We start from the raw sequence: 72,089 nt of genomic DNA on the forward strand, positions 1-72,089 counted from the left end.
TTGAATGAAACTCAAACATTAAGCTTTTCGAGGCCTCAATCTTGCCACTTTACGGCTTGTTTGGAGGATTGTTACGCATCGTTCCATAATGTATCGTATCGTACTGTATTGTATTGTACTGTATCGTTTGCTCAATACAATGTTTGGATAGATTGTATCGTTTGCCATCGTTTCATGATATCATGCACCAGCAATATGAAGAATAAACTTGCAATATTATAAAAAAAAAATTATGATACAACGTAAAATTACAATATAAAAAGATAGGGTAAATGATAAAACAAAATAATTTAATAATAATAAATGGTGAGATTGAGAGAAAAAGACAAGATAACGACGCGACCACATCAAATCAGTCGTTACATAAAGTGGCACATTTCGTCGTTATGTAACGACGGATTTAACGATACGATACAATAAAATTTAAGTAACAATCAAAACAAACATTGTATTTAAAGTAACAATGCGATACGATACAATGGGTAACAACCATCCAAACAAGCTGTTAGTTTAGGGCTTTTTCACTTTTAGCTCGCGCCAGAAACTATTATATTTAGTAGCCGAAAAAGTATATAAAATTTATATAATTTTTGTATCTCCATTTTTCCGGCTATTATTTTGAGAGCGGTTAACAATGTCATTTTCTCATATTTTAGCTAGACCTTCTTGGCACTTCTTTTGATTAGTATATTGGTAACTTTCGTGGGATTTAGAATCCATGGTTGTCCGTAGAATCTCCACTAATTAAATCTTTTTCTTAATTATGAAACATGTCTCTTTACGGTCATGAGAGATGGGTAAGATATGCGTACATATTACCCTCCCCAAACCCCATTTGTAGGATTACACTGGATTTGTGGTTGTTGTTTGTTGCCTCTGCATGTCTGCTCATGAAAGAGGGAGCAGTGAAATGAAATTGCTTTTGATTTAAGCATATCTTTAGCAGAAAGCCACTATAATATGCCGTTTCTAGCAGCGTACTGACTAATTAGCTTAAGAATCTTCTACAAATGATGTACACATAATCTAATGTACTATATTCTTTTATTACAATTAGCTTTGTGGTACAAATAAGCTTCCCTATATATTGTAAAGGGTTGACAGGGAAGGGACAAGGCAGAACCAGAAACCTCTAAGTGAGAGAAAACCAATACTGATATCAAATAACTAATCACCACTGGTGGGTTGACGTGCCATCCCACCAGCATTTCAAACCTATTAGGCAGCTGCACAATTGCCATTGAAATCTAGTCTCTATCGAAAAAGAAGGATCTAAAGCAGAGAGCCACACAACTAATCACCACTAGCTTGTCTATGGTAATAAACTAAGCATTTAGAGTATGTTCTCCAAAAAAAAGAAAAGAAACGCTACATCAATCTCTTACCATTGTTATCTTCAGCCATTGCTTCTTTAACATCAAGAGTAAAACTATATTCCTGATCACAGGCCAGAAAATAAGAGTCGCAGACAAAATAGAGTGTGTAGGTCCTCGTTCCAGCTTCTGCAGGCGCAGCAAACTCCAGCTTGACACTACACTTCCTTTGGAGGGACGTAACTCTCTTAATGGCCAGTAATTGGTTGCTCTTTGTATCGCCAACAACAAGCCACCATCCTTCTTCCTTGGCTTTAGCATATCTGGGTGCAAAAACAGGCCCAACCTCTGTTCTACCCTTAATATCTCGCTCAAGGGTTACCTGCACACTTACATGGTCTCCAGCCCTCACATTATCACTCTCCAGCACATCATATGTCAAATCAATGTCTGGAAACCGATTACAGAACCGTTCAATATCCATAAGCTCTAAGTCCGACATTTGAAAGAGCTCACGCTTCTCGTCAACTTTCATCTGCACTAAATCAAACACTGTCTCTATACTCTTTCCTGGATTTTCTAGGCACTTGCTAGCCAATTCCTCTGTGAAGTGTGGAACCTGGAGAAGCACAGAATCACGTACCCACATTCCCTGTGTCACCATCTGGCTTACCTCCATTGCTAGAATTGCTAGACTAAACCATCCATTGCTGGAAATAACATCAACCATTGCTTGAAGCAGCCTAGTAGCAGAAACAAGCACCTCTTGCTGGTCAGAAACGAGATTGCCACCCACCACTTGCCTAGAGAAATGGGCTTGCAAAAGAGCATTAGCCTTTATGTGAGGATCTGTGTATATCGGATTCTCAAAAGAGAAACGCTGGTGATGAATCAACCTTCTTATCAACTCCTCCTCACCTGGTCGTATAGGCAACTGTTCATATTCCGAAGCTGAAGCCAATATTTCCAGCATGCCCTTCAACTTCGTTTTGGAGGTCAAAGAAGAGTTAAAACGCTCTATTGTCGTGTAACTGATATAATAATATGACGCTATCCTGCCAAGATTCATAGGTGAAAGCAAAAAGTCATCCTCAACGGCGACACATTTGCTTGCCTCCAAGTCACTGATAGCATTCTCCACCAGCTGCGAGAGGTGGTCAGAGAGATGCCTGTGACCAACACCCAGCAGATTGTAGTAATTTGGATTCTGTGTCAGCCTTCTGTACATGAAGGTCCATGTTAGGTAATTCACAGCATCCTGCTTGTTCTGAATAACTCCAGTAACCACCTCAGCATTCAAATTGTCATGGAGATAGTGCTGCAGATGGCTTTCAACTGGGAATGCTTCATACAAGAACTTCTTATAGTAGTCCTTCCGTGGTGCATGGCAGAGGATGATACACTTCCCAGAGCTATCTACAAGAGGACGACTAGCATGACCCATCATCTGCAACAAATCAGTAACCGGATAATCAGTGTACTGTGCATTTTCCCTACCATCATAGTATTGAGTTCCCATGACCACCACCAAATGTGCAGATACTGCTACTCCCCAACACATTGTACTGTTCATTACACACACTTGAATCCATCCAGTTTCAAACAATGTTTTCACTATAGCCTGATCATTGCCACTCAATCCCTCATGCAAGTAGCCCACGCCATATTTGAGTGTCTCCTTCAGCATAGATTCATTGATCCTGTTGACAAAAGGCTCCAACTCGTCTGCAGATCGTAGCAGAAATATAGGTGTGTCTTCGCTGTCCATGCTTGAATAAGTCATCAGATCTAGGGCAGTCAAGCGTGCATGCTTCCTTGTAGGAACATACACGATTGCAGGTTTTCCTTTCCTTGCATGTCGGACTATTGCAGTATATGTGGGCTTTGTCATGGCTTGCATCCTAGCTTCAAAGTTAGCAATATCAATACCCTGAATGTGTATTTCCAGTGGCACAGGCCTGACAGTAGGAGGAAAGTTGAAGAGCCCATGAGATGTAGCCCCAATCCATTCTCCCAAATCCTTGGCATTAGCTAGGGAAGTTGACAAAGCGATGATCCGGATCTTGTTCTCAACCTGGCTTGAGATATATCTCATCCGAGAGACGATTACCTCCAGGATTGGGCCACCTTGACCACCAATCAGATGCAACTCATCGATTATGAAAAGACTGACTTGCTGAACATGCTTACGCTGTTTCCAACGACGAGATAAAGCATCCCATTTCTCAGGCGTGCTGATAATTAATTGACCCTTCTCCAACAGCTTCAGATCACTGGTTGTCTCCCCAGTTAATTCAACAACTCTCATCCCCAGAGAGTCTCCAAATTTCTTCTTCCAATCACTGAATCGCTCCTTGGCAAGAGCCACTAGTGGAGCTATATATACAGCACGCATGGCACTATCAGGTCCTTTCTGATGATTCCTCAATATGGCAAATTCAGCACAAATGGTCTTCCCACTACCAGTTGGAGCTGCAACCAAAACATTGTCATCTGAATTGTACAACACTGTGAAAACCTGAGTCTGAACCGGATTGAAATGCTTAAAATCTTGACAAAGTGCTTCATATGCTGGATTCCTCAATGCAGTTATTGGCAGAGGTTGTAAGTCTAGTAACTCGGTGGGAGGAGGATATTTTTCAGGCAAAATCAGGTGTCGGAAAGAGACTGGCAAAACAGTTTCGGACCCTAGCCATCTGTCTGAGACAACGCGAATGAAATATTGAGGGGGCAATGGCTCATATATTGGGACTGTGAAGTTCAAAGTATGGTCTTCATCAATATACTGCTTCTTCAGCATGAAATATTCATAGTGAAGAATATATTCTCCATCATCATCTTCAACAATCACCCAGAAAGGTTCTACAAAACCATGAACCTTGTCGTCCCATCGGAAATCTGGTGTAATAGTCAATTCTACCCTCAAAACTGACCGGGTAATTGGTTGAACATGTGCTGTGAGGTTCAGCTTTGGGAACTGATGAATAAACTTGTGTAACGTCCTTCCCATCTTTGGGGACCGGATAAGCTCTCCCAATTCTTGTGATGAAAGATCATAATAACGCTCCCAAGCCAAATCTTTCTTCTCCAACTTCATCAAGATCTCATTTGGTATGCCATGGAATTGGCGAAGTGGTGTCTGTACACTCCACATCCTTTTGCTTATCATTTTGCACCATTTCAAGGCCTTCTCAGCTAACTGAGCCCATCCTCTTTTCAGAACTATCTCAAAAAGAGCTCGCATGAGACGTGCAGCACTCTGAGTTATATAAACCATGTCCGATGACAAAGACAACCCTTCGAGCTTCAGCTGCGAAATATATGCCTGCAGTAGAACATTGATCTTGGCACTGGGCTCCTCAAGACTCTCTCTGATAGGAATGGGAACACGATCCAGAAGCTTTGCCAATTCCATCTTCTCATCTTGTCTTACCGTTGCATATTTGAACTCCTCACTGAGAGAGAAGAGTCTACAAAGCTCAATATCACCCATCGTCGGTTTCAAGTGCTCATTGTATGTGGAAATTGTCCCATGAGTTATGTAGTAATAGCTAGCAATGCGACCCAAGTCAGTCACCTGAAAATATCCACTTTTTCTATCATACTTAATCAGGTTGTTTTTGTCCAGTAATGTAGCTGCAGAATGAACCAAGTCAGCACACCTTTCCTCCAAAGCAAAGTCAGTTTTGAGACCATAAAGAGTGGGATTTCGTAGCATTCGAACACAGAGGTAAGTATAGAGGAGCCACTTGCATGCCTCTTTGGCATTCTGCACCGTCCCAAGGACAATCTCTGCGTTCAATTGATCAGGCAACTTAGATATTAGTTGACTTTCAATAGGAAGCTGCTGATTCATTAAAGAAAGATAATATTGCAATTGTGTGTGTCCAGTTATGATGATTCCTTCACCATAAGTGTCATATTGAGGCCTTCCCGCACGGCCAAGCATCTGCATAACATCAAGGGGACTGAGTTCAGTCCAGGCTCCTTTTTCAGGATTGTATATCTGAGTGCCCTTTATAATGACAGTATGTGCAGGTAAATTGACACCCCAAGCTAAGGTTGCTGTTGAAACCAAAACTTGCACATGGCCAGCAGCAAAAAGCTCCTCCACAAGTTGCCGATCAGTTCTAGCCAACCCCGCATGGTGAATCGCAAAACCATATGGTAGAACATCTTTGAGGTCATTGCTCTTGATAAGCTCAGTTTGAGACTGTAGAATTTCCCAAGTTAAACTATCCTCCTTCAAAAACTTACCAAGGGTGTCATTAGCAAGTGCAGTATCCCGTATTGCCCGAGCTGTTTTAGCTGTTTCTTTCCTTGAATGGACAAAAATAAGCACCTGATGCTTTCCTGCAACACTAATCACCTTCTCATAGCAAACATCATTCATCAACTGGAATCTCTGCAGTGGCTTCTTAACAGTAATACCAATATACTGTTGAGCCAACGGTACAGGTCTATAGCTATTGTCAAAATGAAAGAGTCCTTTGTTCCGATCAACTTGCAAAAACACAGCCACGTCCTCATAATTTGGAAGAGTTGCTGATAATCCAACAAGCCGAATATGCTCTTTTGTGGTTTCAATCTGTCTAACAGTTCTCGCAATGATACTCTCCAGGACAGGCCCTCGATTGTCATGAAGGAGATGTATCTCATCAATAATAACAAGTTTAACAAGCTGCATATACGTGCGATCGCCTGACTTTCTTGTTATAATATCCCACTTCTCTGGGGTAGTCACAATAATTTGAGTCTCTTCAATCTGTTGACGAGTTAATGTTTGATCACCGCTCAACTCTTTCACCTTGACACCATAATGTTCCAACCGCTTGGAGAGATTACCAACCACTTCCGCAACAAGGGCTTTCATGGGTGCCACATATACAATCTTATAATTGTTGTGGTTGAATGATCCATCTTCGTTGCGGTTTAGTGCAATTTGCTGAAGTATAGTAAACATAGCTACATTGGTCTTCCCAGCACCAGTCGGAGCACAGAGCAAAATGTTCTCTGGGGTAAAGAGGGCAGTTTCATATACTTTACTCTGCACCTTGTTCAATTGGGTCATCCCGCTAAACACTGGTTGAGCCCACTCTGGAATGGACGATATCTTCACAAGCTCTTGGCCAGGGGCTAGTGGCTTGGACTTCAATGCTGGTACATGAACTTCCTCATAGCCCTTCTTATGACTCCTATAAGACCCCGCTGGAAGCTCTAATGTCTTATTTGACATCAATAAACCACCTTGATGAAATGTAAGGCTGTCAAGATCAAGCAACTCATGCTGTCCACCATTATCAACATCTCTATCTATAAGTGCCTTACTATCCCCGTTACCATCAACACCACCAGTCTCATCTTTAAGAGACCGAGCCTCTTCCCTAATGTTTTTTTCCAACTTCTTCTGCCTCTCTTTTGCTGTAACCCTAGTCGCGCGCAACTGCTCTAATATGGCAGCATGATCTTGCCCCAAAGCCAACATCTCTTCTTCAATTCTCTTCCTTTTCTCTTGGTCTTCAGCCCTTGCAAGACGGGTACACCATACTACCTTAAGCCGGTTCCCTAGAAGATATTTGATGAGACTGAACTTGTCAAATTGGAGATGAACCAGTAGCTTGGTTTCTACTTGGCGATCATCATCCCTTTCAGCAAGAATTTTAAGAACTTCTTCAGCAAGCTTTTGGCTCTGTTGCGGATCCATCTGCTGCTGGTAAGCTTGAGAAATCTTTCTTTGAAGCCAATAAGCATCTATGTCCTGAACATTCAAAGCCATTCCTTCATCCGACTCCTGCATCTCATCTTCATCAATGCCACTGCCCATTTGCATTGAGCCAGAACCATTGGCTTCCAGCACAACATCATCATCCTCTTCATCATCAATCTCGCTTTCTTCATCTTCTTCTTCGTCTTCATTCTCCTCAAACTCAACTGCCACACCAACATCATAATCAAGAGCTTCATCACTATCAACGTGGCCATCTAACTGGTAGTCAGTGATGAGTTGCCCAATCGACACCAACTTATCAAACACCTGGTCCGAAATAGGGTTTAACAGCTTATGAATTTCCAATTTCTTTTCAGGGTTCTTAAAGTTGCCGTCTTTTAACACGGCCAATATCTCATCAGCAGCCCCACTCACAACACTAAAGGGCTGCCCGCCAATTTGCTGCTGAATAAGGCTGAGCATGGCTTCATAAGCAGCCCTAGTTTCCATAGTTTTAGGCTGGTAAACTCCACCTTCCTCATCAGTTAAATTAAGAACACTTTCTTCCTGAAGAAGTCGTCGTCTTTTAGGCTCAGAGGCAAGTGTGTCCCATTGCCGCTCCTTTTTCTTCCTATCCTTCTCAGATGGTCTACCTCTGTAAGCTCGATCACCAAATGTTTTGGGGTCTATTCTGCCATAAAGAGACTCAGGTTCACCGGTCAGTTCATGAATATCACGAGGACGACGAGAATCGGTGGTTAGGGTAAGATTTGAGTTTGCTCGGTATTCATACTGTTTCATACGTGCATGTGCCTCTGCACCACCACCCGAATCGGCCATCTGAAAAAAAAATCAAGTACGACGAAGAGATTCTAAAGTGAAAGCAATATACGATGAAGCGGACGATAACAGATCCTATATATATAGTTGACAGAATCCCAATTGGGGTTGGACTAGAAAAGTTCAGTTTTGGAACCGCCCCGATTGTATCCCAATTAGGATTTTCCTGATTGGATTGAAAAAGTATGAGTTTTACTAGTTGAAAACCGCCTAGCTATTGGGATTGGATTTTAAATGTGTAGTTTCTTTTTTTTGTTGGTCAAATTATAAACATAACAAACTCTTTTATCTTATGGTATAATATAAAAAAAAAAGTAATATAAGAGAAATTTAGAGAGAGATAATTAATAAACTTTTATTGATAATCTAACACAAATGAGTAGAGAAGTCTCTATTTATAATAAAAAAATTGCTTGGTGACCAAGTAACTGATCTTGATGGTCAAGTAACAAATATTGGTGACCAACTAACCAATCTCGGTGACCAAGTAATTAGACTAGGTCATGGCTAACTAATTTACTCCCAAATAATTTTATAATACATGAACATTCAGTTTTAATATTATTAGTCTCGCGTTGTGCGTGTACCCTGTATTGATGAATATAATTTTTTGAAATTATGCAATTTTTATTAATTAATGTGTTTGAGTTATTAAATATTATTAAAATAAGATAGATAGATTTATGTACATTTTATAGTTATAGATAAAAATAATATAAAAACAGTTGTTATTATTATTATTAAACAAATATCTAATGTGATTTGATCTTAGTCCTTTTTATTTAAAAAGTATAGCTTTTAACTTGTGACTTTGAATAATGTTGATACAGGGTTTTAATTTTATGAGTTAGGCAACTATCCTTTCTAGTAATAACACGGAACGAAAGTCTAAGAGCCCATGATTTGAAGTAGCTGATACGTATTAGGTGTTGAAAAGCACTTTTAAGTGATGAAATTGACTTAATAAATAAGCAGTTACGTGTTTGGATACAAGTGCTGAAATTGATAATAAGTTGTTGCAGTATTTGAGAAAAAAGTGTTGATAAACTCTTTTTCTGTTAAAATGACTTAAATAAACTTAGAACTGTTTACACTTATAAGGGCATAATTTCTTCAAAATTTTAGATTTCGGATCTATTCAAATACAAAATATTTTATTTGTCATTTTATTTTAAATACAATTGTGCTTAGATAAGAAAATTTTTATGATAAATAAATTTTATTTTATGATAAGCACATAATCATAAGTTATAATAATTAATAAATTGATAAAAGTTTCTAAGTAAAAAATAAATCTAAGTAAATATTTGAAGAGAAACAAACATTGTCTTCATCACCACAACACTTAGAAAGCAATGCACCAAAAATTTGATATGTCATCATTTATTACATACAGTTCAAAGAGTAATACACAATCACATAGATATAAATATGCAAAGAAATAGAGAATTTGCTTATCTTAAATAGTCAATGAGAATTGCAGACTTGAAGAGGCATGGGGAGGGGTTGTTCTAAAAAGGAATATTTTAAGGATAAAATAATAAAAAACTTAGATAAACTTAAAGTGTTTGTCTATATCTATATCTATCTATACTATATTAAAAGCACGAAAGCCCTTAGCGAAATGTCGTTCGCCTTTTTTACCCTTTAAAACTAGAGTTCAGACTAGACAAAATAGTCTTTTAAATATTATCCTAATATTTAAAAATATTTATTTAATTATATCCCTAATATTTAGGAATTGACATTTAATTGTTTCCTTTATATTTAGGAATAATCATTTAATTATTTTCTTAATATTTAGGACTTCGAAATTAATTAAAATTTTAGATATTAAATCACTCCTTATTCAAACTATATACAAACTTCTATAATCGAAGAACTTAAAATAAAGAAAAAATTTAGCTTTATAAATTCTTTCCTTTTAAAATTCATTATTTCTAACACCAAAGATTTAAGCAATAACTCTTAGCTAAATATTAAAAACGATTTTACTTAAATATTCTCTTACCAAATATTTGGAAGTTTGACCCTAGATGTCGTATCAATTTAAAATCTAAGAACTAAAATAAATTCAATTTAAGGAATTTATTTAATAACAAGACAATACTTTAGAATGGAAAAGAATGATTTTCTTAACATAATTTTCTATTATATTTTGATTAAATTAAGTAATATGATATCTTATTTATTAAATGCAAACTGAGATATATTATTCTTAATTTCTTAAGGATTATACAAAGTTCAACCAAGATATTATCATAGTTGGGTAAATACTTACTCACACCATGTGTTTACACCAAACTATATTAACTCACTATGGTTAATTAATTTAATTAGATGAGAATGAATATAATTTACTATGGTTAAATGATTGAAATCCATATGCAAGAGACATGCCATGTATCTATTGGTTAGGTGTAAACATCTAGTGCGAGTAATAATAATATATTTTTAATTCTTTTATTACTTTCATATTAAATTAAAATTAAGAAATACAAATTATGAGGAATAATTGGGGTCATTACTTATTTTCCTGAGTAAAATATATGACTAATTGGGGTCTCAAATTAATAAAAATTTATTTATTAGATTTTTTTCTCACTTAAACTATGTAGGAAATTATTTATCTATCTATACTATATTAAAAGCACGAAATCCCTATTGAAATATCTTTTTTACTATTTAAAAGCTAATTTTACTCTAGATAAAATAGTCATTTAATTATTTTCCTAATTTAGGACTTCAAATCAACTAGAATTTTACTTACGAAGATCCTAACAATTAGGACTTCAAATTGAATTAAATTTTAACTTATTAAATCATTCCTTATTTGATCAGTTTTTTATAAATATTCTTTTGGAGTTTAGTACATTCCATTAAAGTTATTTTAATTCTTAGCCTATGAGGTATATAATAGTATGTTTCTCTCTCTAAATTATCAATAATTGATTGCCTAAAATATGAAACATCCATCAACAATGCATGTTCGCCTTTTTCCTGTTAACATTTAAGAGTTTTGATTATCTCAACTTTAAATTTCTAGAAGATTGAACTAAAATGATGTTAATTTAGAAATAAATTAAGCTACAGTCATACTATGCGAATTTGTAACTACATTTCATTTTTTAAACTTAAGATAAAGTAATGCATTTGGAACTCTTGAAATAGCTATATAGTTGTCAATAGCATAGTGCATTTAGAGTGAGTTTAGGATAGTATTAACTTTTATTTGGTGTTGGATAAACGTGCAAAGTAGGGAATTTAGACTTAGATCAATAAGAATCTAGATAATTTGTTTACACAAGAAGAGGTTCATTTGGCTTGTCTATAATTTTGATTAACTTTGAATGAACAATTATTTTTTTGTATAATAACATTATGAACGTAGAGTTTACAAAGAGTTGTTAGATGAAATAACAACCTATCATATTTGTATCTTATATAATTAAATATTTATAATTATAAATACTATAGAACTAATTACATTAAATTCTTTCAGAAATGTTGAATTCAACTATATATTGCATCAATGTACTAATATTTATTTTCATCATTTAAACATATATTGCATTGAATTTAACCTCCATCGCTATGTTTCTATAATTCATATATATTTTATATTGACTAACGTGATGCACACGTGAAACGCACGTACACTAAAACTATACTATATTAAAAGCACGAAGCCCCTTAGCGAAATGTCGTTCACCTTTTTTATCCTTTAAAAATAGATTATATATTGGACAAAATAGTAATTAAATAATTTTTTTTGATTTTTAAGGTTTTGAAATCAACTAAAATTCTCTTTCCTTACTTGAATTAGGTAGAAACTACTAATATTTAAGACTTTTAACTCAACTAAATTTTACTTAATAATTCCTTCCTTATTTGAAATTACCCATATTTCCTAGAACGTCCAACAAAGTAAATGTTGATTCGTTAGGATTCTAAAGTTTTAGAAGTGATTTAAACCACTTTTTTATTTGTCCTCATTGAAATTAATAACTAAATTTTTATAAACAGTTATAATGCAAAAATCCTATCAACTCAATCAAAATTATCGAAGTCATTATGTAGAGCTCCTTTTTATTTATTTTTTATATAATTTTTTAAGGAGTATTTGTTCTAAAGTTCACCTTTAGCTATTGCCTTTTGCTTTCACATAACAAATATTTGTTTGCAAGAAACTATTTTGTCATCTATCATAATATGTTGATGAACTCTATTTATTTTCAACCTTTGTATATGTTTAAATTTCTTCTTCTGTTAAATTTCGAGCATCCAGATATTTATTGGGGTTCTTTGAATAAAATTTTATATTGGATAAAATTATAATCTAAGTTATTCTTTTTAATATTTAGAACTTTATAATCAACCGAGATTTTCTTACTAAATTATTTCTTACCTGAACTAACATAACCTTAATAAAAGAATGTTACTATATTAGTTTATGGTGCACGTTACAAATTTAGTGATAATATTGCTTCTCTTCATGTTTTCTCCATGCACACGTTGTGTTTTATCTATATTTTCTTTTTCAGTAGTTTTAATTAATTACTTTAGACTAAATTAGATTAAAATAAATTTGTTGGTGATAAATATATATACAATTATAAGAAACAAATATATCAGCATAAATATGCATTGCATAGATATAATTATAATTTTCATTAATATTTTAAATGTTTGATATTACAATTTATTTTTAAATATTGAATTAGCTAATATTTTTATTCTATGTATTTTAATTATCTTAGTAAAAAAAAAGACTAAGTACGAACTATAACTAAAGCTGATAATTCGTTGCCACTCCTTCTCAATTAAAAATTTATAACTGGTAATACAATTAAAATCAATTAATTTTATATGACTTAATTATCTTAGCAAAAATAAAAAATAAAAAGAAAGAAAGACTATTTATGAAAAAGCATGTTTGATCCTCAGGTTATATAATAGTATGTCCATTGCCTTTTAATCAAATCTATAAATTTTATGTACTAAAATTTAAATACACATTCTAATAGATATTATTATTTGATATAAATTATTTCAATATCCATAATTATCATACTCTTTAATTCAATATAAAATTCTAAAAATATTTTGGAAATGATACTTAACAATTGTACATAGTTTAATAATTTTTATATGATTAGTAAAGTTTTATACTAATTAATATGAGATATATGCGCAAAGTACAAAGCCCTTTAGTGAAATTGTCTTTTTTATCCTTTAAAAATAGATTTCACGTTAGATAACTTTATAATTTTAAGTTGCTTTTCTAATTTTTAGGTAGAAAATCCCAATATCTAACACATTAAATTTGTTTAACTTTTTACCATATATGAATTTCCTTATTTGAAGTCCCTTATTATTAAAGCTATCTTAAACTATACGATTTTCTTACTTTTAGAAACTTTAGAAATTATGCATTTAGCAAAATTTTGTAGGAGTCAAAAGCATAATGATTCCTGAAGCACAACAATTCAAAATTGACATACTATTTAACTATTTGAAAGTAGAATTTTTATTGAATAAAATTATAATTATAATAAGTATTTAAATTTGGGATGAGCAAATTCAAAATATTGAGAACAAATAATTAAGTCGTTAAATTAACTGATTAGCAAAAGAATTCGATGTAACTATTTTTAAATTCATCGTATAAGTAAAAAAATTTCAAGTTGATAAAATTCTTAAGGTACATAAATTAATGGTGAAAAAAGTAAAAACATAAATTAATGGTGAAAAAAGTAAAAAAAATTGATTATAATATTAAACTAAGAGTCAAATCGATAACAATGCAAATTTAAAGCAATAAGGACGAAATAGCAGAGGATAAAATGTATTTAAAATGAGTTACCATTTGTTTTTTTCCTTTCTTAAATTCAGTCCAATAGGTGACATATATATATATATATTATAATACATTTTATCCTCTATTTCTTATATATACTAAATATGAGTAATTTATTATAAAATATTATTCAAAATTAGTTATTCTTTAAACCTTACATTATCACTATCAATTTTTAGGAGGCATAGCGCCAATTTTTTCATCCTAAATTTCTAGAAGACCAAAAGATTGAATTTTAATTTTGAAATTCTGATAAGTCCTTTTTAAATGACAAATAAGGCATCTGGAAACTTTTGTAGTATATGGCATCTTTATTTATTGATCTATCTAACTGGGAATAATATTTGTCATTTTCAATTTTTTTTTAACTTTTAGTTTATATTTTTACGGAATTCTTAAAAAATTATATATTCGTTGATACGGGTACACGCGCAAAGCGCGTACCCTAAGCTTATAGCTAAAAATTCATAAGCTGGGGGTGACCAGCTTATGGCTTTTAGCTTATTTTTGACTTATAAGTACTTTTAATTTTACCAAACGCGTAGACATGGGCAGATCTAAAGGTGTGAGGATGGGTTTCCGGGAACCCAGTAGCTTTTGGCTAGATCCCGTATTTGTATTAAGAAAATCATTCAATGTATAAGAATATTTAGTTGGGAACCCAGTTATTTAGTCTGGTTATTATAATATATTAATTTAAAATCGATGTAGGAACCCATAAACTAAAAATCCTAGATCCGCCTCTGCGCGTAGATAAGCCGAAAAGTGCTTATAAGCTAGTTTGACCAGCTTATAAGCTTAGCCAAACACACTCTAAATCATCAAGTAAAAAAGGCAATAACTTTTCTTTTCTACTTTTCCCTTTTATGTCAAATATCAATAAAATTTGTTGTCTTCAAATATTAAAAAGTACAATTCCACCAACCAGAACTTAATTAGTTTTGCTAATAAATTTTGTGAGTTTATTGATTAGTGTAACTTCGGTACTAATAAATTTGTAATTGTAGTCGTCTTTTGGAGTCCTTCTATAATGTAGTCATTCATAGGTGCAAAGTAGTTATTTACTATTCTAAGTGGATAATTGCAATAGATACACTTGGTTTTCTTTACTGTAAGTGCGAATAAATCAGGTATGCAAGATAGACCTCAATTACAAGCCAATGAGTTGAATGAATTAAGAACTGCAATCATATACTGAGTTTGGTGATACTTTTGTTGGAATATGCAATCAAAATTAGACTATAAATCTTTCTGTTTTACGATAGTAATATTCGGGACAGTTTGTGCACACTCGAGCATAAGTATCGAGCAACTTTGACAACCAAGGATTAGACAATTGGGAAGAAATACTTAGTTTTTTTAATTTTGTCTCTGCATTGATATATATCACTTAAAATTTTGTCTCCACCTCAGGACTCAAAGTTATTGAATTTTAATAAAGTAAAAATTAAATGGTTTATTGTGCTTGCAGGAAGACAAGAATTTGGTTAGGCACATTTGAGACAGCAATCAGCAGAAGATGCAGCAAGAGCGCATATGATAAAGCAACAAGGCTTATGTGTGGTCCAAGGGCTAGAACCAATTTTCCATACAATTCAAACATGCCACAGACATCTTCCTCAAAGCTTCTCAGCTACTTTGACAGCCAAGTTGCACAAATGTTACATGGCTTCACTTCAAATAGCCAAAACCTCAGCACAACAACATAGAATCCAATCTTCACATGTTGATGTACTAAAAAATGCACCCATTCAAGAACATATTGTCCATGATATGAAACAACAATTGGTAGTTGCAAAGCCATCAGTATTGACACATGATGTGGAGAGCATACCACAATTTGTGAAGCCACTTGAAGATGATCACATAGAACAAATGATTGAAGAACTGCTTGATTATGAGTCCATTGAGCTTTCCTCTAATGTTACTTCTCAGTAAAGAAAAAATCATAAAGCAATGTGCCGGGCAAGCATACCTCGACTATTCCACCGGATACTTGCCGAAGTTCCTCCTCAGTGATTGTCTCCTCTCAGGCCTACATTGTGTCTGAACTAGAAAGCTATCCAATTTGCTAATTTAACGCCATTGGTACAAGTACAAGTTTTTTCATGAGCCTCTCTGTCTAAAATTTATACATCATTAGTAGGTAGCCCTTCTCTTTGGTTCCTAGAGTTGTTGCTTTAAGAGAACCTTCTATTAGTTGTAAATGATGTATATTCAGTGTACTCCAATATTTCTTTAGCTCATAGTTTGTGCTCTATTCAACGCCACTGTTATCGTAGTACTGTAGTATTATCATAAGCATTACATATATATTCCAGAGCACTTCTTTTTTTTATTACGGCATATTACATTTATGAAAAATTTCGACTAAATACTGATGCTACCTCCTAAACTTACCCGTTTGTTTCATTTTGACACAAGAATGTGGACTTGTTCCTATTAATTTAAAAAAATATACCTATTATACACTTTCTATGGGAGGAAACTACACAAGATGCCTACGTTGGCCATTTATATTACCCGTTTCTACCCATTTTTAAAATAATTACATAAACTGTCTAAACAATCAGAACAAATTACCCGCCTACTCACAACCCATCCCTTAAGCCACGAGACCCATTTACAAATATTTAATGGGTTATTTAATTCTCTTGTCCGCTTGTTTGTTATTAAATTCCAAGGATCCATAGTTAAATCCTTATAGCCACCAACTGCCACGTAACTTTTCTTGACTTCAATCCCTTTCCGTTTGCTAATGAACCTTTTCCTTTTTTTTTGGTAATTAATATTTTCATTTCTCAACAAATATTACATACTGCAATCAAACTTAATCTGGACATACGCCTCAGAATTTAGCTCCATTCCCTGGCCTCATTTACTAGAATCTTTTCTTTTATTTACATGTAGGTTAGGTCCTTCACTCATCAACTTGTAACTTAATATATCCCAAGGTTATTTAATTTGTTACACTCATGTAATGCCATATATCTCAGATTTAGCTATATTATATTCTTAAATTAAAATTAGCATAAAATAATTATAAAAATTTGCGAGGCAGACAAGTCTGATTTCAATAAAATATCAAGACAAAGGTAACATCAGGGAGTATACTCTTACAATTAGGCCCTTTTAGAATTTTTTTGAAATTTTTAATGACAACTAATATTATTTCAGTTTAATAATTGAATTAAAAAAGAATTAAACTCTTTGTGTATAATTGTATACCCTGTTGGTATAGCTATATACTGTACTAGTATCATATCTTAGTTGGAACATTTTTTGGTTGTATTAGCTACATTTAATTGGTACACTATTTGATTTTTCTTTAGTAATAGTAGAACAATACAGTATCTTGAATTTTTTCAATTTTCCTTTATGCATGTGTATGTAATCATTTTGATTTTGATTTTTTCTTTATGCGTTTTTTTATATAATAGTATTATAGCACAATATCTTGAAATACATTATTATATTAATATGTGGTACATTATTTTTTAATTTTTCTCTTTATGCAGGTGTATTTTGTAATAGTAGTATAGTCATATATAGTTGCCTAGAATTAATTAGTAGAACTGTATACCCTATTGGTATAATTATATGTCATATTGGTATCATATGATAGTTGGAATAGTTTTTGGTTGTTTTAGCTGCATTTTTAAGCGAATTTTATTCTGAAATGATTTATATGATCATGTTTTGTTGCGTTGGATTTTCTTGTACCTATGGACATAGATTTTGTGCATTATGTAATAGTTTTTATATTTATATGCAGTTGTTGAAATGACCCCGTACAACTATATACCCTATTAGTATAGCGATATACTATATTGGTATCATATGCTAGTTGAATCATTTTTTGATTGTATTAGCTGCATTTAATTGGTATACTATTTAATTTTTATTTAATAATAGTAATATAGTATAATATTTTAAAATACTTTATTATATTAATATGTGGTACACTATTTTTTTATTTTTCTCTTTATACATGTGTGTTATGTAATAGTAGTGTAGTCATATAGTTGCCGGAAATTAACCAGTAAAATTGTATACCATGTTGGTATAGTTATATGCCATATTGGTATTATATGGTAGTTTGAATATTTTTTTGGTTGTTTTAGCTGCATTTTTAAGTGAATTCTATTATGAAATTATTTATATGAACATGATTTGTAGTGCTGGAATTTTTTTGTGCTGATGGACAGATTATGTGCATTATGTAATAGGTTTTATAATTAGAGGCGGAACGACCTCATACAACTATATACCCTATTAGTATACGGAATGAGCAAGTTGTTTTGCGAATATTTAGCTTGCAATACGAACATGTAATTTTCTCATACTTTTATTGTATCCTTTAATATTTTGGTACAGTATTATAGTCGCAGATAGTTGTAGCAATATTTCTAGAGCAATCATATAGTCTGTTGGTATATATGTATACCATATTGGTATCATATAGTACTAGAAGTCATTTTTGCTACTTATATTTTTATTGCATTTTTCAATATTCTATTATCATTTCTATTCTAACTAGTATATTTGGAGATTTGGTGGCCGTAGATTATGTTTTCTTGCTCCATAACTAGTTGTGTTATTGCTAATGGTAGAGTGTGTACTGATATTTTTAGGGAAGGAATTAGAAAAGGAACAAGAAATGAAGAAGAAAAAGGAAAAAAGAAAAAAAGGAGTCAAATTTGAGTGTGAAATAAGTTACGGTAAAAATAACAATAATACAATTTGGGTAAAAATAAATGAATAAAAGAGAAAAAAGAAAAAATAAGAAGAAAACGAGAAAAAAGAAAAGGAGAAAAGAAAGAAAAAAAGGAAAAAAGAAAAGAAACATAGAAATAAAAAAGAATTGGAGAAAAAAGAGAAAATTTCTCACAAAAACTACTATGGATAGAAAATGTAATTAGTTTGATAGGTAGAAAAATAAATGAATAGATAAAGATAAATAATTTTATTTTTGTGGGTAACCGTGTCATTCTCCCTTTTTATTGACATGGTATGGTGTGTACAATACACCCAAAACTTCTGCCACTAGTCAACAATGACAAACCTAGCCCACTTTTGTAACGCTAAACCTCAACTATTAACATATGACAAATTTGATTCATTTTGCAAAGTTCAAACATACTTGGACCTTTCTTAATAAAAGAAAATTTACCTGAGAGGTCTTAGAATATAACTTATAACCTATGAGGAGAAAAATGCAACGCCATCAAACTAGAAGGAGGCTTTTGTAATACCCAAAAACATGAATAGGCGCCCTTATAATTCCATCTAAATACCCTAAAACCCCTCAAAACCTCTTCAAAATTTCAGTTAGGATTCTCTGTTCATGGCGGCATTTCTTCGAGCATCTCGTAGATCACTTCTTTCGTTTCAATTTTCTCACGGCCAACACTCCTCTCTCCATTGTAGCAAATTCATCTCTCAATTTTCCAGGACTCACGCAGCAGAGGTGATTCAAAAATCACCATTTGAATCAAACATACTCAGAATCCTTCGCAATGAAGTCAATTATCAGTTGGATTACGCCCCTCCCCGCCCGGTAATTCTTCAACCTCGCAGTTTATCTATGGTTCTTTTCTGGAATATTTAGGCTAATTTTAGACTAAGTATCCTAAATTTTTGGGTTTCCTAGTTATGCAACAATATTCTTAAAACAACATTTTGGGAACATTTACGTTAGGTTTGCAAGGGTACTTAAGTTTGGTTGGAGATTATAGGAGAGTATAGTGAGGTTAAAATACCAGTGGAGGCAAAAATACTAGGAGATTTTTTCTCATTTTTCCAAGCCTCGGTGGCAAAGTTACGTGATACCTATGTTGGTGGGAGGTAGCAGATACCCGGTGGAATTAATTGAGGTGCACAAGCCGGTCCGGACACCATCATCATAAAAAAAATTGTAGGAGAGAGTAGTGATAAGTGTGAGACTTAAAGGATCCCCTTGTCCTGAAGACAAAAAATTGAATGGATGAATGGTACCGGTCAAAATGGAGCGAAACAGACATAGAGGATTCAATATAAGAAGAAAAAGAGAGAAATGAAGGAGTTGTTCTTACTTCTTACTTGAGAATAAGACTTGCATGTACAAAAGGCTTAGAACAGCACCAGACTTGCAAATGCAGCTACAGGGGTAGAATGGCCACTTTGACGTGCTTTTGGTTCTATAAGCTTGTCTATTTATGTGTTACCAATGTCTTCAGATAGGTGCATTATCTTTGATATGTCTAAGCTGCTTCAATCATCTGTGTGCTTGGATGTATGTCACGAGTCATGATAATGCAGATACAATTCACTAATCCTTATAGGCGAAATAAACTAGTATAACTGACTAGTCTTTTCTATGGTGTACTTGCCTGCTTCTTTAGTTGAATTGTTTATCAAGAAAACAGAAAGATTCCTTTAATATCAAATACTGCAGATCCTAATTTTTTCATCTTTTTGTTTATTGTAATCCAAAGAGAAATGATAATGAGAACTAGAGAATTCATGTATTCCTTTTGAACCAATTTGCTTTTGCTATTTTGCAGTGGTTAGTTATGCTTTAAGAATCTCTATTAGCTTACCTGTCTGTCGTTCTGTAGTTTGGATAGGCAAGTGTAGGATAGCTCTGAAGTCCTTTTAAATGTTCGACTATGATGATATTTGCACCTTATTGTTTCTCACATTTATGTTGGCTTTCTCCAGCCTGTTACAAAGTTTAATACATTTATGGTGGAAGATCGTCCAGGCGAGCAGTGGATTACCTTGAGGAGAAAATTTGGCAATGATGAACATATCAAAATCGAGGCAACGATGTTTGATGGATCAATTACTGTTCCAAAAACAAGTGATGAAAATATTGGGGAAGATGTGCGGCTTCACATAAGTGTGCTTGTTGACATATGGAAGGGTGAAGGTAGTGAGTTCTTGGAGTTTGTCTGTTCATCCTGGCCAAATTCCTTAGAAATTCAGAAAGTATACATACTCAGGAGCGATAGTTCTCCAGCTCAGCCTTATATGGGGCCCAATGTTAGGTATGATACATCTTCTTACTTTATTATATAGTGTATGTGCTATGTTCAGACTGATCCATTTCACTCATTTAAAAAGAGAAAATCCCAAAAAAAGGGAAGAAAAAGAGTTGAAATCTCTTTCTCTTTTCTTGTTAGAGTTATTTTCTATCTAAATTTCTGCTTGCAAGGCCTTAAACATTCTGTTTCATGTTTATGGACAGCTATCAACTCTCTTGAATCAGATCATCCTAGTAGCCTGCTACACTCTTCTTTAGAAAATAAAATAAAAAGGGAAAGCTGTTTCTAAAGTTATTTTGGGTAACTGCTCTAGTATGAGAAGTGTGGACTATGTTGAACATCATATTGTTGCACTTTTCTCTGGACATCCTCTACCTATCTATGTCGATCAAAATTAGTAGTAGAACTTCATTCTAATAAATTGTCTCTGTTAATTATTTTGTTGCAGTTTCTTATGGTTGTGCATGTCTTTTTGTTATTTTTATATATCTCTTTTGTGTTATTTCAGGGATTTGAACAGTGGCTTCCGAGATGGCCTAAATGAATTCCTAAAGACAAGAGGCATAAATGATGAACTTTCTGCATTCCTACACGAGTTTATGATGAATAAGGATAGAACTGAAGCAATTGAATGGTTGAGAAAAATCCAGTCTTTTATCGAAAATTAGACACGTCTCTGCCCTCTTAAATTCTCAATAAAATTGATGTATTGTAACTTATGATTAGCTTTTCTATATTTTTTGCATGAGATTTCTAGTCTTCGCCTGGCTTTCGTATTTACATGTGCATCAGTTAGAAATTTTTAGGCATAAACGATGGGGTTATGACTAGGTAATAAAGAAGATGAAAAAAGATGGACTCGAGGTTTTTCCCTCCATTGAGTCCAATGTGATTAGTTTAAAATAGGCAAAATACCTTACCACCCCATAAACTTGACACGAATTATTAGTTACTAACTTTAAATTATTCGTGGTCTTAATTATCCCCCTCAACTTGACCTTTTGAGAGCCATTACCGCCCTGGACGCTGATGTGGCAAAAAATGTGGGTGCACTCGTTTGCCACGTGAAATTTTCTGTATATGTGGCATATTTTTACCTTTATAAATATGTTTCTTTTTTAGATAATTTTTTTCGAATACAATTTATAATAAAACTTGGATAGAACTACATTATTTATGCTAAATTTTTTTATTTGGCTAAAAATAATAAAGTTTTAGTTAGTTTTTTTAATTTGACCTGAAAATAAAGATTTATACAATTGAAATAAATAGTCAAGGCATCTAAAAAGTAATAAATATACATAGTTTGAAATTAATTATTTTGGCTATAATTTTTTTATATAGCTTTAAATTACGTTGCTCTAAAAATTTTTTTTTTTACAGATTTTATCTGAAACAAGTAAAAATACACAGTCATTGCACCAAAAGAAGAAATAAAAAGAGTGTACAATTGCAAAAAAAAGTGTTTTTGAAGAGAAGCAAAAGCAATTTTGGAGAAGCAGAAAAAAGTAACTTATCTCCAAAAGTACTTTTCTGAGAAGCACTTTTAAGAAAAATACACTTAGAAGCACTTTTCAAAATCTTGGCCAAACACTAATTACTGCTCAAAAGTGCTTTTCTAATTAATTAGCCAAACACAAACTACTTCTCCCCAAAAGCACTTTTTTAAAAGTACTTTTGAGAAAAATACTTCTCAAAATAAGCTGATTTAAGAAGCTTGATCAAACGGGCTATTATTCGCGACCACTCTTCAATTCCACTATTTCTACACTTAATATTTATTGCATTTGCTGATTTGATCCTTTCTTTACATTAAGCAAATCCCAAATAAACTGGTCTTCATTATCAATTACATGAACTACTCTATGCTGCTACAAAATATCCTCACTTTCACTCCCCAAAAAACGACAGACTGAAAACCATTTGACACTTAGAATTGGGAAAGTGTACACGAGCAACCCCATGCATACAAAACCAATTCAATACCATCTTACACGTATAAAAATGAAACATTACAAAATTTAGGTGTGAATATACAATAGATACAGAAAGAGCAAGTCCAAAATTATTGTTTTCATTTCGTCATCCAGTAAACCAAAATGAGAAACATGCATACCGAGGCAACTAATGAAAGAATGATAGTATCCATAGACTTTTTCTTCTTTATTGCAGAAAGAATATGATTAACCTGCAAAATTGTAGCAGAGCAAATATGAAAAAAATGAGATCAATTCCATCTGAAACAGAAGTTTCTGCAGATATTTAACAATATGATGCACCGACACTAATCAAGAGGTGCTTGTGCTGTGACAGCTTTGTAAAGAAGTGTTTCTAAAAGAAAAAGCTCTTCAGTTTAGCGAAAACATACGTTGCTTACAAAATTACTTGTCTAACAAGTAATCCTAGAACTTGCGGAAGTCTAGAAGTACTTCAAACACTACTTGCTAAAGATTCAAAAGTACTTCACGTCGAAGATCACATTCCTCTTTTTTTATCTTATTTTATTTTATTTTTAAGGTGGTAATATCTGGCAACTTGTGCGCGCTTTGATTAATTCACTGGGGGAGCTATTACTGTAACAGCAGAGACTCAAACTGAGTATTGTACCTGGGATCTCCAGGTTGTTGCTCATAAGCCTCGACTACCAAGCAAAAGGAGATGTGACTTATCTGAATCAGATCAATGAAGCAGCTCGTGGCAAATGCTATCACTATTTAGAATGAGAATTTTAAGCTCTCCTACTTCTGGTCACCTCTAGATATTCATGAAATGCATAAACGGGTGTCAAAAAGACATAGTTTACTTACCGTTGGAAGGCGACTGCTGACATTGCTCAACTTTGAATTAATGCCACCAAATGTTGATCTTTGAAACATAAGTGTCTTTATTGTTTCTTGAGCTTGAGAAATCACGCCATCCATCTGTATCAAGAAGTCAGTAATTGAGCACAGCAATATGCACATCTACCATAACACTTATGAAAACTTTTTCTTTGGACGACAACAGGGAAAATTAGCCACCATCATCATATCAAATTTACCTGTCCAGTACTCCTATGGAGGGAAGCACGTTCATTAAGGAGTGCTTGCTCATGAGACCCACTACCATCTTCCAGATCAAACCTGGTCCGATCAAACTCCCTAAAGTCTTCAAGCAATGACGCATGCTCTTTCTTAGCTCTGTAACTTGAACGGAGCCGATTAAACTCCTACAATCCAACAAGAGAAGCTCTTTTAACTATCAATTACCTTATTTAATAAGAGGAAGTTTTAACAATCATGCTATTAGACATCAGATTGTCCATCGAGGAATGCAAACAAGCTGCTACTAGACAATACAGTGAATTGTCCTTTGAATACTGCATCTCTATAAGACACATGATTCCACGATCAGATATTTCACTGATTCCCAATACCATGTTTGCAGACATTAAAATTTTCAACGTGCAAGTTACCTGGTTTTGTTTGACAATGAAATCATTGTTCAACTTAATTTCCTTTCAATTGTGCTTATTGATTTAACTATTCAACAACTAACCAAAGAAGTTACGTGCTGTAAGTACCCATCTGTGTGTGAATGTGTGTATCGTAAGTTTAACTTACCAATGTATCAAAAGCTTTTGCATTCTTGTTTCGCTGTATTACACATGTTTTGCTTACATGGTGATATTATGTTTTCTTTCTTTAAACTCATAATATCATGATTTTATTACATCATTTTGCATGTAGGAAAAGAAAGAATCAGTATGGTTATTTCATGTGTACACAAAGAAGAATATCTGCCATCAAAGCATTTGAGAGTTGAGACAAGGAGATGCCCAGGGCTACACTTGAAGAGCAGACTTTTGGTATGTCAAAAGTTAAACCTACTTCTGGATCAATCACCATCTACTCGCGGACCTGTCTGTTAGTTTCAGCAGTTCTGCAACAGCATTACAAATCAAGAAGTTAGTCCATTCTGAATCATCATTTACCCAACTAAATATTTTCTCCGTTCTCATAGTCAACTTGCTGCAACTAGAAGTTGCCAAGAGAGTGTTCTAAGAGCATAACTCATTCTTCCCCTTAGTTCTCGCCATGACATGAAACTGCTTCTCAACATCAGCTTACGACATTCCTTTCAATTTTGTATCCCATCAAATAGTCTTACCATTTTCAGCAAATTTATACCATATCATCCAAGTTCATCTTGGAATTATTTGGCCCTTCAGATTGTTCAACTGCAATACACCATTAGCCCATACTCTATATCCAAGATGGTTGTATGCGGATTTGATAGCCATGAGAATACAGGCAAGGACCACTGTCAGTGTTCCAAGAAAAAATATTAAGTGAAAAAGGCCCCGCTACATATTACATTAATTTTCAAGAGCATGTTTGTCTTGGGAACTCCAAATATCTAGCTTCCCAACTTACCATAAAAAAATCCAGCTTCCTAACTTGTGCTGAGCTTCTAACAAGGCATCAACCTTTTTTATGACTGAAAAATCCATTCTTTCAGCTTCAAACTCGGGGATAGTGGGCCAACCCTTATACCTTACCATTCAAATGCCAGACTTAGTGCAACAGGATGGTTTCAGACTCGTAACATGAGTCTATCATACATTATGCATTTTATTGCCTTTGAACCAAATGCATGAAGCAAGAAGACATTAACACTTTGCTTGGCACATAATTCCACTACCACACAATTTGCATGGCTTGTCGTTTCAGTATCTCTATATAGTACACCAGGATCTATTAGGGGAAAAGAAGTTAAAGTACCTGAAAAAGATCTTGAAGAATTTCTTGATGCCGAGTCAGCGTATGAGAAAAGATCTCAGATCCTCCTGATGAAACCCATGCTTGCATTTGTGAATTTACTTGTTGAAGCTGCTTGAGCAGTTGATCTATATTGGGTTCAAGATCATTATCATTAGCATTACCAGTTTTGTTTGAAACGAACTTACGATATATATGCATCTGCTCATCCAGCTGAGCTTCAAGCTTCCTTGCCTAGTTGGATGTGTAAACCAGTATAAGAAAATTTTATTTATTAAAATATATGAAAAAAAAGAAACAATTACAGATGAGATTTCAAGAAAAACTTCACCACATGACCAACAAGTCAATTTTCCTATGTGAACCTAAGCTGAATCAAGCAAATTGAAAGAGGATCAACTAAAATTTACCCCTGCCACATGCAAACAATTTGTCATGACTCTCGCCATTTCCACACCCTTAGAGAACTCTCAGGTAATCTTATCATAAGTTCAAATGAACAACTATGCTTAGACCAAGAGAGAATATTGGTTTCCAGGCTCCTCCATTAGCACCAAGATCTGAGGTGAGATCACTTAAACCTAGCAAAAATTTTAGATACCCCCCCCCCCCCCACACACACACACAAAAAAATGAAAAAAAAAATGAGCAAAGGGGAAAACTGAGCTTTATGCATGCTAACAGTTTCCCATCAAAACTGCTTATATTCAGTATTCTTCACGTGATCTAGCCACCTAATGGCTTGCAGGAATGCTAATATAAGTTGGCAAACTCAGGACTTCACAGACCACCCTCATCCTTGAGCCTTTTCTAGACTATGTAACCTCCAAAAACAAGTTAATCTTATCCCTTCACAATTCCTTTAACTACCATGTCCCTGATAACTAAATAAAACCGTTTTGGCATATAGAATAATCCAAATTTGCACAGGGAGAGGGGAGGAGAAAGGAACAATAAAAATGCCTAAATAATGAAGAATTGATTTCAAGACATTGATAATAGCCACTTGATAGATCATTTTCTTTTTTGCATATAATTTTTGTCAAGTATTTTATCTATTGGAGCTAATAATTCTTTATGCCTAGGGATATCTCAATGCAGATTTTTGAGTTTCGTTGAAAATAATAATATGAGAGTCAGAGTGTGACAAAACGAAACTTCACTATGAGATCTCAGCATTTGAAGATTTGTATCACTGGATGCAATAACATTGAGGTTGGCATTGAAGCATATATTAAAGGTATACTTGGCACTGTGCAAAAATGGTCATCTTTTCTGTGATACGGTCTTAAAAGTAGAATATGGGGACAGCTTCTTGTGCAGACTGTTGAAAAAGCTATATTGTAGTTCTAGAATCACAAAAACTTGAGTTGTACCTTCTCATTCCCTTTTAATATGCGATTTTTATGCCGTTGGTAGCGTGGAGACAGAAGAAAATCAATCAAATTTCAGTCAAAACCACTTATATAACCATTAAGATACATGTACAACGACATCTCCAAGTATGAATAAAAGAAGTAGTCCAGATCGTAAACAAACAAAAAAAGCAAACAATTAGTATCACTCTTTTAGGTTCAAATATAATGGAAAGCAAGACAGGAAACCATTTATGAATATCTTCTAAATTCACCCACAGAAGTAAAAGAAACATGATCTGTAACCATTATATTTGACCACACTATCCCCCTGATGCTTCTCTAGCAAAACTAATGCAATAAAAAAGTAATTACATCTACGAGGAAATTAAAACACCAGCTGGACCAATAAGCCTATGCATAGCATCACTTTCATCATGATAAACAATAAGAGACAACAATTCAGTTATCCTACACCAATTCATTGATATATCCTAACCAACAATCTAATGAAATCCAACAACTTAAAAACTAAAATCTAAGCCTACTAATATTGCTTTCTAGAATGGTTCCAGTGGCTATATTTATGTTAATTCTGGTTTCTCCAGTCATGGTACATCTTGATTCTGCTATGGTATTGTCAGATCTGGTCCAATTATCCGAGTAGTTCTACCTCTCAATTGGATTAAAAAAAACCAGGACAAACTGAGAGATCCATTCAATATCATCACTCAAATTCATATATCAGCATCTCAAAGTTTCAAAAATTGCATACCAACACTATATTTACAATATATTTTCCAAATAGCCAAAATCAATACGAGAAATCTGATACATTTGGAAATACAATTGGAACTATACAGAGAAGATTGATATAGTATAGCACAAAAAGAGAATTGTCCGATTTTTTATTACATAGTTTTATACGAAAATAGAAAATCAATATGAAGGAATGTAGCTACCTGCTTTCGCAAGGAATCCCAAGAGGTAGGAGGATCCATGAGAAAGCGAGCAAGGAGGATCGAAGATTGTCGAGTGGAAGATACTGGAATCCCTTTGTTTTTACACAATATGAGAATTGAGAGAGAATAAATTTGGAGGAAACTTTAGCCAATAGGTACTGTTTGGTGGGTGGGAGATTATTTTATGATCAATTAAACCGAGTCATATGATTAAAATTATTTTACACTAACGGTCTGTTTGGTAGTTGGCTTAAGTGTTTTTTAAAATATTTTTCTCATAAATTCATTTTATTTCAATTGAAAAAAAATATTTTTCCTTTTCCAAAACTCTTTTTAAATCTTCCCCACCTTATTTTCTATCCTCACTCACCCCACCACCCATCCACCGCCAACCTTCTTTTCATATTATAAATAGAATACTTTTTTTTTTTCATTTCAACAAATGAGTATTTTTCTTTTCATGATATAAAAAAAATTATTGTTTTAACAAATAAGAAAAGTACTTTATTTTCATTATTTAAAAAAAATAATTTCATTCATTTCAACAAAATGTAGTAAAAAGTATTTTATTTATTTCAACAAAAAAAGTTTTTCTCATGATGTAGAAAAAGTATTTTCTTTTCTTGATGTAAAAAAAATATTTTCTTTCATTTCAACAAAATAAGTACTTTATTTTCATGTTGTAGAAAGAATACTTTATTTATTTAACCAAAAAAAGAGTATTTTCTTTTTTAGTTATAGAGCACAAATTTCAACGTTATTTTTGCGTAAAAAAGTAATGCAACACATTAGTTCCTTTGGGTTTGTGTAAATTTTTAGAAGAATAATAAATTTTAGAAGAAGTGGACAAATTAATAGAGGAGTCGGCTACTACATTGGAGATCCGTTAGGGCTAGGTATTTTAGTAACGGTAGGGATGGATTTGAACGAAAAGTATAACGAGGGATAAATATAAACTATATAACATAGTATAGGGGAAAATTCAGACCTTTTCCCTAAAAACAAAGGTTATCTATATGGAAAAAAAATCACAAATTTATATGAAGTTACCTAATACATAAGATAAATACTAGAGTAACATATTAAGTAGCTCACCTCAACTCAATTATCACTTAAGTAGGATTCGAACCTACGACCAATCGGTTAACAGCCGACCGCTCTACCACTGAGCTACTGAGGAACAACGGACTTAATGTTGGAAGCCTAATACCTTCTCGAGACTATCGAACCTGAAATCCACTTTCCATCGCTCTTTTTAGGTTGGCATAATATAGAAAGAGAGTGCCAAGAAACAACACATACCTATCACTTTTGGAAGCCCTTTAGAAAGAAAGACATAATATAATAATGAATTAATTAATATTAATTAATAAATAAAAAAAAAGAAGAGGCTATCGTTTATATTTGCTTCTCCAAGTAACTATAAACAATAATTGCACTTCCACCATACTAGATAATTTTGTATAATCGGGTATTATTGATCCTTATTTCATTATCAAGAAAGATGATTGGGACAGCCCAATGCACAAAGCATCACGTGTTCACGCGGAAAAGGATTACATATAAGCAATCTACATTAATGCAAGATGGTTGTAATAGCTTTTATGTCATCGTTGCTCAGCAATGAATAATTTCTTTGTCATGAATTAGTTTACAACTATTGTATACTGTTCTGTCAACTTAATTTTATACTTCTCATAATTTGCATCGAGAAACAAAAGAAAATTTTGTATTTAAAAGAAAACAATCTATTAGAAAGAGTTCAAGTGACTAGGCTTGTGCACTCATTTGAATGTAATACTCTATGCAGTAGCTTCACTGATGAATGTGGTTATAGATGTCAAGATCAAGAAATCAAGCTAAGTTTTTTTTTTCAAGTCCGAAATTTTCAGTCAAATGTAGTATTGCTAAAATAATGTATATAATATATGAAACTGACTCGCATTACATGTAAGGTTAATACTTAAGTTACAATATTACAACATGTCCGTTTATACATGGGATGCTGACAATTCAATCCTTTCATAATCAACAATTAAAGAGGCTAATCTCTGTTGTTTGGACCAGCAAGTATCTTCGCGTTTAAAAGTGAGTTCTTGACCAGTGGGACAAACAATTTTTTTTTTTAAAAAAAAAAAAAAAAAGGAAAACAGTCATTTCCCCTCGGTCATCATTCTATGATTGTTAATGAGAAGCTTGTTAGTTTCCCTATATAATTTACTTTCACTTAATGAATGAAACACCTCGAAAACCTGTTTCATTCTGTTATATCCATGGCAACATTGGTGGTGCTAACATCAGTATCATCCTGCTGATCCACCATATTTATATCAGTGTCTCCATTTGGTATACTGCAGTGTTTTATCTCCCCTGAAGGAATAACATTGCGGAGCATATTGCTTTCTGTTATGCTTGGAGCTCTTAAATTGCTAGTACTCACTGGACTGGGTTTTCCACCTTCAGGTTTCCAATCTTCTTGAAGTTCTCTCCTTTCAAAAATAGAAGGATTCTGATGTTTCGAAGAAAGAACTCGATTCATCTCTTGAAAAAAGCCCTCCAGTGGGAGGAGGTTCTTTCTCATCTCCAAACTAGCTGGCTGACCTGCTACATATGTATTAAATGAATCTTGGCCATTTTCAGAAAGTACCTTGCACATCTGCAAAACAAATAAAAAGGCATAAAATATCTATGAAACCCTTGCTACAAAAATATGTTCTATTGACTTACTCTCGCAAATACGCATCAAATTATGCACGAGTTGAAGTCCTAAAATATGTTCGGCAGCAGAATACTCACCTTGTTGTAAAGCTGAGCAACACTCAAACGGTCCGCTTCACCATCACAAGCAACTTCAGAGATTCCCTGTGGAGCTGCATTCAGAATACATAATGGGATGCTAGTCAGTACCTTTACTACTACACACAGTAGAGAAGCTTCAAACACCGACTGGCTATACTTACAAATTGCAATAAGTTTTGGGAAATTATCATTCGTTCCAGTATCAGCTGCATCAACACTCCGACTTGGTTCGTCTACCGTCTTGGTTTCACACTCTATCTCTTTCCCAGGCAATTCACGCGGCTTTCCATAACCCTGAAGAAAGCGCATGGATCTAAATAAACCACATGAAATCCCCAAAATGATCAAATCAACCAATGGAGCTGCAAACCCAAGCTCTTAAAACATAAAACACATAGGAACAGAATGAGAAACAACAATCAGAAGACATGAAAATGAGCAAGTCAAATCAGAACAAAGGGCAAAAGCTGTCCCCAACGAGAAAACAAAGACTAAGTAACATATGACATTCTATCAGTGTAAGCTCACTAAGAAAGTCCACAGACTGTAACTTCTGAACACGACAAAGGTTCTTTCTCGAGAGAACAACAATTTCCCCAAGCTCTATTAATCATAGAGAAACCTCGCCTTCTATACAGTTCAAAACACCACAAGGTTACACAATCAATGGTCAATAACTAGCATGAACATGAAGTTCCATACAAGGCTAACCTGCTAACATGGCATGACAACAGAAATACACCTAGAGACTACAGGACCCCACTCAAACCAGGCTCATAGTTCTATGGCTCTTAAGGAGCGTAACACTAGATCTGCAATTCTCAGCTTTTCTTCTGAGATGACGTGACACCAGGAGGAGGAAAAAAGAGAAAGAAGAAGAGAAGAAGTCGGGTTCTCTATTACCCTCTTTGGAAACACATTCATGCCCGATGGACTCCCAAATATAATCTAATGAACTCCAACATCACATATTTTTGAACATTTAAAGATGACTTACAACAACTTCCCTCTGATACTCAGCATTAATTGCATTCTCGAGAAGCATCACCCGTTTCCTTATAAATTCAACTTGTCTTCTCTGCATTTCTCTAAAATGATATAACAAAGAAGAATCTTGGTGAAGTTGTGTTCTGTTTGAAGGATCGCTTGTGCCATGTGAGACTTCATGGGTACTCCCATCAGCATCCTTCACCTGATTCCCAACCGTTCCAGCATTAGCTGTATTTACACCATTTGGTGCTTGATAGATTCCTGGAGCAGAAACTTGTGAAACCCCTGAAGCGGGAAGCGCTTGAGAAGCTCCAGGAGCAGGAGGAACTTGTGGCTGAGAAGTTCCAGGCACGGGTAAACTTATAGAAGGAAGATTCAGCTCTTTACAGACAACTTCTTGGATTCTCAACTCTTTGTCATCAATAATAGCTTGCCATCTTCCATAACCATGCCTAAAAAACATAGAGCCAAGATTAAAAACCTCCAGAAGTAAGCAATTTGTGCACAGTAATAGAACTAATATTTGGGCTACTGCCCTGGAAATTTCAAGGAAAGGCACAATGAAAAACTGCCGCCACACTGCTTACACAAACAACTTGCACTTCAAGGAAAAAGGTTCAGGGTAATGGTTGATATACTGATAACACACAACAACGGCATATGAACTAGACGAACAAACAACGAACATGGCAACATAAGATTCCAGTCATAAAGAGAGACATTGTAGCAATCTCTTATTGTTTTGGCAACTTTCCACGTGGAGTATAAGTAGATTACAGGAAATTCTTTTCACTTAGAGCGGCCAGTATTAGGATCATGTTAATTGATTACCGATACTGCACCTAGCCTTGTCCTCATTAGAGTTCTTCCTGGGAAATTCTAGGTAAAGTTTGCTTGACAAGGAAGCTTGAACAACCAACCATATTGGAATTAGTGATAACTGTGTTTGAAATAGTTGAAAACATGTGAAAATCCAAACATAATATTTGAAAAGGCATCAAACCAATATGCTATGGTACTTCCTCTGTCCTAAATTCAGCACCAAACATTAATTTTCTGCGCGCCTCAAATGTCCAGTTTCTTAGGAACAAAAAATTCAACTCTCGTGATCCAAAACTGATGGTGGATCGAGGGTATCGCACATACTCACTTACTTTTATACAGCCAATAAGTTTGAGAAGGGTAATTTAGTTGAGGAAAAAAAGTGTCACAAGTTTCTTTTTGTTGACATTATAAATGACAAAGACAGATTGTCATAGTAAAAACTAAAAACTTAAAGTCACATAAATTTGGGAAACAGGCCCCAGTCTTCTAGTGACTCGTGGAAATGGGAGTTGAGGAGTGATGGATTGTTCACAGTCAAGTCCTTGTACCAGAGGTTGTTGGTGAGGGAGGAGGCTCTTTTCCCACACTCATCGATCTGGATTCCTAGGGCACCTACGAAGGTGTGCTTTTTTGCATGGTTGGCAGCGAGGGGAGCGATTTTTACAGTTGACAACCTGAGGAGGAGAGGTATCACACACATTAGCTGGTGATATATGTGCAAATGCACGGGGGAAGAAGTTGATCATTTTTTGTTGCATTGTTCTGTGTCATCGGGCTTGTGGAGGGTAATCCTGAATTTTTTTGGTGTTCAATGGGTGATGCCAAGCACCGTTAGACACATAATACATAGTTGGGCCGGCTTTCGTAGGAGAAAAAGACAAAAGGCTTGGAAGTTTGCTCCGTTAGCACTCATGTGGTTCATTTGCGGGGAAAGAAATAGGAGAGCGTTTGAGGGGATTGAAAATAATTTTGCACATTTAAGGAATAGTCTTTTATCTTTGATTTCTTTTTGGTGCACCCATGTAGCCCCTACTTGCATAGAAGATTGGGTGTCTTTTGTCATGTTTTGATGTAGTTTCTCTACCTTTTGGTATATCTCTTGTATACGGGAGTTTTCCCTTTTATTAATACCATTTACCTTATAAAAAATAAATAAATTTGGGAAATACAAGACATTGACAACCTTTTCTCTTGGTAAAGAATATTATTCCTTGATGGATAAGAAAAGTAACACTTCAATTTAGGATAAAATAAAATAAAATGACGACAAAATAGTTTACAGTGCAAAAGGAGATAGAAACCATATTTTCACCCTTTTGGACATTTTTCTCTTTTTAGTTCCAAAAAATCAAAGGAGTAAAGTATGACTTCAAATGTTCACTCAGTAGGTATCAATTAGTAATACATATTTTACATCTTAAAATTTTCATTTAAGTCAAATATCAACATTCAACTTAGATTGGAAGTAGTAGTAGTAGTAGTAGTAGTAGTAGTATTCTACAATTAATTAGAATTTAGTGCAAATATTAGCATGTAGAGAAAGGGGTCAGGTAGTTGGGATAGATGAACGGAGGTCAATTAAGATGTATAAACTCAATCGAGGAGAGATCCATCATCTACTACAAGTTCTCAGCTTTTCATGTCAATCTGGAATTACATCTCCTGTTTATGGGTTCATGGTCAACCACTACCTGCAAAAGGGTGACTAACCCATGTGCTTGCTTTTCTTTCTAAAGGACAACTGCACATCTAAATGGTGCATCAATTTCTTACTCATTACGTAAATCAGAGAAAAAAAAGATATGAAAAAAAGACTACATACTTTAGTACTGCTCGTAGTAGCAACAAATCATGCTCTTCCTTCCAAACTCGTCCGCCTTTTAATGCAGGAAACCAAGATACAATGTCCTTGGCAAAAAGAGGACCATTTGTCTCTTCCGAGGAAGCCTTCACCTGAAACAACAGAAATTATTGGTGAAATTTTAATGACTAGCCTACATTTAGAACTGTGGCTTATGGAAGTATACTTTTGTCATTGACGAGGGTATCAGAGATCACTGGAAAAAGTTAGTAGTAGCAAAACTATATATGAAATCCATGCATAAACTGCATATATAACTAGTTTACCAATACAAGACATTATGGGTATACTTCATTACTATACAAGTGGTACCACTTTCTTGTTGCAAACAGTTTGCCTTTACCTATTAAAAAACTTCTCTCAAATGCATGCCGCATCTTAAAATTTACCGCAAAAATAAGCCCGTAATCCACATTAATATAGTCCTATCATAGAACAAATGAAGCACCAGGAAAGTAGGGACAGTTTGCAAAGTTAGACTGCAATAAAAGTTGTTCACAGCTGAAACAGCATCTACCAACAGCCACCAACCTTGAATTCCAGCAAGTTATCTGATTTAAAATTTTACCTTGTCCCTTATAAGAAGCAAAACTGCAATCCGCAGAAGCACATCTTGTATTCTTAGTCCTTCTTTTGGAACCCCATCTGCAATCGAAATGTTTTTACCCAATTGGTGAGCAGAAAGAGGGAGAGAGAAACTAAAGCAGTAAAGCAGATAAATAAGAGCTTCACAAAGCAAGACGTTAAGAATAAGTCTTTCACCTGTAAATGTTGGTGATTCGGTGATATCTTCAGCTATGTGAGACAAAAACAGATTTCCATAACTGTACGACAGATGTTAGTTTCAATGAATTGTTCTCCATTCCACATAAATCAAGTGCAGCTACTAAATCAATCTAAAGTGGGGGGAAATACAACAGTAAGAATTTGTCAAATAATACCATATGATCAACCACAATATATGAGAAGTCGTCAGCTGCAACTAACAGAGAATCAAATTTAAGTTCATTTGGCACCAATATCTTGCAATAACAGAAATAGCATCGCTGTGCACAACACCTTGGTGATTCAGTAGGCACGGTCAATACAAGAGGAGACCAGGAAGATCAGTGAAGAGCCACTTTTATGAAAGTCCTGAGATCTCCTCTTTCATTTTATAAATTTTTGCAATCATGATTACGAGGCATGTGATGTATTCTCTAAAAACCCTTTTAGCAGAGACATAGCTACGGAAACAATTTAGTTAACACATTAACGGCAGTCCATTTCTTTTATCAGGATGCCAGCAGCCAATGATAGAGAATTGAAGAATATACAATATCAAAGTTGATATCTCTACGTACTCTCTTATTTCTTCATAAGTTTTCTGCTTAAGTCGTGGTGTGAATTCTGCCCAGTCATAGTCACCAACTCCAAATCTGTAAAGATGATATAGTATTTCAATACATTCATGTTTTTGAGTGCACAACAGAGAAATAACAAAGAACTGAAAGGAAGATAGCAAGATGAGACCTCACCTCATTAAAATTTTGACAAATGCAGCCCTTTGGCTTTGATTAAATCCCAGTACTCTAAATGATTTTCCTTCTCCTTCCATCAAAGGAAGTGTTACTGAAGAGTCCACTGCAAGAATAAAGAACTTTTACTTAGATACTATCAAGTATCCTAATTGGGATATTTTTAATAAGTCGAGTTGAATTGTGAAATGAGATCAAGTGTTCATATTTCACCGCGGGATCTCTTCCTGTAAGGCCTTCTCACAACTGGCGCTCCAGGTAAAGCTGTCTCACCATCACTCAGATCAGCTTCATAGTTATCATCCTCACCGTCAGATGTCACCTCTTCCAGGCCAGCGAGATCATCGTCTTCAACAGACACCATCTGGGAGGAGAACGAAAAGTGTCATGACAAAAGGTAAGTATCAACTATCAACTTCTGCGAATTGACCACAAAAAGTAAATACTAAACATATAAATTACAGAAGGCAAACTCGAGAGAATAACTAGATTAACGTGGTCAAATAAAGTAGAGATTAATGCTCTGCCAACTCATTCAATAGAAGAAAATTTGAATAAATTTGAAAATGTAATGGACTCTTGTGAATGGCATGCCACACCTGTTTACGACTTCTCTTTCCCTTGCCCATACCATTTAATTCTTCAACTTTATGAATTTCATATCTATCTCGTAACAATTCTTCCCAGTAGGTTGCTCTCTCAGAATTGTTTACTGTTGCTTTGTTCTCCAAGGGAGGAGTTGAGGTATCTTCTTCTGGTGTTGCTTCTGCTTCTTCTATATACTCAAAATTAGCTACCTGAAACATTGAGCAGCTTTAGCTTGTCCAAGATCAGGGAACCAAATACAAAGCTCGAATGCAACCAGGGAAAAGAAAAAGCTCCAATGGGAAAAAAAAAGTTTAGGAGGACGATACTTTCACAACTAAACTAATATATTGATAGTAAGAACATAAAAGTTGTCTTCACATATGACTTTACTTTCTACTAATTCAGAGCTAATAGCTTCAAAACAACTTCAAATATACAAGGCCTGCAGATTTCCTTATTCTTGCAGAGAAAGGTTTTCTTTCCATAAGGTTATTCTTGCTGGAAAATCTTAGAGAAAACCAGTCGAAGTGTTTCTTGTTTAGGAGGTACTTAATAATCATGGGTAATGCCAAGAACCAAGCATATCAAGATGACCAGGAATACCTTTACACCTGAGAACACTTCTAGTATGAAGCTCTGGATTTTAAGTACCGAAATATCAAGCTCACATTTTCTTGGTGTTATCGTTAAATCAACTATTTATGAAGGTCATTCACTAATTTATTACAGCGGAAACAAAATAAAAGTGTATTCAAGGTGCAACAAGGTAGAGACGCATGGCAATATGGTTATTGATAAAAGATCCTCCTATTCCACATCATCCACTTCTATTTTATTCACAGAGTTCCTCCTCTTATTAGCATTAGCTATCTCGTAGAAAATTTCCGTATACCATCTTTTCCTTCAACCCTTATCGTTAAATCACATTAAATTAGCCTTTTACAATTTCATTTTGATGAAGTAAAGAAATTTCATTAAGGTAATATTTTGTAAATTAGCGTTTTACAAAATTAATAAATTACGACTGTTTTCGAGCACGCTTTAGACTTTAATTATTCCTTTTGCTCTACTTTCATCTCTAAGTATAACAATCGATTGATTTATTACCAAGGTAACATGTATTATTCGTAATGAATATATATATAAGGTATTTATTATATCCAATGTTAAAGTGAGCAACTAACACCTTGCAACTGCAACTGGCAACGCTATGAGTAGAAAGGGACATAAGTGCATTCACTCAAGACATGAGCAATCATACTACAGTAGAAGTGCCTCCTTCTATATAAGACATTAGCTCTTCAAACTTTACATAAGAGATTTTTATTCAACTTATACTGGTATAGCACTTCAGGGGAACTAAACAAATGTATTCTGTTCCTCCTCTTTTATGTCAAGTGCAAGTATAACCTAATATTTTAACAGATTCAATTCAAGCACTGGGAAGGCCATCAAACAATCAGCTTATAATTAAGCATTTCAGAGGAGCTAAATGTGCGCTTCATATTCCTCTTTTTTCACGTCAAGTGCAAGTACAACCTAATATCTAACAGATTCACTTAGCACCGAGGAGGACGCTATACGATCCCTAAGAGCCAGTATAAGAAGCCTAAATTTCATTGATAGAGAAGTGATATCATTGTTAAGAAGTTGAAGCTTGGCAAGAGCTTAAACCTTGGGAGAAGTTGGATTTAGGAGACATGAATGTGATTGTAAAACCCGGTGCTTCTTAAGCTTAAGAGCTCCATCTATCCCCAAGAAAATAAAAACATGAGAGAGAGAGAGAGAGACTTTAAGGAGCTCATAGGAAACAAGGAAGCTAATATGACCAAAAGGCAAGAATCTTAACTTTGATTCAGTCAGGGTATCAATCCTGATGTTTGTCTATACCTTTTGAATGATTTAGAGCGCACAGGAAAATATCAATTATACACTGAAAATTCAATGAAATAAGCAAAGGATAGATTGTAAGATCAAAATATTATTGCAATGCATCTACATAGGACTCAACATGATTACAAAAGTTAGTTTTTTTTTATAACCAAGAAATCCTCGAGAGTCAATGGCGCACGGTTTGAAACTCGGTGGATAATAAGCCCGGCCTTGTACCATTCTCCACTTAAAAATCAGGCTTTTGTATGAGGCAAGGTTCGAACTTGTGACAAGCGCCTAGCCCACACTCACAAGTTGCCTCTTTACTAGACCAAATCTCTGGGGGCTATAAATGTCAATATTATTACCAAGAGATAACAAAATTTTGTAGGTCCTTGTAGCTCAAAAGAAAAGAATCATGTTTAACCATTTTCTGGATGTCACTGTTCACCTAAATTAACTGAAGAAATCAGCTCATGATGCTAGTTGACTATGCCAATTTGGGCTTGCATGGCATTTAACGTTGGCATGTGAGCAGCTTGGACATAGTAAAGCTGACAGGATAAGTTGATAGAGGAGGAAGAGCCTTTAACCTACGGTGCAGAGGGACAAAGTATGCCTAAATAATGGAAGTTTATTGCAATAATCCCCTTCCAGGCAGAAAAAATAAGTACAAGGCGGTGCTGGAAAAGAGAACAGAAGGATATGAATGTGTTACCACAAGCTTCAAAACACCAGATGCTGGAAAGTTATAAACATGGGAAAGGTAAACTTTTTTAGACAGAACCGAACAGTATTAAATGCATTCTAAGTAGTGCTTGCATAAAGAGATTGTAGTTATGTAGGATGACTCTTGAACCTATGGAAATGGAACAGTGTGATATCGGAGTCAGATATAAGGTCCGGCATATAGAGGACATGACCTATACCCAACAGATTGGCAAGGGACCATGCATGACCAAAACGTGAGCTTTTGACACTGAAGGACACATGGTATAATTCAGCTAACTCCTTACCATAGAGATGTTGGGGGAAGATAGGTAAAATTCATTATCACTGCAAAATCACTTTCAATCATAAAAGTGTTATAGAGGAGATATAAACCTTAAAGGCCTTCAAAAATGAATCCTCTTCTTCATCGTCCAATACAGCATCCTCATCTCCAAATTGCTCGCGATTGAGCAATCTGAGAAAAGAAAGTAGAAAATCTTTCATTCACGTGATATAAACCAATACCAACTCTAAACGAGAACTAAAGAAAAAAGAGAGAAACTGCACCTGACCTAAAGAAAACTCACCTATCTATTGCAGCATCATCGTAATGAATTTGCCGCAATTTTCCAGCCTCATCATTCTCATCAGCAAATAACTCTTTTGAGCCATACCTTATAATATCATCCAGTTCTTCCTGCATTAAGATCGTATAAGCCACCTACCACTTTAGCATCATACATCTAAATGGCAGTTCTTTTGCAACAGCCAATAATGATGAGAGTCCACAGAATGTTTTGAATGTTGATCAATGTAAGACCAACGTGTAATAACCCATACTTTAAGAGTAAATTCTTAAGTTATTTTCTTAATTATACTTTAGAAATTTTAACGGATTACATATCGAAGCGGATATTATTATATCTATGTAATATATATGTGCATATGTAATTAATCTTTGGAATATTAATTACATAGATAAAGTATGAAGCAGAGAAATAATTATTTAGTGAATTAATTTTATACTACATACTACTAGTTGTCACCGAAGGATTATTTAATAGTAAAATAAATGGGCCAAGACTATATCTTTTTACTTTGAGATGTCCTCGCGTGAGGTTGCATGGAAAGGGGGCTACTGGTACATTAGGGTTTAGATATATAAGGTATTGATACCAACTCTTAAATGCGAATTCGAACAAATACTCCTGACGGCTACAATCAAGAATGGAGTGAGGTTAATTGTTTGGAGTTGCTACAGTGGTTTAAAAAAAAAAGATTATAAAAGAATGGTAAATCATCACAGGATCGGATAAGGAGATTGGCAGCGATTCTTTTTGGAGAAAACGAAATTGATTTGTAGTGTTCTTTGCGTTTACGCACAAGGTATTATAACTCCTACATTGTTATTTTCATACTTTTGGACATGGATATTAATATATATGAATTATATACTGAATAATAAGCTGTAATGCAATATTGGGATGTGGTTTTACTTTAAAACATATGGTTTAAGGCGTAGATTATTGAGATTTAGCTTTAAGCTTGAGATATAAGAAAAACTATGAAATGAACGACAATTATAATTGATATTGTAATCAATATTTTGCATAGATTAAGACCATTGGAGACTGTTTGGTTGGTGCTCTAGACGTTGCAAGGTTGGAAAACATGTGGTTAATGAGGTAAGTGAGACTTTAAACTTTGATACTTGCTTTTCTAAAACCCGTTTTGAAAGTGTGTTTTCTCTGCCTGGTCCATGTGTTGGGACAAGCGTGCGCTTGGCAGAGTCGGTGGTCTTAGACAAGCCGCAAATATATTATTTTATGAAAAAAAAAAATTATTTTATAAGTTGTTTGATAGTGTGATTCGGTTGTGCGCCATGATGTTGAGTTTGATACGGCTGTGCGCCATGATGTTGAGTTTGATACGGCTGTGCGCCATGATGTTGAGTTTGATACGGTTGTGCGCCATGATGTTGGGGCATTGTGTATGCCTTTGTACATCACCCGAGCATTGTGTATGCTCTGTTACATATTTGAGGCATTGTGGTGCTGTTGTGGACTCGTAATTGTGTTGGTAAATTTCTTTCACTGCAATTATGATAAGTCCTTAGTGGGTATCCTTGTTGGTTAATTCTTAATAACTCTGTTGATACACATATATTGAGTTATTGTATAATTATCATATTTACTATATTATTCGTGTTGCAGTGTGTTTGTATTTTCTAACACTTGTTCTAGAGGTATTTAAAGTGACGGGTCGAGGATCTTACTAGGTTATATTTACGTATAACTCACTCCTTAACTGCATCTCTATGCAGATACCGTTGCGGGAGATAGAGCTAGTGGCTAATGAGTTTGTTCAAGTGGATCTTATTGCTGAGGTGAGCCACCGCATTGTTCGTGGAGACTTTTGTTTCAGATTTACCTAGTTCGTGTTACTTATTTTTTTTTTCTTTGGGGTTTGCAAACCCGTCAATAAACCTCATATTACTCTATTAGATACTCCATGGTCTTAGTGTGGGATTTGGGCTAGAGTTTTATTAATTGAGTTATTGTTGGTTTTTCTATCAATTGACTAGGGTATTGGCGATAATCGTTTCCTCTTTAATTATTAATAATACTATTAGGTCTGTATTTTTTTCCCCAGTATTTGTGTAAATGGTTAAACGTTAAAGAAAGGGGTTCGCCTGGCAGGTGGTGTTAGCTGGGTGTCAGTCACGTCTAGGGGGTAGTTTGGGATGTGACAGATAAGCACTACTTTGAAGCTACTAAAAATAGGCACACATAAACTATATATAACAACTCAATCGATTGTTCCTTCAATAATTATGATTAGGTGTTGAAATCAGCCATTAGACTCAGAAGTACATCAACTAAGGACACTTATACTTTTCAATACAGCACAGTTGCACTGACCAAACATCACTAATTCCGCCTGGCCATCTATCTAACCAACCAAAGGAAATTAGTAGGAGACCATGTACTAGGTAATATCTTGGTCTCTGTAACAGAGAGAGGAGGGACACAATCACAAGCATATATATCAAGAAATACACAATATTTTGTTCAAAAGCACAAAAGAATTATATTAAAGCAAGATTCGATAGGACGATTTACTGATTGAGAGACACAAAAGAATAAAAATTCTTTTTGGGAATTCCTTACAGTGAGATCTACATGATCACTTTTACAAAGCTAACAAGTCCCTCTATAAGAATTTGGAAGTCCCAAAGTTTCATTTACTTACTTTCACCTTATGAGTTTTCCCTCACAATGGAAGTTAAATCACTTCGGTTCAAAATCAACAATTACTATTATCTGACATTGTTATTGGTGCATCAAAGATTAAAGCAGTACTATGATAGAGAAATAGCAGTGTGAGTTCAACGAAATTCAAGATTTTTAAGTTGCACGGATCTAAAGTCTCCATTCAACAAGAGTATACAAAATTGTAGCTAAGTGATTTCGTTGAACTCACGCTGCTATTTCTCTATCATGGTACTGCTTTAACCCTTGATGCACCTACAACAATGTCAGCTTTTTTTTCTTCTTTCCCATACCAGTAGTATTAGTGCATATTCTCGTATGGTCTTATTCTTAGATTTCTATTACTACTTGTTGTTTATTTCGCTTCGGCCATCTTAGTATCTAACTGTTGTTACTGTTTCTTTTTCATGGCTTCTACACTACCGTATTTTTTTTCATTACTGTTGTGCTCATGCTTTCCTTGGGCGAGGGTCTATTGGAACAGTCTCTCTACCTCCACAAGCTAGGGGTAAGATCTCCGTACACAATACCTTCACCAGACCCACATACACTGGTATGTTGTTATTGTCTAAGCCTTGATGGGCGAAGTTACCTAGTACATATGCTCGTGGGATGTAGCAAGTACATATTATCTGGTCGGATAGTCAAGGTGCGCCAAGCTGGCGTAGACGCCACCATTATATGATGCACACAAAATTGTAGTGTCTTCAACGACTTGTACACACTCAATGCAAGAATAATTTAATTGTCTAATGCATAACATTTCATCCTCTATTGAACACCCAGTATCCTCAGAACAATGTTGTCGCCTTGCGTCGACCAAACAAGACAGTATAGTACAAAGGAACTTAAGGGATCACAATAGTTAATTCGGAAAGATGACAATTATTGAAGACTAATATAAATAATCAAAAGTGTCCCTATTAGACAACTTAAACTTTTAAACGAGACAATTCATATAATTCAACATGCTTTAAGAGCATGCATAAGCCCTAAATTTTGAATCGCACTGCTAATTAAAAAAATTGCAAGTACTTTCTCCCCGTAAAAATACATTTTATAAATCTTAGACAAAGAAGTAACTGAAATTCAACATAGTATAAGAACAAGAACAGGTCCTAGGTTTGAGTCTCACCTTCCCCCATCTCAAAACATTTCCATGTGCTAGTGATGCATTGAAAGCCTAAACAAGTATTAAAAGTTTTCCCATCTCTACCAGTTTAATTTTTTGGATCAGATGGTTCACACTTCACAGAATGCAACTAGAATAAAAAATGACCTCAGAGTTATGGATATCTAACCATTAACATTAAAAATGACCTTAGAATTTAGGATATATGTAAAATCGAGCAGTACATCACATTTAGTCTTAACTCAAAGATTGTGAATAAGTTACCTGGTTGATATTTTGTGCTTTAAGCCTTCCAACAACTAGATGTTCCAAAATCATTTTCTTCTTAGTCATTTGCATCATTCTTTCCTCAATGGTTCCTCTTGTTATGAGTCGAAAGATCATTACCTGCAAAATCAAAAATGAAAAACACCTATTAAAACCTCATATCCAGGCCAAGAAAACACTGTCAACATAACTATCTCTTCTTTTGCCATGATGTCAAGGCTAATGGATATCAAATTTTTTTGGGGGCCAAGTACACTAGAACGAAAGAAATTGTAACCTTATTTGTTTGTCCAAGCCGATGAGCTCTAGCCATTGCTTGTAGGTCAGCATGGGGATTCCAATCACTGAGAGATAGACACTAAAGAGATAAGCAAGAGGAACCACATGCACATACAAGAACAACAACAACAACTAAGTCTCAGTCCCAAACAAGTTGAGGTCCGCTATACAAATCCTACTGACCATGTTACTCCATATAAACTCATCTCTGGCCATTATTATTTATAAGAAAAAAAAGGGGGGGGGGGGGGGGGGCAAGGCATGCAGCGTTCACCCAAAGTCCAAGGAAAAGGAAGGGACGCACCCCAAGGGGCGTGATGTAGACAGCCTACCCTAATGCAAGCATTAGTGGCTGCTTCCACGGTTCGAACCCGTGACCTATAGGCCACACGGAGACAACTTTAACGTTGCTCCAAAGCTCCCCTTCAATATTATACAAAATAATAATAAGAAGAAGAAAAATAGAAAGTACTAGAAATTCTTTACAATTTTTACTGACCTAGAGAGATTCCTTTCATGGTCGTCGGAGAAAAAAGGAATTCAAAATAAACATATAAATGCCATAAAGGATATGTATGAAGGAGTTGTCACTAGCATCTAACAAAAAATGCTTTCGGTCAAGGAGGCAAACTTTTTATGCTTTTTGAAGAGCAAATTAGGGTATTGACTCAAAAAATGTGGATATGAATATTTTGACCTATTAGGATTTGACGGAAGTCTTTACAAGATTGTGGCCATGGTAATTGATTAGTGGCATACTTTCATTCAAGGATCAAATTCTTGATGCTTTGGGATAGCAAACTAGAGTATTGATCCAAGAATTACAGTAATCTCCCAGAGTGCTAAGCAAGTTGAGACGGCACCCATTTGTATGGAGAGAGAGAGAGAGAGAGAGAGAGAAAGAGCATTCTGGAATATTATATTACCTATCATATATAATTACTGTGTCAGCAGTTGCAAGATTAATTCCTAAACCCCCAGCCCTAGTGGAAAGCAGAAAACAGAATCTTGAAGAATTCTTTGCATTAAATCTGTCAATTCGGATTTGTCTTTCTGCACCGGGAACTTTTCCATCAATCCGCTCATATTGCCATTTCTGCAAACATTTACAGGTAAGTGCATCAAATTTTCCGATAATAAAGATGAGCATGAGACCAGGTTTTAAAATAATATAAAAAACTAGTACCTTTACCTTATAGTTACAGTAGTCTTCTAGCAAGTTGAGCATATGCTGAAATTGTGAATATATAAGAACTCTGTGACCTTGGTCTTTAAGCTTAACCATCATCTTGTCCAGAAGTTGTAATTTGCCAGAAGATTCCAACAGCTGCCTGCCCAATCAAATCGATCCACAGTGCAGAGAAACCATAAGTTGATAGAAAGAGCTCAATAATGTACATTTTCTACTAAAAAGAAGCTCCGGTGGTACACCCTTCTTGCAGGCAAGATCATCAACGATCTCAGTAGGCAACATTATTACTAAGGCAATACATAACACTCCAGCTTCTAAAAGAAGGATTTTTGCACTTTAGGACCCAATTATTATATGAAACTCCTATGACCACCTATATTTAGCAGATTAAAACAATAGCTTTCGTCCAAATTAAATGGTATCATCAAAAAGAAAATAGAAGAATCTCACTATTCCTTTTAGGGAAATTTGGCACGCTGACGTGGAGACATCAAAAAAAAGTTGAAAAAGGAACGAAACACTACTTTCTTAACAAGAATAGACTGCTCTGACACAAACAGGAAAGCGAGAAGAGAACCCCATCTCATTTAACCTATTGCACCCCGTCCAACAATAGTGTCCCTACTCAGAGCAGCCACAACTATCACCTTCCCCTAGCCCTTGTCATCCTCTCACAACCGCCACCCCCTTATCACTTTGCCCATACAATTTTTTTCCCTTCCCATTGGCTTGGTCACAACCCTCACTACCACATCTCTTCGTCCCACAATATGCTGCTCTTCTACCTGCTCAAGCTGCTGACATTCGTCTGTTTTTCAATATTGGAAAGCCTAGAAACCACCCTCCTTTCCCTGTTCCTACCCGTTCACAGGAAACAACACCCCCGCCCCAATTGAACCCCACATTCCCTTCATAAATGACATATCTCCGACTCCAGCCCCAACACAGATGATTCCCCCTAACCTTCTGCCTGTTATATTCCTTTGTTAAAAGATAAAAATAGATAGAGTTTGAAAAGAGTTCCAACTTACCTTATAAGTTATAACACCTTTTCTAGATTTTCATTAACTGTCCATTAAGTGCCATTTTGAAAAATTATAGGCCGGACCTATGACCAGAATAATGGAGGCCGGTTACAGTTTAGCAAAATCAGAAGTGCCACAAAATTCCTTTAGAAAACTACAACAACAAACTTGATCTTCTGCACAGAAGAGATTAATACAGTGGATTATAAGATAAGATATATACTTGGTAAACTCATTATTATCCTCTGGTTCAACGCCTTCTAACATAAATGGATGACAGCAGAGCTTCCGCAGTTCCATAACCACATTTATGAGGGAAATCTGATAGACAAGTATAAACCAAGGTCAGGATTCCTGTTATAAAGCAAGAAGGATATATCAAACAGAAGAAGCTGGGCGCACCTGAGCACCTCCCTTGCGAGTCAGTATCTGGAAGTTACGTGTCAGAATTGCTTTGTAATATTCTTTCTGCTTGCTACTCAATTCCACACGTAAAATGAGCTCCTTTTTTGGAGGTAGCTCCTTCATGACATCTTTCTTGACCCCTGCAGCCGACAAAACACACATACACCCATTGCTCAAGCACATTCCATAAAAACGAACAAAGATGATGTATCTTGAAGCACTGTCCCATCCCATGACACTTTTCTGAACTTAACTATCAGCCCACTCTGGAACTGTAAGTACTTGTACATTGAGCTAATCTCTAACTTTTCAGAAAGGCTGCAAAATCTACAGAAGCTTAATCCACTTGTCCCTATGCAGCATTATACTCTATACCAATGAGTTTTTCAGGAGTAAGCATGCATGTGGGGCTCCATGAGAATAGCAGACTACAGTCATCTAATGATGTTGTGGCGGATTTGAGAGGAGGCTAGTGACAGGCAACATAGAATTTCCAATGACAAATGATGGTAACGAGCACTTGGCATCTAATTCTTAGTTGTTGGACCCACTACAATTTGGAAGTTCTTACACCACCCAGTTATTATAAAGAATGACAATTTAGGATTTAATATGCAAAGATTTGTGAGTAGTATGTTGGAACACCCTGATAATACATACTTTCACAAATCAATGTAAACTATAAACAACTAATGTACATCCATGACAAATCATGAAAACAGTTTGAGATTTATACTTCTGAGCAGATGGGGTGCCAGCATTTTATGAAGTCTTGAAATCTGTTCTTCTTGACTAATATCCTCAAATTCCTGTTGGAATTCCTCCAAGCTTCCAAACTGCAATCAAGTTCCATATAGATATCACATCACAATAAACCAACAAGCAAATTGGTTAGATACAAGCTGATTCTAGAAACCTGTCAGGGCACTAACCTTTCCAGCATCAAGGAAGTGCATAAGCATAAAAAGTTCATCCAGATTGTTCTGAAAGACAGCAAGAAATAAGGTGAGTGTCATAACTAACTCGATACAAGTTAGTTTTGCATTTCAAACATTAGGAGTAGATAATAGATGAGGGCAATGAGATGACAATGATACTCATAATAACAGTTATTATTAATATTATAATTGAAGGGGAACCTTGGAGTAATGTTAAAGTTGTCTCCGTGTGACCTATAGGTCACGGGTTCAAGCAGTGGAAGCAACCACTAATGCTTGCATTAGGGTAGGTTGTCTACGTCACACCCCTTGGGTGCGGCCCTTCCCCGGACCTTGCGGAATGAGGGATGCTTTGTGCACCGGGCTGCCCTTTTTTCTTTACTAATATTATAATGACTAGTTCTACCACTAGTATATTGTTTCTATTTTTATTATTTTTTATTTTTTTTATTATTATTATTACTACTACTATCATTGGCATTATTATCATTATTATTACTATTATTCTAATCATCGCCATTGTTGTTATAGCTGTTGTAATTCTATAAACATGAGAAGTGCTGGAAATGAGTTACATGCCCAGATGCATGACAAAATTCTATGGATTGTTCCAAATATCAGATATCACCGAGAGGATGATGACTGACAAAATTCTCTTTGGAGAGAAGCAAAAGACACAATAATCCTCCATCGGCACCACCAACAACAAGCTGGTAACAAGCTATGATTGAGCAAATGCCTGTTTTACACTCTAGTGATACTCGGGAGATTGTTCATCTACCTCCGGATAAATCAATTGTTCGATGGGTATGCATGATGAAGATTGGCCCTAATGACAGATTGGTCGGCTAAAGGCATGATCGATTGCCAACGTTTATACACATATTTTTCGACTCAATTACGGTGATACATTTTCTCCCATGGCTAAATTACTTTAGTCTGTCTCTTTCCATCTATGGTTTTCGTTCTTCATTGGCGTCTTTACCAGTTGGACATTAAAATGCATTTGTTCGTGGGAATTTAGAAGTTGAAGTATATATGGAGCAACCACCAGGTTTTGTTTGCTTAAGAAGTCTCTGGTAATATGGTGTCCAGGCTACGACAATCACTCTCTGGCCTGAAGCAGCCCCAGGAACATGGTTTGACAAATTCAGCAACGTTATTCAGGAATTTGGCATGACTTGCAGTGAAGTGCTTCATTCTGTGTCTATCGACACTCTGCTCCTGATCAGTGCATGTGGTGGTTTATGCTAATGATAAAGTCATTAAGGTAATGAGAAGGAGGGAATTACCAAAGTGAAGCACCATCTTTTACAACACGTTAGGACCATGGACCTTTAATTTGTTGAGGTACTACTTAAAGTACTCAGGTTTGAGGCTGTCCATTTTAATTCAAAAAGAAGTATTGAGGTTGTTCTATCCAGATCAGGTTGTTATTTAACAGAGGAAGTATCCCGAGATATTCTTAAAGAGACAAGAATGACAGCTTGTACTTGATAATTCCATGAATCCGAATGTTAAGCTTCTACCTGGTAGTTATGGGAGGTTGGTTGGCAAGTTAAGTTATCTCACTGTGACACTGACTTGACATTATCTCGCTGTGACACTAACTTGACCTGACATTGCTTTCATAGTGAGTCCTGTTAGTCAGTCCCGATATTTTTCTCCTTGTGATAGTCATTGGAATGTGTGATTCGTATCTTTTGATAATAAAATTTGCTCCAGGGAAAGGACTACTTTATGAAGATCTAGGACATGGCAGATTGGACAGTGTCACCCTCGGACAAACGATCAACCTATAGATACTTTGTTCTAGTTGGGGGAAATTTAGTATCTTTGAAAAGCAAGAAAAAAATGTAGTTGCAAAATCAAGTGGAGAAACAGAATATCGGGCTATAACACTGGAAACCCGTGAACTCATATGAATCAAGCAACTATTAAAGGTTTAAAACTTGGAGAGATTAGTCAAATGAAACTTGTGTGTGATAATCAGGTTGCGCTTCACATAGCATCAGACCCAGTGTTTCAAAGGATCAAGTACATTGACGAACTTATTTCCCAGCTTGCCCTTCACCAATGGTGTTCCTTCTACAAAAATGTTAGGAATATGAACATAGCAGTAGAATTACATTTCAGAGAAAGTTTGCGTTGTTTGGTTAATGCAATATAAGACTTCAAATAGTATGAATAACAGGATATCTAAGAGAGAAAAAAAAGACAAACACCTATATAGATTGCAAACTACGAACAAACCTGAAGAGGAGTTCCAGTCAAAAGAGTACGATGTCTACTAGAGTACTGCTTCAATGAAGAAAACAACTTCGAATCCTTGTTTTTGAGACGGTGACCTTCATCAACAATCTAAATACAAATGTCAGCAACCTTGGAGGCAAAGCAAACAATGCACTCCCACTGTCTGACCAGATATAAACAGAAAACAACACACTTGAGAATTAAAGTAATTACCATGCACTCCCACTTTATCGGCTTTAGAGAGGCAGAGTCCAAGTTGATCATTTCATATGATGTCAGGAGGACATCAAATTTTGTTAGTTCTTTCTTACTTTCACCAACTGTCTGACCAGATTTCTTTTTCTTGTGCTTGAGAGAATTTTTAGGAAAGAAAAATTCATATTCCCTAATAACAGCACGAGCTTGTGCAGAACCAACGTACATAACCTACAGTATCACTTCTCTTTAGAAGAACTATATCAAATATTCATGATACGGAAGTCGAAAGAAATCCCAACTTACCACATTCATTTGAGGAGCCCAAGTGGCGAACTCCCGCTCCCAATTTCTCAATGTTGAAAGAGGAGCAACTACTAAATGAGGAGAGATATCCTCCTCAAAAAGAGAGGCTAGGAAAGCAATACTCTGTATTGTTTTGCCTGCAAGCCTTACAAAGCATCAGAAAAGAACAAAGCCACAGTGTAATAGAAAAAACTATATCAAAAAAGCTGAATTGAAACAGTAATTCACCTAGAAGTCACATCGAAGTAATCATATAAGAAAAGGATACAAAAGGACTAGAACAGTGGAAGAACAGAATAAACTCACCAAGCCCCATCTCATCTGCAAGTATCACATGTGTTTGTTTAGACCAAGCAAAACGTAGGAAATTAAGCCCTTCCAGCTGATACGGATGCAGCGAGCCTTTATTTCAACCATGAATGAAGATTAATAGGACTCTTTTAGATGAATAGAATGGCATTTAATGAAGGAAAATCGAGGATACCTCCAGAAAGAAATTCGGGACTGCTTTCATACTGTTGAAATTCTCTGGGTTTTGGTTTTGATTCAGTGCTCTCGGTTGGCCCACTTTTTTGTTTACTGGAAGAAACTTTGTCATATCGAGACTGAACTCTATGATATCTTTCAATTTCTAGCTGAAAAGAAGAAATGTCCGATTCAAATTCCCAGTAGCACTCATCATAAGGAAGCTCCTTCCACTTTACAAGATACTCTTTCTCTTCACCTTCTCCCCTGTAAGTACAATAGCATAGTTACTCGGTGCAATTAACCTGAAACTTACACTAAATTCTAAATAATACACCAAAGGCCACATGCACATGAACTATTTAAGAAAAATAAAACTAAAGAAAATAGGTGCTATAACAGCCTCTGCAAAAAAATTATATATTGATTATTTGATCTTTCTGCAGCACAAAAGGGGGAGGGGAATTTTTTTGATGAAAAGGTAGGGATTTTATTAATGAGTACCATTGAGGTACAAAAAGAGAAAGAAGAAAGAGTAAGGTTCAAAAGAGGGGAAAAAATTGTCTTTGCACAAAAATAAACCGCGAGCATCAAATGTACTATCTTTCCCAGAGAAACTTTCTAAAAGAAACCCTGTATGGATATGTTGTAAGGTCAGAAAATCTTCACATAGGTGAACATCGTCACTCCATGTCTGTTTATGAGAACTGATTCTAGCACATTTGGCCACTTAGTAACTTATATTTCATCAACATTCCACTAGCACCAACATCCTTAATGCAATGATTGAAGTAGTCTCTACATAAGAGCTATCTAAAACCTTCTAAGAATTTACAACAAATACAAGTACCTATGTTGGTGGGAGGTACCAGGTACTCAATGGAATAGCCGAGGTGTGCAAGCTAACCCAGACACCACCGTCATCAAAAAGAGCATATAAATTAACCATTGAAAGAAAAAAATTCAGACTGATCTAGCTCAATTGAAATCTACTATGCTACTCTTTAAACAAGACCTGCAAGCAAGAATTCGGTCAACTGTAGTCCACTCTGATCGAATAGCAACATAGTCCTCTTCAGAGTTAGTCACTGATGACATTTGACGATGGAAATTATTCACTTTAGTCTTTAAACGTGGATGCAGCTTGTAAGCTTTCAGAAACTCTTTTTCAGGCACCCTGCAACAGTGATAGGAGAATATAACTTCAACAACATCAATACGCATTGTTTCAAAAGGTTTAGGAGACGAAACCAAAATGGGGACAAGAAAAATTGGTAACAAGGAGCAACAAAAATCTATTAGCCAGATAAATTACAAAATCTAGCACTAGTATGGGAAAAGGTCAATTGGCTAAATTTTTTATTAAAAATAAAGGAAAACAAGACTCCTATGAAGCAAAGCACTATTGAAGGTACTAAAAGAAGCTCCCATATGATAGTAAATTGTCACCAGTGCGGATAGAATAGAGAGCAAATAAAGAAGTAGCAGAGAAAGGATTGCTACAAAGAGATACCATATGCAGTGAAGATAGGACAATCCTTTCCACTTAACAAGATACTGTTTAACAAATACTTGCTTCGACCCTGTCTTGGAAGCATCACTATCATCAGCAACAGTTGGGCGCATTTCACAATCCAATATCTTGTCAATATCATTTAGGGGGCTCACCTACAAATACATGGTATATCATAGTGAAAAAGAAAGATTCTGATAGTACGGATGGACTTTCAAACTTTACGGAGGAAGGGAACATACACATTCAGGACACCTCCAGCTGCTAGGAAGAGGAGCTTTTAGTGGTGGAAGTAAACACTTAGGATGGTAAGCATAATTACACGATTCACAGTACAAAAGATCGCCCTCTCCTCCACAAGCTTGACAGGATTCATCTTTCTATAATAGAAGTTCACTTTCATCATTTTCTCCAATGTAAGTAAAATTAATAAAGATCAGTAACGTGCAACAAAAAAGGGGGATGCAAAGAATCTAAATTAGACCAGGATACAAGTATGTACAGCAAAGAAATAGCATAGAAAAGCAATAATCAAGAGCAATTTACCGCGTCAGGACGGATAGTTTTCTCAAATATTTCCTGGCTAGGCTGAGACTTCTTATCAACTTCATCATCAGAGTCATCAAATAAGCTGTAAATGGGTCTTCGATCTGTTCGCACGCGAAGCCTCTCCACTAGGCTCGACATTTTCTGCAATTAAACTAAGAATTAAACAAGGCACGCAAGTTAAATACGAAAGCACCCCCAAAAAAATCACAAAATCAGTTGAACCCAAATTAAAACCAGAAACGTTTAGTCCGAATTTAGTTTTTCAGCTGAAACGGAGATAATTGCACAACTTTTTGGCTCCAATTTATACTAAGTAGGAACTAAACTGTAAATAACTTAAAATCCTGGATCAGCCACTTGGAATTCAATATCAAGTAATATTCAGATAAATTTAGGTGAAATGAGACGAGGAATAGGGTTAAGGCAGAATCTTTTGGTGTTGAGCTGAATCACCTGCTATGTGTTTGTGAATGTGCCCAGGAGAAGCAATGCTGCTGAGAGTGAGCGAAAAGGACAGTTGGAGTACTCAGATTTGCTGAATTTATCGTTGTAGGAACGACAGAGATAGGAACTAGTTCATCTGAGGTTGTACCAGACAACTACCGACTTGTTCCCACAACGACAGAGGGTGTCCCCGTCTTTGTTCTTTTCTTCCCTTTTTTTTCTTGGGATATAATTTCACAAAGCCTACCCTTAAGTTTCAGCTTATGATACATGTTTTCCTATAGTTCCGAATATTGCACAATTTCCCTTTCAGCAAAAAGTATTTTTTTTTTTTTTTTTGTGTAACACAGAGATTATTGCTTCTTATTTCGAAGAAGTAAAAGGGGACTTAATGAAGAACTTTGAGGTAGAGGTATCAGATGATATCTCAATGGCACCCGTAGATAATACAACAGATGATGAAATTTGTATTGTAGGAGAAGCCCAAGGAAGCCAAGAAAAAGAAGTAAATCTCGATAATATTGAAGAATACTTACACACATTCAAAGAAAGTTTAGAAGAATCTTCTACAACGAAAAAAGACAAGGAAAAAACAATCATGAAATGACTCAGAGGACTCGGCAACAATAAAACAAAGACCCCGGTTTAATAATGTGACTAGAGAGTCCCTCATCAATAATTGAAGGAATCAACTTTATAAAAGTTGTTTGTCTAATTTTTGGCCATTATAAAGTTGTAGGCTGGAGTTTTCCTTTTTTTATCGGCCATAATTTTAAAAGAAAAAAGGTTTGTCGGCCATTTTACTATTAGAGTTTGTTTTCTTGGAGGATCCATTATAAAAGGATCATTTATCAAACCAAAAGGCATAACATTTCATTCAAATTGGCCTATTAGAACATTAAAGCAGTCTTATACTTATATATTTGTATCTGCCAATTTCAGAACAAATTTTGAAAATATAATAGCATCATGTAGTCTATTTAACAAAAAAAGTTTTATTAGGATCGTATATGTAATCCATTTTAGGACTTTATTTAGATGCTTATAATTAATAACTAATATTGGAACACCACGTTCCGGCGCGGCATGTTTATTAGCATAAAGGTTCTAACGGGCCAAATTGAATGGAATGTTATGCCTTTTGGTTTGAAAAATGCCCCTTCTCAATTTCAAAAAATTATGAATGATATTTTCATATGCTACATTGATTTTATAATAGTGCATATTGATGATACTCTTGTATTTTCTAAAAACTTAGAAATACATTTTAGACATCTAGATCTTTTTAAAAAATTGTTATACAAAACGGTTTAGTAATTTCTAAACCTAAGATGTCTCTCTTCCAAACTAAAATAAGATTTTTAGGTCATAATATTGAGAAAGGGAAAATAATTCCTATCCAAAGAAGTATTGAATTTGCTTTTAAATTTTCCGATGTTATAACTGATAAAACCCAGCTTCGGGGATTTTTAGGAAGCTTAAACTATATTTCTCCTTTTATAAAGAATTTGACCAAGGATACTTCTATTCTATATGATAGATTAAGGAAGAATCCAAAAGCATGGACGGATGATCATAGTTAGTCCGTTAGAGTTAATAAACAGAAGGTTAATAACCTTCCTTTTATCACACTTGCTGATCCAACTTGGGCAAAAGTTGTGGAAACTGATACCTCATATATTGGGGATGGAGGAATATTAATACAATATTCCCTCATATAAACAAGAATATCTTGTTCAATTCTATTAGGAAAAATAGAATAATTCCCAAAAGAATTTTGCTAGTAGCAAAGGAAATCCTTACTATAGTAAAATGTGTGTTGAAGTTCCAATCTCATTTATATAATCAGAAGTTTCTAATGAAAATTGATTGCCAAGAAGCAAAGTTTATCTTTAATAAAGATCGTAAGTATGATGTTTCTAAACAGATATTTGCAAGATGGCAAGCTTTATTAGCTCCATTTGATTTTGAAATAATATACAAAAAGAGATCTGATAATAGTCTCCCTGATTTTAATTTCTTACTAGAGATTTCCTCAGCTCATAATTTTTTGAATTATACATGACGTGAGGCTGAATTTTAGAATCTCTTGAGAGAGGGGACGAGGAAGGAAATTAGAATATTCCTATGGCAGAGGAAATATCCTAGCCCAGATAGGAAATCGGCAGCTAATAGCTGCTAATATTGCAGGAACATCTGGTTCTAAAACAGACAATCCGATGTATAAGGAATTTTTGGATTTTATGAAATTAAAACAAAATAGGGATAATAACCCACCACCATACTCTTTAGCTTTGGCAGATGATTGCCACGATAACCTTGAGGTTTATAACTAGAAGGAAACAAGGGAATTACTAATCCTCTTAGAATAATTCGGCCTAAAGTTAAAGGATAATCCCTAGCAAATCATAACCAGGTATTTTGATACAACATCATATGTGTAAAGCCCCGGAAAATTTTGCCAAGTAATTTAAGATTTCGTGGTGCCAAGGTAGGCTAATTATTTTATTTTGTGTGCAAATGAGGATTCATGATATAATGGATATCAATTGGATATGTTAATAAGCGTAGAAGTCATATTATAAGTGAATTGGGGTCTAAGGAGAGGCCTAAGTCTAAGCCAAGTTGGAAAATTTCATAATAAACTAAAGTTGTAAATGAGTACGCACAATACCTCACTTTGGACAATCATATATTCAGTTATATAAGGAGTTGTGTGATGCACAACCTATCAAATTAAAGTCCTTTGAGTCTAGTTTCCAACGCATCAAACCGTTCATCATTTGAGGTGTATACAGAAAGTTACGACCATTTTACTGGGTATGTGTCATTAGCGCGGCCTTAGCGCGGCCGCGCATATTGCGAAGTATTCTGCCTCGTTCGCGCGGCCTTAGCGCGGGAGCGCTAGTGGCATACCTCTAAATACACCTAAGGACAGGAAATTAGAGGATTTAAGTCATTTTTCAAGACTAGGGCATCCTCTCCATCCCCAATCCGACCAAGAGATCTAATTGCACACCTAAGGTGAGTTTTTAAGTGTGTTTTCATGGTGATTTCACTTCTCAATCACTAGTTACAACATGATTTTGATTGGATTTCATAGGATTTCTTCAAAATCTCAAGAACACCCCAAAGTTGTCTTTCAAGATTGGTCTACAAGAGGTAAACTTTTACCCTTAGAATTACATATATGGAGTTATTATGGAATTATGAGTATGAATCAAGTATTACAACTTATGGTATGGTGATTGGAAGCCATAAATTCCCAATTTAAATACATGACCATGGTAGGGATTTAAAGGTGATTACTTGATGGAATTTTGTTGGTTGGGTGTGAATGGTTGATCACACATGTGGTGTTAGGAGTATAAATTGTTAAAGAATAATGGTGGGATGAATTGTTGGTTAATGGTGATAGTTGGATGAACAAATACTATAGTTATGAGGTGTAAATATCTATACCTACAAGGTGTTTGATAATATGCCTAAATGGCTTAAGTTATGGAATTTATTACTAATATTGGCCCTATTGAATGTTGTATTGTAGATTGAAGTTACTTAAGTGTATTGGATCATTGTAGTATCATTAAGGGGCAAATTTCAGGTATGTATGACTAAAACTCCCTTTTATTAGAAATTGAGCTCCGTTGGCGTTTACGAAAGTATGGTAAGATTTGAATGGTTAATGTATTGATTGTTATTGCACATTAATAGATTTGCAATTAACTACACATATACATGAAGGATGTGTCTCAATGTGAGTAACGTACCATTCTTGATAATTAGAGAAGTATGAAGAATACAATTATGTGTTGAAATGCTTAGGCTATAAGCCAAGATAGAAACTGAGAATTATTCATGCTAACTATGTGCCCACTTACCTAAATTGCAACTTGAATTACTTTTGTATATGCTTATTATCACAACCTGCAAGATGAATACTGAAAATGGAAAACGATGTAATAATGGTGGCCCTGAGTACCAAGGAATTGATATGATATATATGAAATAAAGATTCAGATGTGATGACTAATGAGAAAGGAACAACGCCTAGATAAGGCGGCATAGCCGATCGGGTTGTGATCGGACATCATGCCGCACACATGGTGGTAATGTGCTGATATTGAATTCTAGATAAGGGAAATGAAATGGTGATTGAGATATGTGCCTCCAATGAGGCAACCTAGCCGGTCGGGTCGTGATCGGACTCCGCTCAAGATAGCGGTGGTATTGACAACAATGATGAAGATATGAAAGGAATGCCCCAAACTAAGTTTTGGAAATTATATGAAGGATTGAATGAATTGCATATTTGATTTACTCATGTGATTTACTTGTACTTGCTTGATAGTTCTTTCTAGTAAAATGGTGTTTAGTTATACATATTAGTGCTATTCGATGGCACTAACGTCCCTTTTGCCGGGGGCGCTACATTTTTTTTTATGATGTAGGTGGCTCCATTGCAGATAGTGCCGATCGCGCATAGCGGAGTACCTTCTTCTCAAAGTCTTGGTGAGCCCCTTTCTCCTTCAAGGAGTTATATTGTACATCTTCTTATTTTGGACTTTCACTTTTGAGGTATAGCCGGGGCCTTGTTACCGGCATTGTTATCACGTCTTTTGTATCCTTAGAAGCTCCGTAGACGTTTGTGTGGGTTATGTATGAGTATTGGATAGGTCAATGGACCATGTTGTAACCTTGTACAATTGCTTTCTTCTACACTATAACTTGTATGGAACCTTGGAAGTTTAACCACGTTTTAAATGTTGTGATATAAAATGAACTAAGATGTTGAATGTACTATCTTTCCTAGTTTAAATAAAGGTAAGCATGGCTTTCTTATTCCTATCGAGTTGGGTAGATAGCGGTTGATAAGGCTTGCTCAGTTGGGTTCACTCGATTGAGCGCCGATCGTGCCTCCCAAAGTTGGGGCGTGACAAACTTGGTATCAGAGCCTAAGGTTTTAAAGTGTCCTAGGATGTCTCAGAGCCGTGTCTAGTAGATTCCTTCTTATCGGTGTGTTGTCGACCACATCTATAAGTTGGAGGCTACTTGGGCATTTAGGAATAACACCCTTCTTTAATATTCTTGATCATACGGTGAAACTGTTTTCTTCCTAATCAGTGCGTTGTTCTACCTTTCAGTAAATGGCACCTAAGAAGAAAGCGAGAATTAGTCAAGAAGCCAATGTCACCCTAGGAGTGGTTGATGATTCACTGCTTGATATTGCGGGTGAGGGTAGTCGCCCTGCTATTACTCTGTCGGATCCTTCTATTCCAGAGCAGACTATCCCAGTTCCTACACCTACGGAGGGTACCACTATCCCTCCCGTTGATACTTATGTCCCACCTCCAGCCCCAACCTCAGGTTATGGTATTTTTGATGGGGATCTTAGGGGAGCTATTTAGATGCTGACCCAATTAGTGGCCTCTCAAGCCCAAAGATCAAATGTTGCGCCCAGTTCATCCAGCCAGCAAGGGGATTCTACTAGTTCCAGGGTAAACAGATTCCTTCAGTTAGACCCTCCGGTATTTACGGGTGCCAATCCAGAAAAAGACCCCCAAGATTTTATTGATGAGATGCACAAGACCCTCAGGGTGATGCGTGCAACTGAGATAGAGGGGGTGGAGTTGGCTACCTACCGCCTGAAAGGGGCGGCCTATTCGTGGTTTGAGTTATGGGAGGATTCCCGTGAGGAAGGGCATCCTCCGGCGAGATGGAGTGAGTTTGCAGACGCCTTTATAGATCATTTCCTGCCCACCGAGACAAGGGTAACCCGGGTAGCGGAGTTTGAAAACTTGAGGCAAGGTAATAGGAGTGTGTGGGAGTACCACATGGAGTTTGCTCGCTTGTCAAAATATGCCATTCATATGTTGCCCACAATGGAGGCCAAGGTGCGCCGGTTTGTCCAGGGGCTTAATTATTTGACCATTAATGAGGCTTCTATGGCTGCATTGAATTTGGATATGAATTATGGGAAGATGGTAGCTTTTGCTCAGGCTACAGAGAACCGCAAGTTGAAGAACAAAATAGAGAGAGAGGGAAACAGCAAGGCCAGGTCCACGGGCAATATAGGAGAGTCACTAGGTGGGGGAAGATTAGCTTTCAAGGGAGGATCATCATGGCCTTCCCAGTCTGTTGCACAGTCTTCAGCTAGTGCACCGCCATGAGGGCCCAGCCAGTAGTAGTGGAGTCATTTCAGGCCCGGTCAGGGCAACAAAGGATCCCATCAGTGGGGTCGGTCAGGAGAGAGGTTCCAGCAGTAGTAGAGGTCCCCGTGCCCCAGGTTCGGGAAGATGCACTTGGGAAATTGCTATATGGAGTTACATATATGTTATGGATGTGGGATGAGGGGTCATATTTAGAGACATTGTCGTGTGTCTCGCCAGGGAGCAGGTAGGGGCGCAGCTCAGCCCACCAGTCCAGCAACTGCTACATCTTCAGCCCCCTCTCCAGCTCGAGGTACCCCAGCACCCGCAGGGCGTGGTGTAGCTAGGGGTGGTGCGCAGAGTTCAGAAGGACCCTGCCGATTCTATGCTATGAGTGGTCGCCAGACTGCAAAGGCTTCTCCAGATGTTGTTACAGGCATTTTAACTGTCCAATCTCATGATGTGTATGCACTTATTGACCCCGGTTCCACCTTATCCTATGTTACCCATTTTGTTGCTATGGAATTCGGGATAGAACCAGAACAACTTCATGAACCATTCTTAGTATCTACCCCGGTTGGAGAGTCAATTTTGGCTGCTCGAGTCTATAGAGGGTGTATTGTCACGGTGCGGGGTAGGGATACCCGGCCGATCTTGTTGAGTTAGGGATGGTCGACTTTGATGTAATAATGGGGATGGATTAGCTTTATTCATGCTTTGCTAAACTTGACTGTCAAACTAGAACTATTAGGCTTGAATTCCCTGATGAGCCCGTTATTGAATGGAAGGGTGATAATGTAGTGTCTAGAGGTCGGTTTATTTCCTACATTAAGGCCGCGAAGATGATCAAGAAAGGGTGTATCTATCATCTAGTTCGGGTTACAGATGTCGATGCCGAGGCGCTTAGCCTTGAGTCTGTACCGGTTGTGAAAGAATTCCTGGACGTCTTTCCAGATGAGCTCCCTGGGATTCCCCCAGATAGGGAGATTGACTTTGGTATCGATGTGATGCTTGACACACAACCTATATCAATTCCACCTTATAGAATGTCACCGACAGAATTGAAAGAGCTAAAGAAGCAATTGAAGGATTTATTAGAGAAAGGTTTCATCCGGCCAAGTGTGTGCCATGGGGCGCACCAGTCTTGTTTGTGAGAAAGAAAGACGGATCGCTGCGGATGTGTATTGACTATCGGCAACTCAACAAAATCACAATCAAAAACAAATATCCTCTGCCAAGAATTGATGACTTTTTTTATCAATTGCAGGATGCTACGTGTTTCTCAAAGATTGACTTGCAGTCCGGGTATCACCAATTGAAGATAAGGGAGTAGGATATTCCAAAAACAACCTTCAGAACTCGGTATGGGCACTTCGAATTTATGGTGATGTCTTTTGGGCTAACAAATGCCCCCGCAATTTTCATGGACCTTATGAATCGAGTCTTCAAGCCCTTTCTAGACTCCTTTGTGATAGTGTTCATTGATGACATTCTGGTATATTCCCAAAGTCGGGAGGACCATGTTGACCATCTCAGGGCAGTTTTGCAGACTCTTCAGCAACATCAACTGTATGCAAAATTTTCAAAATGTGAATTTTGGCTTGAATCTGTCGCGTTCTTGGGTCATGTCGTTTCCAGGGAAGGAATTATGGTTGATCCTCAGAAGGTTGCAGCATTAAAGAATTGGCCTAGACCTACCACTCCAACCGAGATCCGCAGTTTCTTGGGTTTAACTAGATACTACAGGAGGTTTGTGGAGGGGTTTTCTACTCTTGCCTCTCCATTGACTAAATTGACGCAGAAAGCAGTTAAATTCCAATGGTCCGATGCTTGTGAAAAGAGTTTCCAAGAATGAAATCAAGGTTGACAACAACACCGGTATTAGCTCTGCCAGAGGGTACAGAGGGATTTGTGGTGTATTGCGATGCTTCAAGGATCGGGCTCGGGTTTGTGTTGATGCAACACGGCAAGGTTATAGCCTACGCTTCTAGGAAACTCAAGAATCATGAGAAGAACTATCCAACCTATGACCTAGAGCTGGCAGCTGTGGTGTTTGCGCTGAAGATTTGGCGACATTATTTGTATGGGGTCCATGTGGATGTATTTACGGATCATAAGAGCCTTCAATATATTTTCAAGCAGAAAGAGTTGAATCTGAGGCAAAGAAGATGGCTAGAGTTACTCAAGGACTATGACATCGACATTCTCTATCACCCGGGAAAGGCTAATGTCGTGGCAGATGCACTTAGTCGAAAATCTATGGGGAGTTTGGCTCATTTGGGGGAATATCAGAGGCCGTTAGCCATGGAGGTTTACCAGTTGGCCAGTTTGGGAGTTCGCCTTGCGGACTCTAGTGAAGGAGGGGTAATTATACAGAATAGGGCCGAATCATTGCTTGTAGCAGAGGTGAAGGAAAAGCAATTCAGCGATCCATTGTTAGCATAATTGAAAGAGAGGATTCACAAACACAATACCACAACTTTTTTCCTTTGGTATGAATGATGGTACTCTATGGTACCAAGACCGCCTATGTTTTCCTGATATCGACGGTCTTCGGGAATGGATCATGGCAGAAGCTCACACATCCAGGTATTCCGTGCACCTCGGTTATACAAAAATGTATCATGATCTCAAGGAAATTTATTGGTGGAACAACATAAAGAGGGATGTGGCAGATTTTGTAGCAAAATGTCCAAATTGTCAACAAGTGAAGGTCGAACATCAAAGGCCCGGTGGATTGACTCAAAGCATAGAAATTCCAATGTGGAAATGGGAGATGATCAATATGGATTTTGTAGTAGGTCTTCCGCGCACTCTGCGCAGGTTTGACTCAATTTGGGTGATTGTTGACCGACTCACAAAATCAGCGCACTTCTTGCTAGTTAAATCTACTGACACAGCGGAACAGTATGCTTAGTTGTATATCAAAGAAATAGTCAGGTTGCATGGCACTCCAGTCTCAATCATTTCAAATCGAGGGGCTCAGTTCACGGCCAACTTTTGGAAGAAATTTCAGCAAGGTTTGGGTATACGGGTAAACCTTAGCACAACTTTTCATCCATAAACCGATGGGCAAGCAGAGCGGACTATTCAGACACTTGAAGACATGTTGCGTGCTTGTACTATTGATTTCAAGGGTAGTTGGGATGACCATTTGTCACTCATAGAATTTGCTTACAACAACAGCTTCCATGCTAATATCCAGATGACATCATTCTAGGCATTGTATGGTAGGAGATGCAGGTCTCCCATTGGGTGGTTTGGGGTTGGAGAAGCAGAATTGATAGGACCGGACCTCGTGTATTAGGCCATAGAGAAAATCAAGATTATTAAGGAGAGATTGAAAACTGCTCAGAGTCGCCAAAAGTCTTATTCGGACATTCGTCGTAGAGATTTGGAGTTCAAAGAAGAAGATTGGGTATTTTTGAAGGTTTCCCCCATGAATGGCATCATGCAATTCGGGAAGAAAGGAAAATTAAGTCCGAGGTATGTGGGACCGTACAGAATCATTCAGAGGATCGGTCAGGTGGCATATAAGCTCGAGTTGCCACCCGAGATGTCGTTGGTACATCCAGTTTTCCATGTGTCTATGTTGAAGAGGGTAGTGGGAGATTCGTCCGTTATTATGTCAATTGAAGCTATTGAGGTTAATGAAGAACTATCTTATGAAGAAATTCCAGTTGCCATTCTTGATAGGCAAGTCCGAAAATTGAGAAATAAGGAAATTGCCTCTGTAAAAGTGTTATGGCGGAACCAGCAGGTTGAGGAAGCCACTTGGGAAGCTGAGAAAGAAGTACCCAAATTTGTTTGAATAGTTATGTAATAGCTTTTATGCATTTGGTTCCTATGAACTCTTATCTTTTGATTTGATCTATGCTAAACTAATTCATTTTGGTAATATATGTTGCCTATGCAACCATGGTTGGTGTTGTATAAGTTATGTTATGCCTATGGACATGTATATGTTGTTAGGATATGTATCTGGGGCCTTCTAACAAGTGAATAGTCCTAGTTACAAGGGAAACTCTACCGAAATTTTTGAAAAATTTGGGAGTTAAAGATGTGTGAGAAAGGAGATAAGTTATACTAATTATTTGCGGATTTACTCCAATTATCATTCGAGGACGAATGATCCTAAGCGGGGGAGAATGTAAAGCCCCGAAAAATTTTGCCAAGTAATTTAAGATTTCATTAAGCCAAGGTATGCTAATTATTTTATTTTGTGTGCAAATGAGGATTCATGATATAATGGATATCAATTGGATATGTTAATAAGCGTATAAGTCATATTATAAGTGAATTGGGGTCTAAGGAGAGGCCTAAGTCTAAGCCAAGTTGGAAAATTTCATAATAGACTAAAGTTGTAAATGAGTGCGCACAAGACCTCACTTTGAACAATCATATATCCAGTTATATAAGAAGTTGTGTTATGCACAACCTATTAAATTAAAGACCTTTGAGTCTAGTTTCCAAGTCATCAAACCGTTCATCATTTGGAGGTGTATACAGAAAGTTATATTTTACTAGGCATGTGTCATTAGCGCGGCCGCGCATATTGCGAAGTATTCAGCCTCGTTAGCGCGGCCTTAGCACGGGCGCGCTAGTGGCAGACCTCTAAATATCCCTAAGGACAGGAAATTAGAGGATTTAAGTCATTTTTCAAGACTAGGGCATCCTCTCCATCCCCAATCCGACCAAGGCATCCAATTGCACACCTAAGGTGAGTTTTTAAGTGTGTTTTCATGGTGATTTCACTTCTCAATCACTAGTTACAACATGATTTTGATTGGATTTCATAGGATTTCTTCAAAATCTCAAGAACACCCCAAAGTTGTCTTTCAAGATTTGGTCTACAAGAGATAAACTTTTACCCTTAGACTTACATATATGGAGTTATTATGAAATTATGAGTATGAATCAAGTATTACAACTTATGGTATGGTGATTGGAAGCCATAAATTCCCAATTTAAATACATGACCATGGTAGGGTTTTAAAGATGATTACTTGATGGAATTTTGTTGGTTGGGTGTGAATGGTTGATCAGACATATGATGTTAGGAGTATAAATTGTTAAAGAATAATGGAGGGGTGAATTGTTGGTTAATGGTGATAGTTGGATGAACCAATACTATAGTTATGAGGTGTAAATATCTATACCTACAAGGTGTTTGATATTATGCCTAAATGGCTTAAGTTATGGAATTTATTACTAATATTGGCCATATTGAATGTTGTATTGTAGATTGAAGTTACTTAAGTGTATTGGATCATTGTAGTATCATTATGGGGCAAATTTCAGGTATGTGTGATCACGTGATTTTTGCCTCACACGAATTACTCCAAAAGAATTCCTAAAATTAGGTCTTTTCTTTAATTGTCGCTATTTGGAGGTTCTTTGATCGCTGACGAGGTTCCGCTGCGTTCTCTGCTCAAGCTTACATTACCGGCCAAATTTCTGTTTTTTTGCGAGAGTTACGGGTTGAATTTTAATGAAAACGATGTCACATTAACCACGTTACAGGTGAGAATTTTATCTTTCGAATTTGATGCCTTTTGTTGCGTTAATTGGTGATTTTCTGCATGCCTGTGTATATCTTAGTTTCTTGGTTGACTTTGAAACTTGGAATTCCAATTTGATCACTTTTATGATAATTAATGGTAACAGTAATGCATTCGGGTCTTAAAGACTTGGTATTGTAAAATTTGTTTCCTTTATCAATATAATCTGAGCAAATTCAGTTAGTTCCCATTGCGCTAGTATACTCTAGGCGCGTATTAACCAATCAACCATCGTGATTGTGTACACGTTTGCGTGACATATCGCGCAACTTAGGCTAAATTTTTCTTAATAATAATAAAGCATTATTAATTGTGGACACGTTCGCGTGACATGATTTTTCACGCGCCAACAAACGGGTACACGTACGCGTGACTCGTTTCAAGATAATATTCTTAATTTAAAGCGGTTAATAGATAAAAGCACATAGGATCGAAAGTCAGTAATTAAACAATTGTGATAGGCCAAGTATGATCAAAGCGACCGTGCTAGAACCACGGAACTCGGGAATGCCTAACACCTTCTCCCGGGTTAACAGAATTCCTTACTCGGATTTCTGATTCGCGGACTATAATACAGAGTTAAGTTTCCTCGATTCGGGATTCAATCGGTGACTTGGGACACCATAAATCTCCCAAGTGGCGACTCTAAATCTTTATAATAAATCACATTTCGATTGTCCTTTAATTGGAAAAACTCATTTATACACCCTTTACGGGGGTATAGGAAAAAGGAGGTGTGACATCTTTGCGACTCTGCTGGGGATCGAACCCAGAATCTCTGGTTCAGGGTTCAAGAATTTGAGCTTAGAATAATTGTTATATTTGGCTTTATTTTTATCTAGTTTTATTCACATGTTTGTGCTTAATATGCGAAATTTTACTTTTTACCGCTTTGATATTATCTGAACTGTATATATAAACTGTTACGAAACCCTTATTTTTTCTGAGTCTTCTGAATTTATGGTGCACACGTGTGCGTGGCCCACCTTTCTATTAGAAGTCATACCAAATAGAGCGAAGTTGGGTCAAGTAACTAGGCCGGATAGACTTTCGTGCTCCCGGTACGTTGCCCCCACTTCGGCTCAAGCTGTCTGCTTGGGTAAGCCAGGTCTAAAACAGTATACCCCAGGTTTTACACTTAGAATAACTCAGCTTCATGCCGGATCCCTAGTAGGAACGTTTGTTTGCATCATGTGCATTTGACTTCGGAGACTCAACACAGGGGTTGGGTCTGTCTAGGACAGATGTACCCGAAATGAAAAGACCATCCTGATGCATCTTACTTGCTACTTGTGCATTCATTTGTTTCGGATTTGCATGTTGACCAACTTATAGGAAAAAGTTAGAAAAGGAAAATCAATGTGAGAACCGAGAAAGAAAATTGGTTGTTTTCGAAAAAAAAAAAACAATTTCCAAAATATTTTGAAATTCTGTCGAAATTTTGAAAAGAAAAGGAAATGTTGTGTTTCTTTTAAAAATAGTTTTATTATTACGAACTACGTAAGTTTGATTCTCGCTGGATGTGAGATAAGTAGGCAACCCACATCGGGCCCAACTATTTTAAAAAAAAATATAAAAAAAATAAATAGATAATAAATAAATAATAAAATATGGGTACATAAATGTCATTGTGTTAAGTAAGGTGATGTAATTCTTGTCCAAAATATGCCGAGTGTCCCCAAAAGGGCGCCGGAAGGCTATCTTTTGCAAGAACAGCCGCTTTTGGTCGTTCTTTTTTTCTTTCAAATTTTTTTTTTGCCTGCTAGTAAACACGGCCTTTAAATCTTCTTCATCGAAGTGTTTTTTTATACGAATATTTTTTAATAGTAATGATTTTTTTCAAAATGAGTCTTGATTTTGTTTTTTTTTAAAATTAAAATCACTCACAGGTACAAAATGAGCACCATCCAAAACCCACCATTCACAGATGTAGATGAGTTTCTATTTCGGCTTCAAATGTGGTGGCATGAGTTAGGAGGAGATGGTCAGAAATGGGTCATTAAGTATTTGGGAGCTCTCACAGATATTATGAAAGTTAAACCACGCGATGATTTGATTACAGCGCTAGTGACTTTTTGGGACCCTGTTTACAATGTCTTTCACTTCTCTGATTTCGAGCTTACTCCCACATTAGAAGAAATAGCTGGATATTCCGGTTTTGACGGAGATTTGAGAAACCAGAATCTTATATTCCCAAAGGCTCCCTCAGTACACCGATTCTTTGGTCTTCTAAATATCAGTAATCAAATCAGAAAAAGCAATGTTGTCAAAGGGTGTTGCTCCTTCAACTTCCTATATTCAAGGTTCGGAAGGCCAGATGGATTTGAAATTCATTAAAAGGGCCTCACTAACAAACAAAACAAGGACACCTGGCAGATTCACCGTCGCTTCGCTTTCATGGTGGCTTTTCTGGGAATCATGGTCTTCCCAAGCAAAGAGCGAACGATTGATATTCGCATAGCCAGAGTCGTACAAGTCATCACTACCAAAGAACATCACACTCTTGCCCCGATCATTCTCTCAGACATTTATCGGGCGTTGACTTTGTGTAAATCTGGGGAATAATTCTTCGAAGGTTGCAGTATTTTGTTGCAAATGTGGTTGACTGAACATCTCCGACATCACCCCAAGTTCATGCAGTATGGTCCAAGCAAGGACAATTTCATCGAGAGTTATGAAGAAAGAATAAAAGATTATAAATCTCCAGAAGGGGTGGAAGCCTGGATATCCCACTTAAGATCTTTAATGGCTGTGAGCACGTGATTTTTGTTTTGCGCGACAGTCGCTCCAAAAGAATAAAATTGGTCATGTTGTACAATTTTTGGATTTCTGTGCGGCACCTTGTTGATTTATTTGTGACTTCGGCCCATTTTTATTTATTTACTTTATTAAAACAAAATTCAAAAAAAATGTGTGACGTGTCATGCATAATCTGAACCGTAACATGGTTTAAATAGAAAAGCATAAAACAGGCACCTTTGTCCGTGATTTTGTTTTGTTTAATTTTACTTGTTTTGAAATATTTTAGTGCGTGTGCAAATAATTGTATTGAGTGTGTATTTAATTTTAATTTGATTTTTTTTAGTTTTGTTTTAAAATAAATAAGAAAAAGGAAATAAATAAAAAGAAATAATAATAAAAAAATAATATAAGGATCCCTTCCGGACTTGGGCCAATTTTAACAAAATTGGCCCAAACAAACAGCCCAAAACCCAGGCCTGCCCGGTCCAACACCACCTGATACCCAGGACATCCAAACGACGACGTTTTAGCCCAGTATGATCTGGGCCGTTGATCTCAGATTGATCAACGGCCAAGATCAATCCCCCGTAACCCACCAACAAACCCGACCCGTCTCACCCGGACCGACCCCAAACCTTTATCCTTGAAACGACGTCGTCCCTATTTAGCCAAAGGATCCTGGCCCTTCATCTCATCTCATCCAACGGCCAGGATCCATTTGCTCACTAACTATATAAACTCCTAACACTACCCTGCCCCCCTATCCAAACCCCAGCCTTCATCGTCTTCACCATAATCCCCAAACCCTAGAGCCGCCCCTGCACTCTTCACCATGAAAACCGGCGGCATGAACGCCGGTGACCTCGCCATGAACACCATAGAACCCCCTCACCACCCTGAACATAGACCTGTTAACCGTTTGGTTCGAATCACCCCCCAGGTCCTCGAATCTTCATTTGAAGATTCGAGTCAAAACTCGATCTACACCAACCAACCCCAGCTTCATACCAGACACTCCCCGGACCCTCCTCGTGACCAAACCATACTTGGTTTGGTCCGAATCTAACCAGGGAAGCACGAATATTAGATCTGAGTTTTGAAACCACAAGGTCCCTCGTCACTGGTTCAAACCGGTTCAAACCAAAGAGGTTAAGGTCTGATGGACTTTAATCAAAGTGTTTCTCATTTGAGAAACACTTCGATTAAAGTCCGTTCAGCCTTAAGAAAGTTTGTCCGAGTCCGAGTTTGAGGTTTTGATTTTTCAAGATTTAAGGTGAGTTTCTTTCTCTTCTTTATTTGTTTTGGCCCATTTGATTGTGTTAAAGTCTGTTCATGCTTTGATTTTGTGTCTTTGAATTTTGTCAACTGTGTCCCGTCCATTTGCCTGAACTTCTGTTTGTTTGAATGAGTCTTTCCATTTGCTCTGATAATGTGTATATAAATGTTGTGCAAGTAGCTGATTTTCAAGTTTGGACTGATTAGTTGACTCCTCGAGTGTATTTCTGCTTAGTCAGTATAATTCGAACCATGTATCGACACTGTTTAAATGTCTGATTTTTGGCTACGATTGTGTATGTTAATGCTAATATAGTCGAGTCGACATGTGTCGTCAATTAGTTTCAACTGTCTGAACAAAGTAAATCGATTTGCTTCTGATGAACATTTGCCCTGAGCCAATTAAGAACCAGTTTTGCTTACTTATAGATTGTTTGAATTGATCAGTTAATGTAAAAAGGATTGTTTATGTTTAAATTCTGAATTGGAAGGCATGTGCACTCGTGCACAGCATGTGCATTGGTGCACCTCATGTGCCTTGTGCATCGCCTGTTTTTCTGCATTAAGAAGGCTTTTAAGTTTTGAACAATTTGACAGCATATGCTGTCAGATACATCCTATGTCCATACTTTGCTTTAGTTTAAAGAAGTATTTAAACCTTGTAAAAGTTAAATCTGTCAGGGAATGTTGATGGGGTTTTTATACCTAATTAACTAAAGTGGAACTGAAAAAGGTTAAAGGCACATGGGAGGGTACTGGGACACTCTAAAAACAGGCTGTTAAAAGGGTTAAGGAAGGCATATAAAAAGGAGGAGGAGATCTGATTAAAAGGAGGGGAGGGAAAGATTGGAAAAAGGGGACTGAACCTTGAGGGCTGTAAAAGAAAATATACACACACAGTGAAGAGTTTTGAAAGAGAGAACTGGAAAGACATACAAAGAGATACTAAGAGGGAACACCTGAGAGTTCAATTTTTTGAAAACAGAAAACTAGAAAAGAATTTTTGTCTGATAACTCAGACAAAACAAAACCAGAAGTTGCTTCCTTCCCTTTTGTTCCTGACTTCACTAAATCTGGACCTGTTCTGTGCAACATTGCTTTCTCACAACTGAGTCTGCTTTGTTTGTTGTTTGTTCTACTCGAAAGTTTGGTTTAGTTGGGGTTGATCTCACTCCAATTGTTTTGTGAGTTGTGGTTGCTACTCTACTGTTTCTTGTTGCTGTTGCTATTCTGCTCACTATTGTTGCTGCCCTGTCCTGCTGCTATTACTAGTCCTGTTTCTTTCTGCTGCTGATTTCCACATCTTCTTCTTCTTCTCCTTTGCATTTTCAGCATTTCCAGGTACACATTTCAAGTCCCATATTGATGTAATTAAAACAGTTGGAAAGCATGAAATGAAAAAAAAAAGGTTGAAGAAGTTCAAGTATTTGTTGTAATATTCATAGTACATTAACAGGCCTGTGAAAATTGATTTAGTTTATGATTCAACAGTTCGAGAGTATGTGTTGATATTTGACTGAGTTTACCCTGTTGTATTTTAACTCTGTAGTTGTTTGTCAGTAGGAGCATGTATATTTCGACCTTATACAATACTGTTCTTGCTTCATTTAGTTTTTGTTTAGTTAAGACTAGTCCACATAAGTTTAGTTAAGTTCAACTCGAGAAGTGTTCGGATTAAGTGTTGTATTTCGTTTAGCTCGTACATGATTCCTTGCCAAACTAAAGTATTTTACTTTGCCAATTATCCTTTAATCTAGTCCAAATAAGTTCAGTTAAGTTTAACTCAAGAAATGTTCGGATTAGGTATTGCATTTTATTCAATCTCATATGTAGTCTTTTTGTTCGACTGAAACATCCTCGCAAGGCATGACGTTTTTACTTTATAAGTAGTTAATCAGAAACTGACAAAAATCCGGATTAGGCAAAAGCCTATAATTGAATTAGCATGTACCTTTTCTTCTAGTTTTAGAGACAAATGCATTAGAAATGTAGCCATTTTAGGATATCCTTTTCTAAAATAGAGATGAGCCTCGCCAAATAAAGATGCAGAATTGCGGGGCCCTCAATAAATAACCATGATAATTATTTAGAATTCAAGATAGGCCATTTAATAAATTTCATGGCCTTCTACAAAGATAATAACGCGTTAGACTCTGTAGGCGCGACTTAATTAAATCACATTCTTAAATTCGGGTGCACATTGATGTGACCCAAATCCGAATCTCAACGAAGTCCAAATGTGTCGACGATCACGGGTGCATTGATTGTGACGTGGTTCGAGATGCATTTTCACGACGTTGCAATTCTATAAAAAATAAGTGATAATAATAAAAGCGGTTTAAACTTAATAAAAGCACATAAGTCACAACATGTATTTAAATCAGATATTTAGCCATTATAACAATTTAAGCGACCGTGCTAGAACCACGGGATTCGAGGGTGCCTAAAACCTTCCCTCGGGTTAACAGAATTCCTTACTTAGAATTTCTGGTTCGCAGACTTCATTTGGAAAAGTCGAAAATTTCCTCGATTTGGGATTCAAGATAAACCGGTGACTTGGGACACCAAAAGCCAAACCTTTCCCAAGTGGCGACTCTGAATTAAATAAATAATCTCATTTCGAATATTGTCACTTAAATTGGAAAAACTCCACCCGCGCATCTTTACCCTTCGGGGCTGGGCGCGCAAAAAGGAAGTGTGACAGCTCTGGCAACTCTGCTGGGGAGTATGACCCAGAACCACTGGTTCAGGGTCCAAGAATTCGAGCTTAGAATAATTGTTATATTTTGGCTTTATTATCTGATCTTTATTACATGTTTTGCATAAAAGTGTTAAATATTGTCTTTTACCGCTTTTGATATTATCTGAACTGTATATAAACTGTGTCGAAACCCTTCTTTTCTTACCTCCGGGGAGAAGCTCGCTGGTCGAGACTCCCTATTCTGTTAGTGTCAATACCTGAAATAAGAAAGAGGTCGGACAAGTTACAAAGCCGGACGATCTCGCGGGTCCCTGGTACGTAGCCCCCTCCTCGACTCGAGTTGTCCGCTCGGGTACACAGTCTAGAACAAATACCAAGGTTTAAACCTAGTATAGCGAAACTTCATGCCGGATCCCAAGTAGGAACGCTTATTTGCAT

At 36.2% G+C, this 72,089-nt stretch overlaps 5 protein-coding genes across 8 annotated transcripts; 2 read left to right on the forward strand and 3 right to left on the reverse strand.

The window, feature by feature from the left end:
* Positions 1-1,016: 1,016 nt before the first annotated feature.
* LOC107821690 (DExH-box ATP-dependent RNA helicase DExH12-like) lies at positions 1,017-8,099 on the reverse strand. Its single transcript, XM_016648131.2, has one exon. It carries the CDS (start codon positions 7,858-7,860, stop codon positions 1,369-1,371), a length of 6,492 nt encoding a protein of 2,163 aa, XP_016503617.1. The 5' UTR covers positions 7,861-8,099; the 3' UTR covers positions 1,017-1,368.
* Positions 8,100-15,256: 7,157 nt separating this feature from the next.
* Positions 15,257-15,658, forward strand: LOC107800521 (ethylene-responsive transcription factor ERF003-like). Its single transcript, XM_016623708.2, has one exon. The coding sequence runs from the start codon at positions 15,257-15,259 to the stop codon at positions 15,656-15,658; it is 402 nt and encodes a 133-aa protein (XP_016479194.2).
* A 3,320-nt stretch (positions 15,659-18,978) lies between these two features.
* LOC107800520 (uncharacterized protein At2g39795, mitochondrial) lies at positions 18,979-21,496 on the forward strand. The gene is made up of 3 exons (XM_016623707.2): positions 18,979-19,280; positions 20,423-20,751; positions 21,257-21,496. The coding sequence occupies exons 1-3, from the start codon at positions 19,068-19,070 to the stop codon at positions 21,414-21,416; spliced, it is 702 nt and encodes a 233-aa protein (XP_016479193.1). The 5' UTR covers positions 18,979-19,067; the 3' UTR covers positions 21,417-21,496.
* Positions 21,497-22,697: 1,201 nt separating this feature from the next.
* On the reverse strand, positions 22,698-27,998 carry LOC107800523 (Golgi SNAP receptor complex member 1-1). Of its 2 annotated transcripts, none has more exons than XM_016623710.2 (5): positions 27,826-27,997; positions 25,512-25,742; positions 23,789-23,956; positions 23,556-23,669; positions 22,698-22,936 (listed from the first exon to the last, which is right to left on the reverse strand). In XM_016623710.2, exons 1-5 carry the CDS (start codon positions 27,862-27,864, stop codon positions 22,823-22,825), a joined length of 666 nt encoding a protein of 221 aa, XP_016479196.1. In that variant the 5' UTR covers positions 27,865-27,997; the 3' UTR covers positions 22,698-22,822. The 2 variants fall into 2 exon arrangements, with proteins under 2 accessions (XP_016479196.1, XP_016479197.1); XM_016623711.2 differs by lacking the exon at positions 22,698-22,936 and adding an exon at positions 22,949-23,458 and having other exon boundaries at positions 27,826-27,998.
* A 1,778-nt stretch (positions 27,999-29,776) lies between these two features.
* On the reverse strand, positions 29,777-53,446 carry LOC107808298 (CHD3-type chromatin-remodeling factor PICKLE). Of its 3 annotated transcripts, none has more exons than XR_012693953.1 (31): positions 53,233-53,415; positions 52,777-52,931; positions 52,473-52,610; positions 52,231-52,385; positions 51,733-51,894; positions 50,737-50,984; positions 50,559-50,654; positions 50,253-50,389; positions 49,965-50,177; positions 49,752-49,859; positions 47,493-47,543; positions 47,297-47,396; positions 46,558-46,700; positions 46,379-46,476; positions 45,131-45,269; positions 44,865-45,034; positions 43,937-44,003; positions 43,657-43,779; positions 39,576-39,685; positions 39,382-39,463; positions 36,417-36,614; positions 36,031-36,181; positions 35,818-35,923; positions 35,644-35,718; positions 35,063-35,124; positions 34,869-34,945; positions 34,262-34,392; positions 31,622-32,066; positions 30,786-30,937; positions 30,622-30,695; positions 29,777-30,481 (listed from the first exon to the last, which is right to left on the reverse strand). XR_012693953.1 is itself a non-coding variant. In XM_075219198.1 (31 exons), exons 2-31 carry the CDS (start codon positions 52,915-52,917, stop codon positions 30,083-30,085), a joined length of 4,332 nt encoding a protein of 1,443 aa, XP_075075299.1. In that variant the 5' UTR covers positions 52,918-52,920; positions 53,233-53,446; the 3' UTR covers positions 29,777-30,082. The 3 variants fall into 3 exon arrangements, 2 of the variants coding, with proteins under 2 accessions (XP_075075299.1, XP_075075298.1); XM_075219198.1 differs by having other exon boundaries at positions 30,786-30,918; positions 52,777-52,920; positions 53,233-53,446; XM_075219197.1 differs by having other exon boundaries at positions 30,786-30,918.
* Positions 53,447-72,089: the final 18,643 nt, after the last annotated feature.

Source organism: Nicotiana tabacum, chromosome 8, assembly GCF_000715075.1.
Source record: "Nicotiana tabacum cultivar K326 chromosome 8, ASM71507v2, whole genome shotgun sequence".
NCBI classification, from domain to species: Eukaryota; Viridiplantae; Streptophyta; class Magnoliopsida; order Solanales; family Solanaceae; genus Nicotiana; species Nicotiana tabacum.

Excerpts from the sequence above, each read along its gene's own strand:
- LOC107821690 (XM_016648131.2), bottom strand. The coding sequence starts at position 7,860 with ATGGCCGATTCGGGTGGTGGTGCAGAGGCACATGCACGTATGAAACAG.
- LOC107800521 (XM_016623708.2), top strand. The coding sequence starts at position 15,257 with ATGATAAAGCAACAAGGCTTATGTGTGGTCCAAGGGCTAGAACCAATT.
- LOC107800520 (XM_016623707.2), top strand. The coding sequence starts at position 19,068 with ATGGCGGCATTTCTTCGAGCATCTCGTAGATCACTTCTTTCGTTTCAA. Across the intron at positions 19,281-20,422 it reads ATTACGCCCCTCCCCGCCCG|CCTGTTACAAAGTTTAATAC; the intron begins GTAATTCTTCAA and ends GGCTTTCTCCAG. Across the intron at positions 20,752-21,256 it reads TATATGGGGCCCAATGTTAG|GGATTTGAACAGTGGCTTCC; the intron begins GTATGATACATC and ends GTGTTATTTCAG.
- LOC107800523 (XM_016623710.2), bottom strand. The coding sequence starts at position 27,864 with ATGGATCCTCCTACCTCTTGGGATTCCTTGCGAAAGCAG. Across the intron at positions 25,743-27,825 it reads GGGATTCCTTGCGAAAGCAG|GCAAGGAAGCTTGAAGCTCA; the intron begins GTAGCTACATTC and ends ACATCCAACTAG. Across the intron at positions 23,957-25,511 it reads TTCTTCAAGATCTTTTTCAG|GAGTTTAATCGGCTCCGTTC; the intron begins GTACTTTAACTT and ends GTTGGATTGTAG.
- LOC107808298 (XM_075219198.1), bottom strand. The coding sequence starts at position 52,917 with ATGTCGAGCCTAGTGGAGAGGCTTCGCGTGCGAACAGATCGAAGACCC. Across the intron at positions 52,386-52,472 it reads GCTGGAGGTGTCCTGAATGT|GTGAGCCCCCTAAATGATAT; the intron begins GTATGTTCCCTT and ends ATGTATTTGTAG. Across the intron at positions 46,477-46,557 it reads CTCGCAAGGGAGGTGCTCAG|ATTTCCCTCATAAATGTGGT; the intron begins GTGCGCCCAGCT and ends CTTGTCTATCAG.